Genomic DNA, 72,089 nt, shown 5'->3' on the forward strand with positions numbered 1-72,089 from the left:
TTGGGGTCGGGGTGTGTTTATTTAAATATTTTAAAAAATCAAGGGCAAAATAGTTTTTTAGGTAAGACAGGGACCAAGCGTGTAACAAAAACAAACAGTAGGGACCTTCCGAGTTAAAAAAATAAGTTAGGGACCAAACACGCAAATTATTTTTTTACACCAATTTTTTCAGCCAATTTTTTTATTATTTAGCCAAATTTTTTTAACACCAATTTTTATTAAAACCATTTTTTTTTAAAACCAATTATTTTTTTAATACCAATTTTTGCCACAACCCAACCTTTGATAGTGACATTTGTTCACTTCTTGCTGATTATATTGGAAGAATTTTATTCTTTCCATGAGGATTACTCCATACCGCAGTCGGACATCATATTATTCTTCACGATGTTTGCACCGCAACGACACCTGATCAACAAAGTTGTTTCGCATTCTTCATTTTATGAGATTTTTATGACTTGTCGCTTTTGATCTACGGTTGACGAACCATGTATCTTGAGCATGTGGACTTTATTTTCTTTTGAAGACCACTTCGGGAGTTCCGACACCGCAGTTTGGGTGTATCGGTATTATTATTTAGCACAACAGAGATTTTTTCACGCAGAGCTATTCTTGTTACTTTGGTATTTGTTCGAGCAGTTTTCAGCGACTGAATCAACCAGCTACAGATGACCGCAGAGTATTTATTTACTCTCATTCTCATGTTTTATTGAGACCTTTCATACATCTAGGGAGAGCTTTCTTAGCTCTTAGTATCCGACACTCTCCATCCCGATGATTTATTGATTTTTGATATCCGGTCATTGGTTATCAAAAATAGGGAGAGAATATCATCCGGATGTGATTTTATGATTGTTTGAGTTTGGATTTTTGAAGACTTCTGAAGACGATGATTTATTTAGTGATGCGATGTGGCACTGATTTTTGGTCTTCACGGATCAAATTTTTGGCATTACTAGATGTTTCCCGGTTCCAGATTATTTATTATTCAGACTCTACCACAGGATGATTCTTTTGTGCTTGCATCCGGTTCAGATCTATGATTTCTTGAGTTTGAATTTGTGATATTTTGAAGACGAATACTATTTTGGCGATGTGACGTGGCACTTATTTTTGATCTTCCGATCAAATTTTTGGCATTGCTAGACCAGGTATTTGGACTCACATTATTTATTATTCGGACTTCACTCGTGGATGCTTCACATTTTTAGCAGGTTATTCTTTTGAAAATTTTTGGGTGTATTATGATTCGAGAACTATAGATGTTTTTCAAACTTCTTGAAGCCAAAGTGTTTTTCTGATTGGATCTTCTACTTGATCATGGGGCTTATGACTAGTTTGAAGATTTGGATCTTATTTTTCTGCTTCATTGGTGGTGCTTTGAAGTCGAAGACCTTTACTGTTTAGAGATTCATGGCCAGCATCAGAGATCACAGACACTTCAGAGTTTCAGAGACATTTCAGCATTTGTTTCTCATTATGTTTCATTTTATTACCACACTTGCTAGTCGGTTACTGTATTTTAGCATTTTATCACTTCATTTGTATCCCTCATTATTTGCGAGCATTTAGGGAGAGGATGTTGGAGCATGTAACTGCTCTACAAATTATGAGTGATAGTTAGGTTATATTATTTCCCTTTATTGTATTGTTGGTTTCTCTCTCCCTATATATAGAGAGAGTTGGTCATTGTAAAAGTAAGAGTGCACTCACAATGTAGTTTCTAAAGAGAGAAAGTGTGGTGGGATTTCTCCCACCAAGGGAGAGTTATCTCTCCCAACCATGTTCTTGTATTGTAATATTATTTCTCTCTTTCTAGTGATTATGGAACTACTCATCTTCATGTTCTTCATTTATATTTTGATGATCGTTAAATCTCGAGATATTATTATTCCGCATCCACCGATCGTCAAAATGAGTTTCAACACTTTGCTCCATTTCCAGCTCATTAAAGGTAAAAAGTTCTAACCTTGCTCATTAGAAGTTGAGATCTAAGATTATGTGAGTTTTTGTCCCATTTTGATCTCATTTATGGGATCTAGTGGTTGGACACCACTCCAGGAGCTTTGAGTTGCTACTCTTGGCATTTCTGAAGTTATAAGTTTGTAAAGTTGCCACCTTTAGAGTTGAGAATCATCCATGCATGAGTTATTGTCCATCTAGTGAAAGTAGAGCGTTGTTTCTTGAGGTTGGGTCCTTTTGGGGCATGCAAAGTCACCAAGTCCGTGACTTTATGGTTCCAGATGTTGATTAAGAGTTGGATCTGAGATTTGGACTTCTGGTCCTAAACAATAAGGGCTTAATGGTGTCGTAAGCAGGGCGTACAATGTTGTACGATGAGCGTACGCGCGAGCCAACCCGTTTTCCAACCAGTCAGCCCGGTACGTGGGGCGTACCTGGGTTACGTCGAGTGTAAAGCGAACAGTGCGATTTTGGGCTTCTTTTCACGTTTGGGCTTTAGGGTTTTGTTCATGGGTTGGGCTTATATATTTCTGGGCCCGTGGATGTCTGAGGATTTTATTGAGATTTGGACTTGTTATTGGCTTACCTTGTTGGACCTTGGTTTCAGTATTGGGCCTTAGTGGGCCCAATGGATTTGGGCCTTAGTAGGCCTAATGGGCTTGGGCTATTAGTGGGCATGGTTGGTTGGGACTAATTACCAGCTCCTTAATAACCCTCATCCTGCCCGGCCATAACCATAAGACCGATAGAGACGGAGACAGGCTATAAACGCACCATAGTGCCTTACCACACTAATTACCAGATCCTTAATAACCCGTTGACTCTTCCTGATCCCCAGATCATGTGCTTCCGGAAGTACGGTCATATAGTACCTTCCACACCTATCTGTACTCGTCCCAAGAATTGCCTTAAAGTTCCCAAGTTACTAAACACGACCACTACTAAACGTTCTAATCACATATAAACGTGCTTAAACAAGCACATACCACTAACCTTCCTAGATTCTCTTTCTAGGATTCCTCCCACCCTCGCTCTTGTACCACCAAAAGCTTCTACTAATTTCGTTATTCACCTCATGAATGCAATTCATACATAATCAAGAATATGACAAATATTCGAATGGATGTCTCTACCCTAAGGACTTCATCAGACAATAACAGGCAATAAAGCTGAAACAAGAGTTCTAATATTAACTATATATAACTCTAAAGCATTCATCTAACAACCAGTAACTTTAGCATGCACTTCAAATAACATATAGCAAGCAAACTCTAAGGCAATAAGGCATCATAAAGATAAGGCAATTCTAACATGTAATACCTGAAAAGATCCTTAGACTACACACTAGCATGCATTTCTAATAGTTCACATATCAACAGATATATAGCAAGTATGTTTATTTTGGGAAACACTTTCCTTTTTGGCTTCGGCCGACTACACACATCACATCTCTTTTTCCTTTTTATTAAATTATTTTTCGAAAACATTTTGTAAAAATTCGTAGATCCTAGTTTGAGTTTGGAATCACACGAGTGTTCATCTAAATCCATCAAACCAAGGCTTTGATACCAACCTATAACATCCCAATTTTCACAATAAAATTTTCATTTTTAAAGAAAGATAAATACTCATTTTCATAAAGTTATAATCAGGATAAATCCATTTGTTCATAAACCATAATCAGAAATCAGAGTTATAAAGAAAAATTCGCGGAATCTCAAATCATAAAACTGATAATGTGTGTGTACATCCACACCTTCACCTTCCCATGACCCTCAGAAGTACTTGAAAATATTTAATCCACAACTATAAGCACAAAGTTTAGTGAGTTCCCCAAAATACTACATACAACGATATACATAAAATGCATACAAATGATGGCCTCCAACACATAGTTGGTCTGCCCCGACCTTCAACATAAAGTCTGTCCGCCCTGAGTATCTTGGCCTTTAGCACATAGTTAGACCGCCCTCAACTTACACATGTAATATGTTTCCATATATAACAAACAAACAAACAAACAATCCAACAACAACAGGCAAACGACTAAGCAAGTCTACTTGCCTAAAAACATACCATGGCATATCCACGTCCTATAAACATATGACACATATTGCAATATATATTATAGTGAGAAAACTCACATGTTTGAAAATATGAATAAAAACAAGAATACACATGTTAACCCGAAAAGTCGGTCTCACAAACCACCTAGACATCAAAAAAAGGTCAAACCTCGGTCGAAAAGTCAACCCCTAATGTTTGGCCCAAAGTCAAACTTGGTCAAAAAAATAAAAAAAAAACAAAAAACAAAGAAAAGCCCATTTCTCAAAAGTCGGAGGCGCACAATGCTTGATCGGGGTGCCTCGCGTCCAGGAAAACGACAAAATAGTAAGGACTCAGCTAAAAAATCAGATGTGTCCAGAAAACTCAAAAGCGCCCTGGCGCCCTTTGTACACGCGCCACGTCTTTCCAAAACTCCGAATATTTTTCAACTTATTTTATTAAGTCCATGCTTCCAACTCTCAAATTTGGATGTACTTGATGTCTAAATGGATAAAGTTTCCAACTTTATCCATTAAGACATCCCAAACAAACTAGATCTAAAACCCTAATCCATAAAATGTCTAAGATTGCATTTTTCTTCTAGCATGGAAGCACTCAAAGCTCCACCCAAAAGATTAGTCTGAAATATAACATGATTTTAATACCATGGAATCCAAACTCTATAGACCATGCCAAGAAGGGACCAAAACATCAATAAATTGGACTAAAACACCAAAAGCTCATGGATATAAAGATGAAACCCAATAAAGCTTGAATCTTTAAGACATACCAAGGTCCAGAAGATTAATGAGGGCTGATCTATTCAGTTGCAAAGCTTCAATCCCAAGTCTTTCAAGAACACTTCATTATATAGCCACAAAACACCATAAAATGGATGAGAGGAGAGAGGATGAACTCAAAACTATGAAAAGAAGGCTGGGGTTTCTCAAATATCCTTCTAGGGTTCATGGAGGCTGAGAATGACCAAACCTTAGGGGTTAATGTCCCTTAAATAGTCCCCAAACTGTAACATCCTAATTTTCAAGGCCAAAAATTCCAATTTAATTAAGTAACTCATAAAATAGTTTACCAAAAACCCTTGCCAATGTCATAATAATTTATAAAACTGTAACAACGTATCTCAAAACCATAACATCACTAGTAATAAAAATCAGAGTACAATCCCAGAAAACTCGATGCGGAATCATGTGTGAGTGTGATGTGCCGCTACCGCGTCGGCTCCTTCCCCTTCGCTGAAGAGGTACCTGAAACAAAACTGAAAACTGTAAGCACGAAGCTTAGTGAGTTCCCCAACCTACCACATACCACATACATATCCACATACTGGGCCCCCGCCCGCTGCATCGGGACTTGCCCGACATCGGACTAGCTCCGGCATCGGGCCCTTCCCGGCATCAAGCCCCGCCTGGCATCGAGGCCCGCTCGGCATACAAATCTGTCTCTCTTAGGCCCCGCCTGTCTCCGGGCCCCGCCCACTCAACACATACAATCATATAACATAGCACATAACGCATAAACTAAACATACTCTATTGAATCCATGTACTAAGGCCTCGCCTATCTTGGGCCCCGCCCCTGTCCTGCTACTAGTGAGTCATGGAACCCCGTCCATTCTCCTGCTAATAATGAGATACGGGCCCCCGCCCACACTCACCTCTCTCCTAACTCGGGCCTCGCCCCTGCTCTGCTACTAATGAGATATGGAACCTCGTCCATACTCTGCTAATGGTGAGATACGGGACCTCGCCCACACTCACCTCCATACCAGGCACATACAAGTATCAGAAAGACAACAAGTATAAACTAACATACAAACATTCCTCAGACTCCCGCCCGGTATCGGACCTTGGTCCGGAATAACATACTAGCATACAGTGCCTAGGTCTAACCTCGGGTCTTCCTACTCATAAACTACATGGGTCGGCATTGTGACCGTAGACCCATTCACACAGTGAGGAGACTCACCTCGCACTGCTGAAGACCTGCTGATGCTCTTCTGGCTGCTAGCTGGCAATCCCCCGGACTGCTGATCCTTCAATTCCCGAACTATCAATACCGCAAAGTAACACTTAGACCACAATATTCCAAAAGTCAATCCATGTCAAAGTCAACGGTCAAAGTCATCCTCCATTTGACTTGACTCGCCGAGTTGGTCTACCAACTCGTCGAGTCCATGCTCCTCCAACCCAATACAACCACCGATCCTACCCGTCGAGTCTAGCAAGAACTCGACGGGTTCTCCTTCAGTCTTACAATCGAGACCATCTTCAACCGACTCGTCGAGTTCATCTCCCTCTTATGAATGTCCAGACTATGACTTGTCGAGTTGTATGAACAACTCGTCGAGTCCATCTTCATAAACTAAGAAGATTGCCTTAGACTCGCCGAGTTCCTCCTTGAACTCGCCGAGTACGATGATCTTCATACCCGCTATGGACCCAGACTGGCTGAGTCCCATACCAACTCAACTCATACCCTTTAACAGAAGGATTTTGGGGCAAGAAAGCAGACTGAATCGCCGAGTCTCATAAGTGACTCGCCGAGTCCCTCTATGTCTCATTCTATATAGATGATTTCTAAGCCAAACAGCTTCTCCCAAAGGTAGATCCAACCTCCTAGAGCATGCTTTCCACGTAAAGTTGCAACCTTTACGTGTGAATAGTTCCCAAAAGCCAAAACTAAGCTACAAGGAAGGGTTTTACTATGGAGGAGGGCTTCAAGTCTTAAAGCTTGAGACTTTAATGCATTAGGGACCTTGGGGAGTCCAGATCTGAAATTGCAACCTTTAGATCGTGCCCCATGCAAGCACTAGCCACAAATGTGCTAGAAAAGGCAATGAGACTCAAGATGAAGGGATCTATCAAATGAATGCTCAAGGTAACAACTTGTTACCTTCTATTAAATTCCAAACTGAAGTAGATGCTGGATCTAAACTCTCCTCCTCGTTCTTTGCTTCCAATCTTCCAAGAAATGCACCACAAAACAACCTTTAGCTTCACAATGCTCAAGAAATGGAGTTGGGTGGCTAGGGTTTCGTTTCTGGACTTGAGGGGGGTAGTAAGGAGGCTGAGGGAATGTTATAATGTTCTTTAAATAGGGAACAAGGCCCGCATTTAGGGTTTTCTCCAAACCTGACCAACTCGTCGAGTCAGTCTTCTGACTCGTCGAGTAGGTCACTTAACCCGCGACCCAATTCGCGATCCTACTCGTCGAGTCACTCCATCTACTCGACGAGTCGCTTCCTCATTTTGAGGTTTTCTTCCCTTTCAAGGTCTTCTGAATTCGGAGTGTTACACAAACCCTAATCAAAACGATCAGTCCATGGGCCAAGGCGTGTCGTGCCCTCTAAATGGACGCCCCACGCCTTTAGGTGAAATCTCAGATTTTTAGATTTTTGTTATTAATTCCTTTAAGCTACGGTCTTCACTTCTACCTTTCTGTGGACTACAAACCCACCAATCAAAGAATGAAAGGACCAAATACACGTAATAAACACAAATGACCAAAGTACTTGAAATTGATCATTGGTTGTCAGAGAAGACAATGGAAGGGAGGAGGGGAAGATGGGAAGAGGGAAGGGGGTGCATGTGTGAGCCTAAATTATTTTGGTAATAAGAAAAGAATGAATTAAATGTAAAAAAAATGAAAAATAATTAGCTAAAATGCATAATAGTCATTATAAGTTTGATAAAAATTAAATTTACCACTAAACCATATCAAATGACTATTTTTTAAAGTTTGAAATATTTTAAGATTTACTCGCAAGAACAACCACAATTATAATTAGGACCAAGTAAAAACCAAAACCGATAACTGAAAAACTGAAACCGAACCCACACTTACGGTTTTGGGTTTAGATTTTTAAAAATCGAAAAATTCGGTTTGGTATCTATTTGCACACTAAAATCGAACTGAACCGGTATACATATTATTAGTTATTTAATATATTTTTAATAAATATTATACATTTTATTAAATAATTAAAATACCAAAAAAAAAAAAAAAAAAAAAAAAAACTAACCATGCCATTACCATTTAAGTTAGAACAACACTCCTCTTTATCTCACTCTCTCGACATTTCAGACAAGAAGCATGCACTTAAATCGCTAATCTACCGCCTAGTCGATCCATGAAGACGGCGCAAGGAATCGCTAACCTAACCTATCTTCTCTCAATTTCGTAAGGAAGATCGGCCAGGCTCTCGAATCCCGACGCATTAGTAAGTCCTCGCCTTCTCAGGCTCTCGACCTCTCTCTTGAACCCCTGAATCAGAAATCTGATTTGAGTGATTTTTGTTTGCAACTTACAACCTATGAAGCTAAAATCTGTTTGCAACTTACAACTTATGCTGACATTTGATTTGTATTGTATTGTTATGTTTGCTCATTATGATTTCATACAAGCCATGAATGATGAATTTGAAATCTCGATTCTGTTTACTCTGTTAAAACTTGTTTAATTTGATGAAGTTGGTTTTCTGTTGAAATTTGTTTAATCTTTTATGTTAAAGTTTTATCTATTGTGTGTTGCTTAATATGTTGAATCTATTGAAATTTTATGAGGTTGTTTAGACTAGTTTTTAGTGTTTTTGTTTGGTATTAAATTTGGCTGAATTTGTTTATCTTATTTAGAGTTGCTAATATGGGTTAAAACCCAAAACACATCAACTCATGGGTTGAACCCGAAAAACCGACCCAAGAATTTGAATATCGAACTTAACAGATTTCAAAACCTAAAAATCAAACTTATGGATCGGGTTCAGTTTTAGCCCGTTTATGCATTTACTCTTGTTATTATTTTTCAACAAAGTTACATTATTCTTTTAGAAAAAAATAAAATAAAATAAAATTGTATTTCGAAATTCGCCGGTTCCCCACATTACATCGTCTCACTCTCCGGTTCCCATTTTGAAATCATTCACACACCCCAACTTCAACCAGGTGCTGCTTCAGAGCGAGAGGAGATAAATTTCGAAGATCACCTCTTTTTACCACAAATCTAGCCAAGATGAGTACCATGAAGTTTTGCCGAGAATGGTAACTATAGTTCTTCTATGATCATTTTGTCATTGATCTTAATTCAAGTCGCAATATTCGTTCCCACACATGAACACCAACTGTTTGTGTAAATGTCTGAGTTTGTTTTTTTTAACAATTTGAACTCGCAGCAACAACATTCTCTACCCTAGAGAAGATAAAGACCAAAAGATCCTCCTCTATGCTTGCCGCAACTGCGATCATCAGGTGACATGCAACTACCTTTTGCAAACCCTAATATTTTTCGCGTATGTCCTACACGTTGTATCTTTTGTAACTTAAACAAGTCGAAAAAAACTTTTTGTTAGAAACCCTAAAAATGTTTATCAGTCTTGAAAGGCGTTTCAGAAAGAAGTTGAATTTTCGAGCTGAAACTGTTTCCTTTGCATAATCAAAACTTATAGCGAGTTATGAAACCCCAAGACATTAAACTGTATGACTAGTACAAGAATAAACACAAAAACGGCAACGATTCCCCTTTCTAATCTCTTCAAAGTTCATTCAGATTACTAATTAAAAATTAAAAATTAAAAATTAAAAACAGGAGGTTGCAGATAACAATTGTGTGTACAGAAATGAGGTACACCATACAGTTGGGGAGAGAACTCAAGTCTTGCAGGATGTTGCTGCTGATCCAACTCTTCCCCGCACTAAAGCAGTTAGATGTGCTCAATGTGGTCATGGAGAGGCTGTTTTCTTCCAGGTATTAACATTAACAAACACTTTTTTTCTTTTTTCCTTTTTTTAAACTCAACAGTATATGCCCTTTCTTACTAAGGTGTTGTTTCTTTTTGATTCAATAGAAAGACTTAATGTGAACATAACTTAAATCTTGATAGAGAAAAGTTATTTACAAATAGCTGCTGATGGTGTTTTTTGTTTATTATATGTCAGGCAACTGCAAGAGGGGAAGAAGGTATGACATTGTTTTTCGTGTGCTGCAATCCCAACTGTGGCCATAGGTGGAGGGATTGAGAGAAGAAATCAGTATGAGTTTTAAAGGTTTTTTTGGAACCAAACTTATGATTGATTGGAAAATGTGGATGAAAATTTGTGACATTTTTAAGTGTGATCCTAATCCTAATGATGACTAATGTATGATTAGGAGGAATGTGAGTGAGTTTGAATCACTTCATCTGTGAAATGGTGTTGAAAAGTTAAAGTTAGTTTGCTTTAATCATAACCTGTTTTAGTAGAGTCTGAATCACTTTAACCAGATTGTGTGAGGAAAATGAAATGTGAGCACTCGACAAAAATCACTAAACAACGTTTATTTTTCGGGTTTTTTCAGCTAAATCATATCATGGGTATTAAAACTAAAACTTTGCAATATGCTGTATACTTTTATGAATAATAATAATAGTAATAGTAGAAATGTAACTGTATTTCCTCAAAAATAATAGCAACATTTATAGTTTGTGATGATGATGATGTTCCCAGTCTAGTCTGTTAAGGTCTAAGAAGAACCTAAAGGAGGTTAGTTGATAAGTGGTGAAGCTAGAAAGAAGATAGATTAAAGGTTTTGTTGGTTAGTTTATAAGTAAGTTGGGTTTTGTTCTTCTGGTTAGAAGCTCCCTTAATATTTTGTATTGGTGAAGGTTGTGATGGGATCATGGGAACATACATACATACATACATACATCATATTCGGATTGTATAATCAACAAACCAATGTGTATTGTCACTTGACATTTGACAATAATACTAAGTAACCATGAGCATGACCACCATTAATGGTGTATTATTTAGTAGTATTAATATGAACATTGCATTGCATTTGGCAACGGTTTGTAAGTATGAATATGTACCGTACCTTGCATTATTGTTTCATCTTCTATATTCATTATTTAATGGTGAAGCTTCTTTGGTTGTTAGGAGTTGGAATATGTTTTTTTTATCTTCTATGTTCAATCTAATTGGTGTTGAATGTAATCGGCAATACACATACACTAACCAAAGAATAACCATGCTATGCTATATCATAACAATTGCCAAATCGTACACTAACAGTAGCAGTTGGCAATACAAGAACCATAACCACCCACTATAAATACCTATCAACCAAAAAAACAGTGGTGAACATAACACAAACCAACCATAAACTAACATCATCCACAATACCACCTTATTGAATCAAATAAACTTTGCAAAGTCAAACAAACTATTGTTGATGTTTTTTTTCAACTTGCTTTGTAAATTTACTATACATGGAGCTTTTTCATAATATAATGATATTTAATTCAATTACATAACTTTTTCACTTGTGTGGGATCATCACGTGTTAAAATAGACATATTACCAAGAATATTATATAAGCCTCTAATAAGGACTATAATTGCAAATAAGATTATTCTTTCCACATATTAAAAAACCATCTAAATACAGATCAAAAATGCTCTTCAACCCCTCCACCCCAAAATAATAATAATAATAATAATAATAATAATAATAATAATAATCACTTGAAGACAAGCTCTACTGATAATTAAAATCACTTAGCACTGTGAGATCTGATTTTATCAAAGCAAAAATTAAATAACCAATAAGAATCTAAATATTCTTCCCCTTTTCCTTTTACTAAAATATACGAAGGATGAAATGGTCACATGTCTAAATGCATAATAATAATAATAATAATAATAATAATAATAATTAAACACACAAAGCAAAGCAATGACAACCTTAACAGCGACTGAAATGTTTCGACTTTCTGTTAGATTGCTTTAAGAATCTGTCTGTTTGTCTGTCTATGGTCTATACAATTATCATCTTTCTAAATAAACCCTCCTACTACTAAAATCCAAGAAACCAAAGCAATCTTCATAATGCCAAATGCCAAATGCCAAATGCCCTTTAAAAAAAACCCTAGAGATTCGCAAGACATGATAATTTATCTACAAGTAAAAACCACCAACCAATTATGCAACACTCTGGCATTTTTTTCCCCTACAAAACTGTGCTTTTAAAAAAAAAAAAAAAAAAAAAGAAAATTGAAAGCTACAAAGACGAAAGTGTCCTTGTAAACCAGTCTGATAAACGTCTCATCTTCATTGAGTTATCTTTATTTCTCCCAAAGTAAATCTCCGCATTCTCTAACAACACTTCCACATCATGTTTCATTGCTGCAAATCTTCTGTAGTAATTGTTTTCTAGTCTCGATTGGATTACATCAAGAGTCAAAGGCACCGGAAACCTACCAACAATCTTCAAATTGTAACATTTCCTAATCAACTTAAATTGTTTTTGTACTAGAAAAGATATACACAACATACCTGTTGATAAATGTTGATGACTGAGATACTTGTCTCAATTTCTGAACACCATAATGATCCTGCAATAATGATATATATATATATATATATATATATATATATATATATATATATATATATATAGGTTGAAAAAGTCAATCAGTCTAACATTGTCAGTAGGAATGCAAAAAAAGACGAAAATGCCCTCTCCTAACGCACGCACGCACGCACCTCAGAAGATTTGTTTCCGGATTGTTCGAGTTTAGCCAAAGCACGGATAAGCTTATTTCTAACATGATCATCAATACGTGGCTCCTCCAACACCATAGCAGCAGCATCATAAAGCTCCCAAGGACTATGCAGAAGGATTTCAGTGTCACCTTTATACTGAACAGAAAACCTCTCCCATGGACTATCAGGAAACTCAGCATCTTTCGCTTTCACCCCCACAATCCTCCCATTCCACCATTCCCCACTGTTTTCATCCCCTTCGTTTTTCCACCAAACCTGGCATTTGTCACGACACCTCCAGTCCCTCTCCATTGCAGCATCATACCTACTTCTTTCAACTAGAAAGTCAGGGAATCCGGTAACTTCCGGAAGAGTCAACTTGAATGACTTTCCAACAACATTGGAAGATTGGTCCTCAAACTGTAGTGTCATTTTGCAGCAGCCTTCACCTGATCCAGGACGTGTTGAGTATTCCAGATCTTTCACTTTACAAAACTCCACGTCTCTTATGTTTCCCTTTAGTGATCTCCATGGAACCATCTCTCTTGAATTGCTACCCTCAATGTATTCTTTATGACCCTGTCTGAAGTATACTACTTCATCCCCAAGCTGAGGAATATAGCGGGACCCCTCCTCATGAGTCGAAAGCATCAACCATGAGCTTCTTGTTAACTGATGTGTTTTCTTTTTCTCTGGTGACCTATTTTTCCGATTATAATCAACGCTTCTCCTTGTTCGTGTAGATCTTAATCCAACAGTATGTCTTGAATTCAACCTACCCTCATCTCGTGCCACCTCATCACCTCCATCCGTGGAATACTTTTCTTTACTTGAAGTGTCTTCAGAAACATCCACATCCACATCCACATCCACAACCCCCCTCAAATTCATATTCCTACGTGTCCCATGGATTCTTTCGTTTTGATTGTCTGCGTTAGATGTACTTGCTTCACCGTTAATTGACGAATTTGCCCTTGTCCTGGTTGACTTTGACCGTCTGTAAACTTCTTTAAACATCTTATCCCGTGAATCGGGCTTTTGGGTCTCTTGAATATCCTGGTCCCGATCATGATCATCTGAATTTGTTAGCTTTGTTTCCGGAAGGTCCGAGGTTGAGTCGTCAGACAACATCGTACCTTCTCCTCCGTTTCTTGATTCTTGTACCGATGATCTAATCGTTAGTTTTGTTGGAGAATCTTGGTCTTTTATAAGGACACTTGACTTTATTCTAAACTTTGTCGGTATCGGGATATGGGTCTCGTTATCTTGCTCGGACTTGACCATTTTGCCCTTTTCAATTTGGACATCGAAAGGACTTGTGGGAACCGTGAACTCCTCCTTGTTTTCGAATGTCGGTTCTTCATTGACGAAATTGCCCTCGGGACATGGCGATGATTTAGCAATTGGTTCGGAGATTCTTGAACGTTTTGATGAACGAGATTTTGCCCCTCCCCATTTAATATCTCCATCTTTATACCCTTCAAGAAGGCTTAAATGATTCATGTTTTCATTACTTTCAAATTCGCCATTTCCATGAACCGAAGTAAAATTCTTACTTGATTCATCTACCGAAGACGGGCCCGCAACATCATCTATCTTGTTCTCCAAAACCAACCGTTTTCTCGGAAGTTTGAACACCAATCGTCTTTTTCCGGTTGGAATACGCGATTCCGGACTTTCTTGGGGAATACCCGTGTCTTCGGATGCGATTTCTTTACCTTTTGAATGTCCGTTTTGGTCATTTTCGAATGACATTTCGGTTTCTTCGCTTCCGGCTTCGGTTTCTTGCTGACTGGAATAGCTTTCGTATGAATCGCCGCCTTCTTCTTCTTCCTCTTCTTCATCTTCTTCTCCCTCGGAGGCTTTTCCACTTATTCGGGAAAGAAAACTTAGGGCATTTCGGGCAGCTGCCCTTCTTGGCCTTGAAGATTTGGACTGAGACGACTTCTTTTTAGAAGCTTTTTGACCGAATCTTGACTTTCTGTTTCGATTGTTTCTGATTGCAGTTTCTTCACCATCTAAATTCCTCCTTTTCACACGTCTCCCTGAAGATGTCATGAACTCAACCTGACAAAATTGCAAAAATGTCAGGAAAAGGATGCTATGATACTATGTTATAGTAAGAAATAATGTGGAAGTGAGATTGAGACTTACTTCAGCCTTCATCTTTTTCTTTTTAGACCTACGGATACTAATGTCATCACGAGAGCTTTGATCCTCTGTATCTCCACCACTGCATTCCAAGCTGCCCGATGCATTTGAACTCAAACTTCCTTGTTCTCCTCCTGACCGATATTCCTCGGTCACATTATACTCAGAATCATTTTCATCACTTTGTACTTCTATCTCTGGCTCCCAATCCATGGCATCAAGAAATTCTGGAAGTGGGTCCATTAAGATATCCAGGTCAGCAATTGGTGGGACCTGGTACTCTTGGTCAAGACTGATGTCGGTTCCTACAGCAAACCTCACAGAGGATGGCCTCCATTCAAACCCTAGAGCTCCTAACCTTCTTTGTTGGTATGTGCTTTGGTAAGGCTCCGGGTATGGAATCATGCCTAAATAAATTATTAAATGTTAGAAATGGAAAAAAGGGTAACTCTCAAATTATTAACATTTGGTCATTTCTTGCATTAATGATCTAACTTTTAAATAAAGTAACTTGAATACATTTTGGTTGACTTTCAAACCATTTGACCAATTTGCAAATAAAATTACAACCAATTCAAATCTCTTTTGAACAAACCTGAATCACAAAGGAGATCTTGCATATTCCTTCGATAGGGAGCAAGTTGTGTTTCCTGGATAAGTTAAAACTCTCAAAATATTAGAACCAAAAAGAATAAAAGATTTTAAAAAACAAAAACAACAAATTTATAAAGCCCATGGGGCTGCTATTGGTTACATTATTATCTTGAATAACTATGTATTTTTTTAGAATTAACCATATATATACCTATTTTAATATTTGAATGCAAATAACTAACAGTTATATAATTGACATCATCGATTCTAAGAGGGGTGTTTGTGGGCATCACCAAAATTCTAAGGTCCCTTTAGTTTTCTTGCAAGTTTACATTGATTATTATTTTCAAAAAAAAAAAAAAAAAAAAAATTTACATTGAATACTTTTCATAGCATACCATATACTTGTCCTAACTTAGCATGTGGACTACAAAAGTAGCTACCAATTCTATTCTACTTCTCAAATGTGATGATTTTGACCAAAAAAACATGTAACATGCAGATGAAGATGGAGGGTTTTTATAACAGAATTAGAAAGTTGAATGGTTTTTATAAGGTTTTTGATAGTTACATGGTTTTATTAAAGAAATGAATAAGTATTTCTAAAAAAGAAAACTAACTTGGTCAAGAACATTTCCATGTGCGTCTTGGACAAGGGGCCTGTAATCTCCAAGAAAAAACTGGTTGCCAGCCTCATATAGTGTCAGTATAAAAACTGACTTTTTATTTATATTTTATATAAAAAAATATATTTATTTATTTATTTATACCTGATCATACTTTGCATCATTCTGTGCCTCTCCTTGGCCTGTGCTTAATATATATAACTGACCAACCTCATCAGACAGTATAATGGATGTCCCATCCCTGGTGGTATACAATAATAATTCACAAGAAAAGAACAGCTATGCGGTTTATATAGATAGATCATTATTTTAGGGCTAAATGCAAGAAATAGCAATGTACTTTCAACTTTCTTTTTATTAAGGCATTGTACTTTGAAAAATCTTATCCACCCAACTTTCATTTTTTTTTTTTTTGAAAAAACAAATGGAAATTGCCTCGTATTTGGATGACATTGCTATAAATTATAATTGGGTCGATTTTTCAAAGTACAATTTTATAAAAATGTCTGAATGAAAGAGATTATGCTGTCAACTTACGGAGAGAATTTTCCATCAACTAGCTTGAAGCGTCCGATTTCAAATATACGAATAGGCAATCCTTCCCAAATCTATATATATAATTTTTAAGCAAAATGAAATCTTTTAGTAAAACAGAAAAAATGAAAAATAAATAAAGTTTTAAAGATGTAAGTAAGTACTCACATCCCACACTATTGTTTTTCCATCATATCCAGCACTCATAGCTATTCGTGGATTAAAAGGATGAACATCCAAAACATAAGTCTACAAATAATATCACAATCATTACAAAACAATTAGACAGATTTATCTTATTGAATTAGGAATACTTCTTGCGTGAAAAGTAACATACTTTATGCCCCTTTTTATATGTTTCTCTATACAATATATATGTATATATGTTTCTCTTTAAGGGACTTATGTTATCAGTATCAAATGTTACACCTTTTTAGGCAAAAAAAAAAAAAAAAAAAAAAAAACTCATTACACCTTATTTATGATCCCATTTAAGCACTACAGTTTATATTTATTGATTTATTCTATTATTTTATGATACTACCCTTCAATAATATTACCATGTTTCCAAAAACCTCACTGCAAAGTGCAAAGGACTTACAGATTCACTGTGACCAGTTAAAGAATGGACTAAGCTACCATCAACAGCATTCCAGACACATATTCTGCAATCTGCATCCAATAGAAATGAACAACAACTCATTTTCTTTATTCCATAAAATATTCTGCAATCTGCATCCAATAAAAATACTAGATCCACCTTAAAATAGAAGCTAATTGGGCAAAATGTTAAGAAAGCTAGTTTTTACTATTTTGTAAAAGAACCAATATGAAAAAACGTTTTTTATTAGAGCCAAATTATTTGAGAACTGTAGAACTTTCATTAAAGCCATTTAATATTTGGGTAAAAAGGTTAAATATTATGAAATGGCTTTCATGGAAAACTTACAATACTCAAGTGGCTTTCTAGCATTTGCCCTTTTTTAAGGGTTAAATGTGCATTTATGCAACAAGATTTAATTTTTTTTCCCAACCTATGCAAAAAAAGCAGTTTTTATGCAAAAAAAATGAACCAGAGTTTCATTAGGATCATAAAATGCAATATTTTACTGGTAAGTGGTTAAAATGTGGTATGCATAGTTTATTTGAGTCGCATAAATTGGTAAAAAGGTAAAACATTGTTTGCATATTTTATATAAAAAAAAAAAAACAGTTTGTTGGGAAAAAGCAAATCAAAGGTGAAACTTTTAAGATACATTAGACCTACCCATAATGGCAGCAAGGACAAAACGGTTGTCAAGGCTCCAGACAATCATATTAACACCACGTGGTGTCGGCAGGATCCTCTGCCGGGGGCCTCCTCGTGGTGGTTGTGGCGGCATTGGTGGTGGAGGAACTTTCAGGTGATATGCTCGTGTCCACCTTCCAACTCTTCCCTACAATTCCAACAAATGCCAATGTACTTTCATTTAATTTAACACATGCACGAGAAGGTATTAAAAAATATTTTTAAATAAAAAATTGAAAGGCTTAAAATAGCACACACTCACATGAGATCTACGTGATTTTGGAACCCAAATAATTGCACTTCCATCTCGGGAACAAGTGACAATGTTGTCATGGGTAAACCTGAAAAGTCAAACAAAAGTGTGTGGAATGGGATAAATCTTTTAAAGCTAAATGGAAGAAATGGCAAATCACTTTCATTTATTTGGATGAAATTGCAATAATTGGGTAAAGTAGAATGCTTTAATGAGAAGAAATGAAATCAGGATGCTATAATAAACAAATCAATAAAAGTACATTGCTAGTTCTTGCATTTAACCCAATTTTCGGCTAAATGTGAGAAATGGCAACACACTTTTTCATATTTTTGTGTATTATAGATCCTAGTTTGATTTCTTTCTATTATGGCATTGTACCTTCAATTTTTCTCTTATTAAGGCATTCTAGTTTGAAAAATCTATCCAATTATAGACTTTTTCCTTTTTAGGACATACTACTTAATAAACTCTTTCCAAATATAGCAGTGAATAATTAGGTAGGTTTTTTTAAGTAGAATTCTGTAATAAACAAAGCAATACACATACATACATTGCTATTTTCTTGTATTTAACCCAATTTTTATAAAGAAAAATAAAAAAAGTACCATGTATTCTTGAATTTCGGAAGGTTTTCTTCTTTAGAAGCATCAGATAGAGAAAATCTAGAAGCCACAGCACAGCCGCTGCATCAAAAGACAGAAGGATTTGTACTTTTTTAGCCATGAAAAGAAAAAAGTTTAGAAAATTTTATTTGTACCTAAATTGTACATAGTTAACATCATTTTCATGCCCAGCTAAAATATCCATCTCATGATTGGGTTGCTCCGGATCATCATTGCTAGGTTTACACGCATTCCAAACCTACAAACAAAATGCACAAAATGAAAACAACATAAACAAACAGAATCTAAGTCAACAAAGGAAGTTGAAAATCCCGATTATACCCTTGCAAAAGTGTCTGAGCTTCCAGTGACAAAAACAGTTCCACTAGCATTGAATGCACAGCAAAATATCTGATGACTTTGAGGAACAAAATTTGATGTTGATGGGCCATTGCTTTTCCCTACCAATACAAAGGTATACATACTCCTAAATAACGCATTTATAACAAAACAAAAATATTTAATCATAAAAAAATAAAAATTTACTAACCAGGTTGAGGTTCAGGAGGCTTAGGAATGTATATTCTTGGACTAAATTGAGAATGCCGAGCATCCCAAATCCTACATGATCCATCATCAGACGACCTAAACAAAAAATAAAAATTCAAAATCAAAATAGTATGCATAAGAATAACATCATATAAAGCTACAGATAATATTCATTCTGTTCAAATCATAGGGGAATCAGTCAGTAACTAAGGCGTGTTTGGATGTGAATCTTTATGGGTTTGTTTGACATCTGATTAATGTTATGAAACAAGGGCAGAGAAGTAATTTTACTCCACCTTTTGAATTTTGATAATGAGTTTTGTTTTGTTGTATCTAAGTGTAACAGAACAAGGGTAAATATGTAATTGTTGAGAATAAACTCACGACAATAGCTGATAAACGGAGCCCAGCCTAGGACTAAAGGCAATTGCCGTAACTGCCCCTGTGTGACCTCGTAAAACTGAAATCGGAAGCCCATCTGCTACCCTCCACTGTCAAAAAAAAAAAAAGTTAACTAAACCAAAATGAAATTATGAATATATATATATATATATATATATATATACATAAATAAATACTTTTAATGAGATCTTACAACTCGAATAATGCAGTCATTTGAAGCAGAAGCAACCAGTGCATTGTTGAAGCTCACAGCAAGGTCTGTAATGTCACCCTATTTGATTTTGAAACATAAAAATGATAAACCAACCTCTCATTATTATTAATTAAGGGTTAAAGATGTAATTTCCATGTTTTTTTAAGTACTACTCACTTCATGTCCACGACAACTGGCTAAGCAATATGCAGTTTCCATTGACCAGATTTTGACAAGCCGATCATCTGAACCAGTAATAACATATCTCCCTAATCGATCAAATATTGCTGAAAAAAATAAAAAATCACACATAAAACTCATAACTGACTTTACAAAATATATAAAGATTTTGAAAAGTTGAGTTACCACAATAGACAGCATTTCTATGGCCTCTAAGCTTCTTAAGATTCTCCATCTTTTGAACCATGGTCGATGGCTTGACAATGGCATAAGAAGCTGCCCTGATGGATGGGGCCCTGTGATGCCTTGCAAACCCTCCACCAATTTCCCTCAGCCCAAGCCCACGCACTTGATCCGCTTGCATATGAGGCCACCTCATGAACCCTGGTGGGCCCCGTTTCACTTCCTTATTCTTCACATCACCTGAATAATCAATCATTCAGTGTTTCTTTCACTATCAATCAAATATCCAGATAGAAGAATCTTGAAAAAAAAAAAAAAAAAAAAGGGTTTAAATTTAGAGTTTTTTGTGATCATATTTGGTCAGATAATACCATTCAAAAGTGAAAAGGAGCCAGTGCCCAAAAGAGTAGGGACAGCAGCAGCATTCAATGGAGTATGTACAATGATGCCCTGTGATGATGAAGAAGAAGAAGCTGCACCACTTAACAGTTGCTTCAACAGCTTCACTAAGTGATCCTTCTCTATGTGAGGATACCTAACCAAACATGAATTAAACAAGATTCAGATCACCCATCACAATAATGTTTCAAATGAACTACTTTATGCAATTATAGCTGATGATTGAAGAGTTAAATGCAAGAAATAGCAATGTACTTTTAGCCCAATAATTTAATATACAAAATGAAGTTGAATTAAAAGCAATAAAAGATGGATACCTTTCCACCAACTTATTGTAGCTCAAAGGGAAAGACTTGCCATCATCATCTTCATCTCCACTTGTAGCACCAGTTCTTGAATACCAAGCATGATATCTTCTAGGCAACAACTGATGCTCAAGAAGCTCATTCCAAAACTGACCATATGTCCGATGACATGGCCCAGCTGACAAGAAATGCATAATCAAAAAATAAACCTCTCGAAGGTCAATATCTGCTTCACCTTCATTTGCTCTTTTATTATCCATCTCAACAAGTTGACTTCTCTCCTTCACCTTTCCAGAAAAAGCCAACGATTTTAAACTCCCACTAGCTGGTTCATTGGGAGGAACATTCTTGTGAAGAGCCATATCCTCTTTTCAATCCTTAAAAATATGCAAAACAGGTTAATCTTATGTATAACAACACTATATGCTTAAAGCAAATCAAGAATTTTGTTTTGTTTTGGAGGGTATTCATGTCTTTTGCATAGGTGTGAGATCGAGAGGGAGTCCAATGCATTCCTACTGGATCTCTAGGGCTAGTAATGAGGGCATATATGTCTTTTACACAGACATGAGAATCCATGTCCCACCTTTTTGGGGTGGGACAAGAAAATGCAAATTTTGTCCTATTGGTAACAATGTAACATCACTTCATAACATCTTTTTTAGGGGATGCTTCATAATATCAAAATTTTATTTACTTAGATTAGAAACACCACAGAAAAACTTTCAATCCTTTTATGTTATATAGCAGATCAATTTCAATCCCTCCCCTATGTGTCTAATGTCAACAGTAGAAAGACTTTTTCATGCACCTCGATGCCATAAACAATTCTAGTTAAGAAGCGAACTTTTGAACAGCAAAAGGCAGAATCTCGCATATAACAGATATTTAAATTACGGGTCCCACTTCAGGAAACTAGATACTCGGTCAATTAAACGATTGAGCCCTAAAAAACATCAAAGAATATGGAACTCTATGGGAAGAAACGAAGGAGTAGAGGGAAAACTCACAATTTCAATAGGTTAACCAGATGGGTAATCACAAGAAACCCAAAATAGGTTGTAAAACCCTGACAATCCACCATACCCTAGCATTTCACTCCAGATTAATACACCGCCACCAACTTCAAATTATCCAATTTTCCTGCGGATAATACAATAAAACGAACAAACAAAACCCAATTGAGATCTAATTAAACATGCAATAACCCTTATTACGCTGATAAATTAAAGAAGATTTAATGAAAAGAATTACCTCGTTTTTTCGCTATGAACGATGAGATTTTTGCGGGTTGAGTGAAAGTGGCGCAAGAAATCTTAAATGTGGATCCGGAAGAGGAAGAATTTGGATAAAATATCGACAGAAGAAGAATTGGAGTTCAAATATTATGTAAGAAAAATCAAAACAGAAAGATAAGTTGGGGAATCAATTAGAGTGATGATGGGAGCTCTGCTTCTTCTACTATTGTAGCCGAATGTTTATTTTTCTTTTGGGAAAAGAGAGAAAGAAAACGCTTAGGCAGAGGGCGGGGGAGAGAGAAACAAAGACGAAGCCTTCGGTGAGAGAAAGCAAAGAGAGGAAGAGAGAGAAAGAGAGAAAGGATGCGTTTTAAACAAATCTTGAGACTCAAATGGAAACGAGTGATATCTTGAGGTGAGAAAGTGGAAATACATAATATCATCGCCTATTAAAAAGAATAAATTATAAATTCTGTCCCTCAAGGCCTCAACTATTTGCTTTGCGGTTACTCCTATTCATCAAGAGATTTTTTTTTCTTTTTCTTTTTTTTTAAATAAATTGGAAAAAATAAAAATAATCTCTAATAATTATTAAAAGATAACTTTAAATTCTAAAATAAAGAAATAAGGGTCCTTGATTACATTTCACTCATTTGGTCTCCACCTTCTAATCGTTTTGCTTACATCATCCTAGACCAAAATATGCATGCGCCTTCCTTCTTACATTTCATTCCTAGGTTTTCTCTCCACACAATCAGCCAAGAGCGTATATCGACATCCCCATGAGACTCAATAGATATAATCCCAAATCCCTTCCTTCAATCGATACGCGTAACCCTATCGATTTCATATATACATCGAATCGATTTCATATATACATCGAATCGATCCTATGTGCTCTTCCTCTGTTGTTACAAATTGTCTACATGAACTCATTAAACAACAGGTGCTAAAATCAAGCAAAGGCATGCGCAACTTTCCAATATGGTATCTCAAGTGTTTAAGATCATGTCATGCAACTTCTGGTGCTTTTGTGAGCAAGTTTATCATTTTGGATTATCGATCTTACATAAAATTTCTTAATTGGATGTCGGGTGCCCTAAAAATGCACGAGCCTGAGCTGACTGATTGCTTCTTTTCGATTGTGTTCACAACAAAACTGTCACGGAACAATTGATTTTCATAAGAATTGATATTTTAGATGTTGATGATCAAGTTGGCTTGAGTAGCAATAGATGATGAAGAAGGAGGAATGGGCATAATTGTCGCTTATTGGAAAACATTTTTGTTGAGGACGATTCATGGTGCTGATTCTGAAATTGGAGAGGCTTTGAATGATTTAAATGGCGATTTCCATTGACATTCTTTCAACCATCAATTACTCATGTATCATGATTTATCGGTTCAAAGAGTGTCAATGGTACAGTCTCATGTATCCCTTTTGTCTGATGTATTTATAAGTTGTAACACAAACCAATCACCATTAATGGCAAAAGAAGGATTCTGATTTCTGGATCCATTCATTACCCACTAAATACCCCCGAGGTACAACTCATCAATGCACTTCATTCATCACTTCTTCTTTTTTTTCTTCTTTTAAAAATCTTTACTTTTTTCTAAATGTTTTTCTGTGCATTTTGATGATTAGGTGTGGCCATATCTCATTCAGAAGGCTAAAGAACGAGGTTTTGATGTGATTCAGACTTACATTTTCTAGAATGGGCATTAACCACAACCTGGCAAAGGATAAGTGTATATTATTTATTTATTTTATTTTATTAATAATTAATTATTTTATGTTAACTTTGAGTTTTCTTTCAGCAATTGAGGTGAGTTTCCTCACTAGATCCATGGGTCGAAGGCACTAATGTCGGCCCATTATTTTTTGTGTAGAATGTTAGATGCCTTGTGATAACTATATGAAAGACAAGGATCTGGCCCCTGGCATTTGCATAAAAGACTAGGGTCAGACCCCCTGGCAGTTATATGGAAGACCATGATTTGACCCCTGACATTTGTATGCAAGACCGGGATTTGGCCCTCGGCACTAAACGGAAAGACCATGGTTTGGCCCATGGCAGGAAATGATTACATGACTATGATTTGGCCCATAGCATTTATCTTTTTTCATGTGTGGTATGTGGTACTTGGGGGAACTCACTAAGCTTTATGATTACAGTTTATATTTATGGTTTCAGGTACATCAAGTTCCAAAGGGAAGGGCCCGACGTGATGGCACAGCATCCTCCCCTCACGATTTCCGCATTTGATATATTTGTACTCTGATGTTTTGGATATTATGACTTGATGTTGATTCTGAACGATTTAATGAATGATTTGATAAGTCTTAAAAAAAGAAAACTTTAACTATGGTTTTTGGGTCGTTACAAGTTGGTATCAGAGCATTGGTTTGAGGGATTCAGACATACTTTCGGGTGTATCTGAACTCAAACTGAGGAAGTGATAGCTTTCTTAATAAAAATGGAGTTAAATTTTTAAAAAGGATTTTGTTAAGAAGAAGGGGGTGTGATGCGTGCGATCAACCGAGCTTAAGTAAGTGGTTCCCAAATTACCCATACCTATATATTATGAGTAGCATGCTTAATATGAGAATTACATGCTATATCAGGGCTAAGGATACCATCAGAAATCAATTGATAGATTTTTCTGCTTTGTGTGATGCTTTATAGCCTAGTAGGACTTGATGCTATGTAATACTTGGAACTGATTTCAGCTCAGTTATTTGCTAAGTGTATAAGGTACTATTTTTTATGTTTGTATATATTCTAGTTTTCTAAAATAAATCATATGTATATATGTTCTAACTTATTATTTTAATACTCATATGTTAACGGATGAATATGAGTCGATTCTTATAGTTAGTTGATTTTTTTTTTTAACATTGAGGCTAATGGAGACAAGTTTTTAATTCTTTGTTATTTATTCTTTTATATTTTAGACCTATTACTTTGTTCTCATATAACATTATATTTTACTATATTATTATGATATGAGGCTGTCAGCCCCCCTTATTCTTAAATCTTGACTCCGCCCTTGGATAGGTATGATAAAATTCGGTTCGGTGAATAGTTTTCGAGTGGGTGCCCATGCAATGTGGCGAGGATGGTGAACAGTTTGGAATTATTTTTCTGATATATTTATGCATGTAATTCTTAATGTCTCATTTGTGTCTGATTGTCACAACTGACATTTTTGCCAGGAAATTATGTGATCATGTAAGCATCAACTATGATAATGCTTGTAACATTAACTTGCTATCATACACTATGTTCATTCTATGACCACAAACTTAATCAAGATTCACAAGTGAAGTTCAAAACTCTACACAAAGTATCCAAATAGTCAATTCGGGAGTTGAAAACCCTATAGACCCTGGTTCAAGTTCATTATAAACTAGGATTTCCTTATTGGGCCTAATGGACCAATAAGCATTCAATTCAACTACATTGGGCTTGGAAACCCTATTTGGATTCTAAATAGACCCAATTCATAAATCTATAACATTTTGGACCATTTGGGCCTAGAATGATTCATTCTAACCCTAATGGGCCTTATTGGGCCATAAATGAATTAATTTGCCCTAATGGGCCATAAACTCCTTTTCTTCTTTCAAATGGGTCGTGGACCATCTAATGAGCCCAATGGGCCGAAAAGTAATTATTGGGCCTCATAATTTCGAACCAAGGCTAGAAATGGGCCAAGCTAATCCACCTCCTTTCTCTTTAAGCCCATTCTCGGCCCAATCAGAAAAAGAAAAGAAAAATAAAAGGAAATTAGAGGAATTATGAGAGCTTGCCACCTCTTTATTGCATGGTGGATCTCCATGTACATCACCTCACTCCCTCTCTCTTCTCTTCTTCTTTTTCTCGGCCGACCCTCACTCTCACCATCTCATTTTCTTTCAAAAATCTTTCAAGAACACTCTCTCTAGAAAACCTCCTCTCTTCTCCAAATTTTCGAAGATCTAGGGTTGTTCAAGAAGATTTCCACCAAAAATCATCTTTCTTTGGTAAGTTCCTACATATCTAAGTTATATAACTTCATTCTTATGTTAAGAACACTTCTCCTAAACATTTTTGGTGATCACACTCTTAGAAAACCCCCATAAGCTCGAGATCTACTCAAGAAGACTTGCTAGGGCCGAAAACACACTCATTTCTTCTTCAAATCGAGATCAAACAAGCAATGTGAGTTCATACCCCCTTGTTTTCGGTTTTCACTTGTTTTTGGGGGAGAATACAAGTATTTATGTGTAGATCTATGTGTTTATGCATGTTATGTGTGATTTTCTTGGTTTTTTGTTTGTGTCGGGTGAAAAACTCGATGCATCTATAAAACTATAACAAAAATAAGTGTGAATCACAAACAAAGACACTCTAGACACTATACTACAAAGTTAAAAGTGTTATAAATGCCTAAGTTGTGAAAAACCAAACAAAATCTTGTGTAGGGATCATTTTTGGCAAATAAACAAAAGTTTGGGATAAAGAGTGACACCTACGGTTTTATAAGGACTAAAAGGGTATTATTGGCTTAAAAATGAGTTTTTATAACAACCATATTTTTCTAAGTGCCAAAAGTGTAAAATTTGGCATTTGGGCCTTAATGTGGGCCTCACGGCCTATTGGGCCCAAATTGCGAAAAATATCAATCTTTGGGGATAAAAATGTTATTTAATCAAAACTTGAGCCAAAAATGAGAATAAACGAGATTAGGGGCTGAAAATGACACTATCTCAAGATTTGGACCAAAAATGTTAATTTGATAAAAATTGGGCCGAAAATGTCATTTTATGCAAATAAGGGCTGAAATTGTAATTTCCTGCAAAAATGGACTAAAAATGTCATTATATGCATTTTTGGGCCACACCCGTCAATCACTAAACATTTGGGGCGAAAATATAGATTTTTATAAATTTATGGACTAAAATGTTATTTTTAATTTAAAATAGACCAAAATGACATTTTATGTAAAATAAGCCCTTAAATTTTTAATAAAAACGAGTTCAAATTACAGAATTTTTACGTATTAAACTAAAAATACCATTATAACAAAACATTGGACTTTTATAACGTTACAGATAAATAATTCGACTAAACGAAATACAACAATTGTGCGATCATTGGGCCTAGTATTTGCTATACATGTTTCTTGGGCCTTCGTGATCCAATTACATGTTTATTGGGCCCAATGTATTCATCACATGTCTGTTGGGCCTCAGTGACCCAATTACATGTTAAATGGGCCTAATTTAGCATTTACATGTTATTGGGCCTTAGTGGCCCATTTACATGCTAATTTAGTCTGGAAATAACTTACACGTCTAATGGGCCATAGTTGCCTTTTCTTCATGTTTGTTGGGCCTTATCTTGTCATTTCATACATTATCTAGTGTTTGAACTTCTAAATACATATAACATTATACAAATTCGTGGAGACAAATGGGATCTAGTGAGACGTGTCGGTTGGCACCACTGAGTGTATGACCGTAGCTTGTAGTTATAATCAGAGTCTCCTGGAGGGAGAACGAGAGTTTGTGTATAGATCTATACGGGGGTGACTCCCCCACACCTGAGTTGTTCGCTACAGTTAGACTAGGCCAGTCTAGGGTGACAAAACATTGAACGAAAATCTGGCATTTGGAAAAATGCCAAGACAGACAAATCAGTCACTATCATGTATGGTTATAACGACTCATATAGAGATCCATTCCCATTAAGACATTACGGAAAATTAAAAACTCGTAAGTCATAATGATACAAAACATTTCTACAGTGCAAGGATCGCGACATTTTTATAAATCAGAAAATATCGGATTTTCTGGGGAAATACTATTATTCAATTACCACTTACTTACAACAGAAATAATACAAAGAAATTTAAACTGCATTCCTATATGTTACTACTATGAAATTCACACATGCATTTATACTCGATTTTCACATCATTTTTCAGACATTTACAGAAAATATCGGATTTTCTGGGTTTACAAAAGATACAAAGACTTTTATTCAAACATGCTTATGAACTCACCAACATTATATATGTTGACCGTTTTCAAAATAACTTGTATTCTCAGGTAATCGTTAAGCAGGAGGATTTTCAAGTGTGTATGGATTTATTTTGTGTAACATCACTCATCGCACTATTAATACTTTGGATTTATGTAACCTATGACAATGTACTTGATGTGAACAATACCAGTTGTAATATGTAATGTTTGGCGATGAATGTGTTGTGTTTCATGTATATTCATTGTGATGATATTTCAATTTATAGTCACACGAGCCCTCGGACGTTTCCGCCGTCTGGTTCGGGGGTGTGACAGGTTGGTATCAGAGCATTGTTTATAATGAACTAGCATATCTAACCATACATGATATGCAACTATAAATACAATGGGACTAAAACACTCTGAATGAAGTGCATACATTAAAACTATAACGTTAAAAGTCTTTAGAGGAAATGGAACACTGTGATTAAACCCGGGCAGTTATGTGGTTATATTGGGGGTAAATATAGTCTGATCAACTATATTTATTCAAAATATGACCAATATGTGTTTGGGAGTAATTATGGCAGGAAATTGACCTAGAAACTTACCTCATACTCAAAACTTCGCAGGAATTCAAACATAAATAATTAAAATACTATAGGAGTATTTTGGAAATACTATATGCATACGTGATTAGAATTTTTACAACATCTTACTCCCCTTTTCACCTTTCTCACTCCCAACTTCTCGCACAGCTGCCATGGATGGAGCGCATCAGGGCATTCAATTCTACCAGAACCTGGTGGCTCAGGGAGAGATTGAAGAAGACCCCGTGGTAGGACCCGAGGCATCCTCTGACCATGAGGAAGAGGAGTATACAGACATGGACTACGAGTTTGATGAGACCGAGGATGACGACGAGAACGATAAGGACACCGATAAAGTGCTCGACGAGCCCCCTACCACAGAAGTGCATCAGGACCACCCTATGCCGCCAAGGGCCTCCATTAATGAAACCCGCTCTTCGGAAGAAGAAATCGCCGTACTTCGACAGTAGCTACTGGCAATGGAGACACGAGCTGTGCAAGAGGAACAGGAAAGAGATGAGGTCATTAGAGAAATGACCGAGATGGCTACCTTAGTAGCACAACATTTTGGAATATGATATCGCTATTGATGTTAGACGCATCTCGTCATGATTAGGATTCACTCCCTCACTCACTAGTATCGTTTCCTTTTATATGTATGCCACTTTATGTACTATCGACCTTATGTTTAAGTGATCACACTACTCATAGTGTCGTTATGCTGCCGGATTTTATATTCTCCATGTACTGTATGCCTTCTGCCAAATTTTCATGTATTAAAACAATTAGTATTAATGAAAATGCTTTATGTTTTTATCATGATGTTGTTATCTGCTATGTGTTTTATTTCCATGTTTTATGTTAATGCATGGAATTACTTAAATGCACACTCGATACACTGGGTCTGTGAAATTCTAAACTCGGAATATAAATATGCACTCAACATCTTTTCGTTCTTTGACAGAAAGATGCCTCAAAGACCCAACCGTGGAAACAACGCAACACCAACCCCGCCGGAGATAAACTCGGTTGCATTCCAAGCAGCAGTGTCCGCTGCGGTCGCTGCAGCGCTTGCGCAGATTCGCAATGGAAACAATGGAGAAGGCAACGGGCAGGGTGCCGGGAGCACGAATCAAGGGACAAACCACAGAACCACACGAACCTGCACCTACAAGGATTTCACCAATGCCAAACCTCGAACCTTTAATGGAACAGGAGGCGTAATAGCCCTAAAGCGATGGATTGAGAAAGTGGAATCTGTTTTTGAAATTTGCGGGTGCCCAGATGGATGCAAGGTCAAGTTTGCGGCCTGCACATTCACTGATCAAGCTCTCTCCTGGTGGAATGGCCACATAGAGGTCATGACACTCCTGGTGGCAAACGCGTTGCCATGGGAAGAGCTTAAAGAAATGATGCTGGCTGAATACTGTCCAAGAGGCGAAATTCAGAAGATGGAACAAGAATTGTGGAACCTCACGGTTCAAAACTCCGATATCGACGCATACATAACCAAGTTTAGTGAACTATCTCTCTTGTGTCCCGGAATGATCACCTCAAAAGGGAAAAAGATTGAGAGATTTATCTGGGGATTGACTGCACCTATCCAAGGGAATGTTATTGCGGCAAACCCTGAGACGTTCGACAGCGCCAAGAGGTTGGCTAAGAAATTGTATGATCATGGCAACAAAAAGGGTGCCAAAACAGTAGAAGCGGAGGTTAAGAAGGAAGGTGAGAACAAGAAAGGAAAAAACAACAAGCGAAAGGGGAAGCAAAACTCGGAATCATCTAAAAAACAACAAACGGTAACTGGTCATGCTGCAACTCAAGCTACCACCACACCACATGCTCCAGCCTCATCTACGCCTAATGCTCCAAGGCAGTACTCAGGAAATCTCCCCAAATGTAACAAATGCAACTTCCACCATCAAGGGGAATGCAGAGAGATGATTTGCACAAGGTGCAACCGGAAAGGCCATACAACAAAGTATTGTAGGGCTCAGCTTCGACAAAACCAGATGCCAAACAACAACAACAACAATAACAACCACAACAACAATAACAACAACACCAATGTTGGGGCCAGTCATACCTATTACGGATGTGGGAGAACCGGGCATTTTAGGCAAAATTGCCCCAACACAAACAATCAAGGGGCAGGAGCAGCAGGGAGAGTGTTGACAATGGGTCAGGGTGAAGCAGTGCAAGACCCAGCCGTTGTCACCGGTACGTTCCTACTTAACAACACATATGCATGCATCTTATTCGATAGTGGGGCGGGGCGAAGTTTCGTTAGTAATAAATTCAAATACTTGCTAAATCAACAACCCCAGAAGCTCAACGAAGCCTTCACGGTGGAAATGGCTAATGGGAAAACTGAAACAACTAAAGATATCTATATAGGATGCACGTTAACACTAAACAACCACTCCTTCCAAATAAATTTGATGCCTGTAAATATTAGGAGTTTTGATGTGATAATTGGCATGGATTGGTTAAGCCCCCATCATGTCGATATTATGTGTCACGAGAAGGCCGTTCGCCTACATCTTCCTAAACACGAAACCCTAATAATCTACGAAGATAAACCCGACACAAACCTTCGCGTTATCTCGTGTATCAAGGCACAAAAGTGTCTACATAAAAAGAACTACGCATTCCTTGCTCATGTGGTGGATAAGACCAAAGAGGAAGTGAACATTCAAAACATTCCAGAGGCATGTGACTTCCCGGATGTGTTTCCAGAAGATCTTCCGGGAATACCCCCAGAAAGACAAGTCGAATTCCGAATCGACCTAGTGCTTGGAGCCACTCCGATCGCCAAATCACCCTATAAGTTGGATCCTGCCGAAATGCAAGAAATATCAAGCCAACTAAGTGAACTCCTGGATAAAGGATTCATAAGACCAAGCTGCTCTCCATGGGGAGCTCCGATTCTTTTCGTTAAAAAGAAAGACGGATCCTTCAGTATGTGCATTGACTATAGGGAATTAAATAAGCTCACCATCAAAAACTGGTATCCACTTCCACGAATTGATGATCTATTTGACCAACTTCAAGGGGCTAGTTACTTTTCAAATATAGATATGAGATCCGGTTATCATCAACTCAAAGTCCGAGATGAGGACATTCCTAAGACTGCTTTCCGAACTCGCTACGGACATTATGAATTCGTCGTGATGCCTTTCGGTCTAAAAAATGCCCCCACTACATTTATGGACCTCATGAATCGAGTCTGCCGCCCATTCCTTGACAATTTCATGATCGTTTTCATCGACGATATTCTCGTATACTCTCGAAGAAAGGAAGAGCATAACCAACACCTACGATAGATCTTAGAGACCCTTCGGACTGAAAAGTTGTATGCAAAACTCTCAAAGTGTGAGTTTTGGCTTCGCAGTGTAAATTTCTTGGGACATGTTGTCAGCAAGGAAGGAATCCATGTAGATCCCTCCAAGGTCAAGGTCATCGAAGGCTGGGCAATTCCGACAACACCAACAGAAATTCGCCAATTCTTGGGTCTTGCAGGCTACTACCGAAGGTTCATTCAGAACTTCTCCAAGATAGCCAAACCTCTCACCACATTGACACAAAAGGGCGTACCTTTCAACTGGAACGAGAAGCAAGAGATTGCCTTCCAAACCTTGAAGCATGCGCTCTGTAGTGCTCCGGTGCTATCCTTACCGGAGGGAACCAAAGACTTCGTAGTCTACTGTGATGCTTCGAATCAAGGTTTAGGTTGTGTCCTTATGCAACGCGGGAAGGTAATTGCATATGCATCCAGACAACTGAAAACACATGAAGTAAATTATACCACGCATGATCTCGAACTGGGGGCGGTGGTCTTCGCCTTAAAAATTTGGAGGCACTACCTATATGGTACCAAGTGCACCATCTTTACAGACCACAAAAGCCTCTAACACATTCTAAATCAAAAGGAACTGAACATGAGGTAGCGGAGATGGGTTGAACTGTTAAATGATTATGAGTGTGAGATCAAATACCATCCAGGCAAGGCTAACGTGGTAGCCGATGCCCTGAGCCGAAAGGAGTATTCAAGTCGTCGCGTGAAGACTCTACCAATCACTATCCAATCTCATCTAGCCTCACAGATCAAGGAAGCCCAATTGGACGCATTGAAGCCAGAGAATGTCGTTAGTAAATCACCGCGTGGAACGAATAAGGAACTTGAAGTTAAAGAAGACGGAACTCACTACTTCATGAATAGAATCTGGGTTCCCAAGATTGGGGGATTCAGAGAAGTAGTCATGCATGAAGCCCATAAGACGCGATATTCCATTCATCCGGGGTCAGACAAAATGTATATGGATATCAAGCAACATTATTGGTGGCCTAATATGAAGGAAGAGATAGCCACTTTCGTGGGCAAGTGTCTTACTTGCGCCAAAGTGAAAGTGGAATACCAAAAGCCCTCGGGATTATTGCAACAACCAGTGATACCCGAGTGGAAATGGGAAAGGATTACTATGGACTTCGTGACCAAATTGCCAAAGACAGCAGATGGATTGGATGCTATCTGGGTAATCGTCGATAGATTAACAAAATCCGCTCATTTCCTGCCAATAAAAGAATCCTACAAGATGGAAAAGCTGACCAGAATCTACATCAAGGAGATCGTGAGACTCCATGGAGTGCCAGTGTCTATTATCTCGGATCGAGATAGTAGGTTCACTTCAAGATTCTGGCAATCTTTTCAGAATGCAATGGGAACACAGCTAGATATGAGCACTGCCTATCACCTACATACGGATGGTCAGAGCGAGCGTACCATCCAGACACTCGAGGATATGCTCCGAGCTTGCGTGATTGACTTCGGCAAATCATGGGATGCCCACTTGCCTCTGATCGAATTCTCATACAACAACAGTTACCACACGAGCATCAAGGTGGCTCCTTACGAGGCTCTCTACGGACGTAAATGCAGATCGCCCCTATGTTGGGCCGAGGTGGGTGACACTCAACTAGCAAAAGGGAAATCGCCAACCAGTGCTCTTACAGGACCCGAAATCATCCGTGAAACGACCGAAAAGATAATCCAAATTAAAGTTGGACTACAAGCATCGCGAGACTGACAGAAGAGCTATGCTGACAAGCGGCGAAAGCCATTAGAATTTCAAGTCGGGAATCACGTGTTATTAAAGGTCTCTCCTTGGAAAGGAATGATTCGCTTTGGGAAACAGGGAAAACTGAACCCGCGATATATTGGACCGTTCGAGATTCTTGCCCGGATTGGTCCAGTGGCTTACAAGCTGCAGCTACCTGCCGAGCTCAGCAACGTACACCCCGTGTTTCACATTTCAAATCTGAAAAAGTGTCTATCACATGAAACTCTTGTCATTCCTATAGAAGAGATCGAGATCAACGAGAATCTCCTGTTCGTCGAAGAACCAGTTGAGATATTGGATAGGGAAGTAAAGCGTACAAAGCAAAGCCGCATTCCGATTGTGAAGGTTCGATGAAACGCCAAACGTGGACCGAAATTCACATGGGAACGCGAAGATCAAATGAAACAGAAGTACCCTCACTTATTTTCTCTTTCATAATTCTAGCTTTCGAAAGAATTTCGGGACAAAATTCCCTCTAACGGGGGGATGATGTCACAACTAGCATTTTTGCCAGGAAATTTTGTGATCATGTAAACATCAACTATGATAATGCTTGTAACATTAACTTGATATCATACACTATGTTCATTCTATGACCACAAACTTAATCAAGATTCACAAGTGAAGTTCAAAACTCTACACAAAGTATCCAAATAGTCAATTCGGGAGTTGAAAACCCTAGAGACCGTGGTTCAAGTTCATTATGAACTAGGATTTCCTTATTGGGCCTAATGGACCAATAAGCATTCAATTCAACTACATTGGGCTTGGAAACCCTATTTGGATTCTAAATAGACCCAATTCATAAATCTATAACATTTTGGACCATTTGGGCCTAGAATGATTCATTCTAACCCTAATGGGCCTTATTGGGCCATAAATGAATTAATTTGCCCTAATGGGCCATAAACTCCCTTTCTTCTTTAAAATGGGTCGTGGACCATCTAATGAGCCCAATGGGCCGAAAAGTAATTATTGGGCCTCATAATTTCGAACCAAGACTAGAAATGGGCCAAGCTAATCCACCTCCTTTCTCTTTAAGCCCATTCTCGGCCCAGTGAGGAAAAGAAAAGAAAAATAAAAGGAAATTAGAGGAATTATGAGAGCTTACCACCTCTTTATTGCATGGTGGATCTCCATGCACATCACCTCACTCCCTCTCTCTTCTCTTCTTCTTTTTCTCGGTCGAACTTCACTCTCACCATCTCATTCTCTTTCAAAAATCTTTCAAGAACACTCTCTCTAGAAAACCTCCTCTCTTCTCCAAATTTTCGAAGATCTAGGGTTGTTCAAGAAGATTTCCACCAAAAATCATATTTCTTTGGTAAGTTCTTACATATCCAAGTTATATAACTTCATTCTTATGTTAAGAACACTTCTCCTAAACATTTTTGGTGATCACACTCTTAGACAACCCCCATAAGCTCGAGATCTACTAAAGAAGACTTGCTAGGGCCGAAAACACACTCATTTCTTCTTCAAATCGAGATCAAACAAGCAAGGTGAGTTCATACCCCTTTGTTTTCGGTTTTCACTTGTTTTTGGGGGAGAATACAAGTATTTATGTGTAGATCTATGTGTTTATGCATGTTATGTGTGATTTTCTTGGTTTTTTGTTTGTGTCGGGTGAAAAACTCGATGCATCTATAAAACTATAACAAAAATAAGTGTGAATCACAAACAAAGACACTCTAGACACTATACTACAAAGTTAAAAGTGTTAGAAATGCCTAAGTTGTGAAAAACCAAACAAAATCTTGTGTAAGGATCATTTTTGGCAAATAAACAAAAGTTTGGGATAAAGAGTGACACCTACGGTTTTGTAAGGACTAAAAGGGTATTATTGGCTTAAAAATGAGTTTTTATAACAACCATATTTTTCTAAGTGCCAAAAGTGTAAAATTTGTCATATGGGCCTTAATGTGGGCCTCACGCCCTATTGGGCCCAAATTGTGAAAAATATCAATCTTTGGGGATAAAATTGTTATTTAATCAAAACTTGAGCCAAAAATGAGAATAAACGAGATTAGGGGCTGAAAATGACACTATCTCAAGATTTGGACCAAAAATGTTAATTTATAAAAATTGGGCTGAAAATGTCATTTTATGCAAATAAGGGATGAAATTGTAATTTCCTGCAAAAAAAGGACTAAAAATGTCATTATATGCATTTTTGGGCCAAACCCGTCAATCACTAAACATTTGGGGCGAAAATATTGATTTTTATAATTTTATGGACTAAAATGTTATTTTTAATTTAAAATAGACCAAAATGACATTTTATGTAAAATAAGCCCTTAAATGTTCAAATTAGTTCTCAAGGGACCTAAAGTGTAATTTTTAATAAAACACGAGTTCAAATTACAGAATTTTGACGTATTAAACTAAAAAGACCATTACAACGAAACATTGGACTTTTATAACGTTACGGATAAATAATTCGATTAAACGAAATACAACAATGGTGCGATCATTGGCCCTAGTATTTGCTATACATGTTTCTTGGACCTTTGTGATCCAATTACATGTTTATTGGGCCTAATGTATTCATCACATGTCTGTTGGGCCTCAGTGACCCAATTACATGCTAAATGGGCCTAATTTAGCATTTACATGTTATTGGGCCTTAGTGGCCCATTTACATGCTAATTTAGCCTGGAAATAACTTACACGACTAATTGGCCATAATTGCCTTTTATTCATGTTTGTTGGGCCTTATCTTGTCATTTCATACATTATCTAGTGTTCGAACTTCTAAATACATATAACATTATACAAATTCATGTGGAGACAAATGGGATCTAGTGAGACGTGTCGGTTGGCACCACTGAGTGTATGACCGTAGCTTGTAGTTATAATCAGAGTCTCCTGGAGGGAGAACGAGAGTTTGTGTATAGATCTATACGGGGGTGACTCCCCCACACCTGAGTTGTTCGCTACAGTTAGACTAGGCCAGTCTAGGGTGACAAAACATTGAACGAAAATCTGGCATTTGGAAAAATGCCAAGACAGACAAATCAGTCACTATCATGTATGGTTATAACGACTCATATAGAGATCCATTCCCATTAAGACATTACGGAAAATTAAAAACTCGTAAGTCATAATGATACAAAACATTTCTACAGTGCAAGGATCGCGACATTTTTATAAATCAGAAAATATCGGATTTTCTGGGGAAATACTATTATTCAATTACCACTTACTTACAACAGAAATAATACAAAGAAATTTAAACTGCATTCCTATATGTTACTACTATGAAATTCACACATGCATTTATACTCGATTTTCACATCATTTTTCAGACATTTACAGAAAATATCGGATTTTCTGGGTTTACAAAAGATACAAAGACTTTTATTCAAACATGCTTATGAACTCACCAACATTATATATGTTGACCGTTTTCAAAATAACTTGTATTCTCAGGTAATCGTTAAGCAGGAGGATTTTCAAGTGTGTATGGATTTATTTTGTGTAACATCACTCATCGCACTATTAATACTTTGGATTTATGTAACCTATGACAATGTACTTGATGTGAACAATACCAGTTGTAATATGTAATGTTTGGCGATGAATGTGTTGTGTTTCATGTATATTCATTGTGATGATATTTCAATTTATAGTCACACGAGCCCTCAGATGTTTCCGCCGTCTGGTTCGGGGGTGTGACAGTTATCCTTGAAGTGGGTAACGAACATGTGATACTGCTCATCCGTCAGACCGGGAAAAGGGCTGGAAGCCATCTCCACACACGCAGCCTTCGGTTTTTCTTTGTTCTTCATTCCAGGCCACCATTCAGGATAACCATTTAGTTTAAAACATCCCTCCTTTACATGTCCTTCCCTGTGGCAAAAACTGCACTTTTCTTTTTTATCGTTATCAGTTCTTGTGGCGTTGGTGTTCGGTTTATACGACGTCAGATTGTTTTGTTTGGTTTGAGATTGTCGCTGCGTTTTTTCTGTGTTGTAGTGTGCCTGAAAGGCAGCGGCTTCCGAACCCGACCTTCTCGATCCGCCGGTGATCGCCCTTTGCTGCTCGTTTTCGGCAACCAAATGATAGGTCGTACTAAGAGATGGTGCAGGTTGCGTGGCCAAGATTTGAGTTCGAACAACAGTGAATTCATCATCGAGTCCCATTAAAAATTCGTAGGTTCTTTCTTTCTCTTTCACTTCATTCAATTGTTTTCCAATTGAGCAGTTGCAGCCACTACACTTACACCGTGGTGTAGGTAATACAACTTGAAGTTCATCCCAGACATATCTTAATTTTGTATAATAGTTCGAAACATACATACCTCCCTGTCGGGTTGTGTTTAGCAGTTGCTTTAATTCATATGCCCTTGGTGTGCCTTCTTTCTCAAACCGTTCTCTAAGGTCCTTCCAAATTTCTGATGAGGTGTTATCATATCTCACGCTTGTGAGGATCTCTTTTTCCATGGTTGTGGTTAGCCATCCCTTGACCATCGCGTCCGCTCGGATCCAGGCCATGTACATGGGCGAGTTTGATTCCGATTTCTTGACGGTCCCGTCGATGAGACCCATCTTGTTTTTCGCCAAGAGAAAGTTATTTATCTCTTACTTTCATTCATTGTAGTTGTTGTCGTTCAATACGTCATTCACTTGCATCTGCTTCGGATAGTCAGATGGGTGAATGTATAACGGTGAGTTGGTGTCAATGGTTTCGCCTTCCGGTGTCTTGCTACCATCGCTCTTTTCTCCGCTCATGGTGGTGCAGAGATCTGGTAATCAGGTGCGGATGTCCCGCTCTGATACCATAAAGAAACTGTATAAGCTAAACTTGGTTCTGTTTTATTGATAATGAAGAAGAGATACAGCCGATCAAATAAATAGAAAACCTAGCTAGAAAAGAGGACTAAACTAGGAAACTAAAACAAACGAATAAAGATCGCATATATGACAAAAATATATCCTTTAATATTTGATATATGTATGTGAATCTATGTAAATTTGGTGTATATATGTGAATGTATGAGTGTTTGGTGTATATGTTGTATATGAATATGAAATATGTGTATTTGGTATAAGTAGGATGTTATTATCTATATATGCCATTAAAGATGAGGCACGATATTCCATATTAATGGCATTGATCCAGTTGGAGTCATGTAAAGCCTATGAGTACCAACTTTTAATAGGGGATAGAGGGGTCAAGTAAAGGTTTGGGCGTTAGACATGTTTGTAGGTACCAACTTTTACACAAGTGAGAATGGGGTGAGTAGCTTTGGTTATATAAGAGGGATCAATGATGTAGTATTTGGTTTTAGCTCATGTTGGAGGACTAGCGGATCGTAGAAGGGGTTGTCAGTCTTTGACTTGGAATTAGGTTGGAGTGGGAGAGTGTCCGGTAGGGTTGGTTTTGTGGTTGAATTGGGCTAGACCGATGGTCAGGGTCGTAGGTTTGTATGTGTGATGGAAGTGGATCAAGGCGAGGATGATGATTGTTTAGCCGGTTAAATAGGTAGTTGGTGGTGGGCCATGATTTGGATATGAACACTGTGAAAGTCAACATAATGATAGTTATCGTGGTCAAGGAATTTATAGGAAGACGATTGATGAGGAGTCATGGATCCGTAACATAGGACATGCTGATATAAGAGCACGTGTCCAAAAATGATGATTTTATTTGTAGATAGTTGTAGACAAATAAAGCCACAATGTTGAGTTGGGAACCTTAAGAAAATTCAGTCATCTACTAATTAATTACTCCTCTAGGTCCACGACATGTTTATAAAGTAAAAGGTAAGGTAGAGATTGAGAAATTATAGGGGTAACTGAATGGTGAACATAATATGAAGGATTTTGGTACAACGAATAAGATACTTTTCATGGAAATGTCCAGAGACACACTATATGGAATATTATACCTAATTTAGAGTGGGTAAATTTCATATTATCATCAACTTTATGCCCACAAACAGATGATGATATTGAGTACAAGTCTAAAGTTCCATATTTAGTGATGTTGGTTCATTTATGTATGGAATGGTTTCTTCACATCCTTGTTTATCTCATGCGGTAAGTGTTGTTAGGGGATTCATGGCTAATCCTATAAATGAGCATTAGAAGGTAGTTTAGTAGACTCTTAGATACTTGCATGGTACTTATTAGGCTTTTTTGGAGTTTGGAAAATCTAGATATGGGTTTGTTTGTTATGTCGATTTTGATTATGTTGGAGGCTTGGAAAAAAGAAGGTCACCTGTAGGTTATGTTTTCACTGCTGGGAGTTGTGTTGTAAGTTGGAAATTAAGTAACCTTGTAGGGTCAGATGCATCATTATTTTTAAAGAATGCAAATAATTTATTTGGTTTGAGAGTGTTTTTAAATAATCCATGTGGAGAGACATCTTGTATTATCAATTTTTTATAGTCAAAGCTAAGGATTTAATGTTCCATGATAGAACAATGTACGTTAATGTTATATATCACTAATTATATTTGTTATTGCTAATGTCAACATCAAAGTATACAATATAAGTACTCATGCTGATATAATGACAGAGCTAGTTCCTGTTACGAAGTTTGAACTTTTCTCAAGATTGGTTGGTGTTAAAGTGTACTACCAGGTTATGGCACACACCATCTATTTTAGTTGTTGGAGGAGCAGACCATGGTTTTTTTTTTTTTTTTTTTTTTTTTTTTTTTTTTTGCTTCAAGGAGGGAATTTGTCTCAAGGTGGAGATTGTTTATTGATGACATGAATTACTCTTGAATTCTTCTATAGGTTGTTTCCATTTTCTCTCAATAGTATTACGCAAGTTACATATTGTTATATATGTATACAACTAGATTTTGTGTGGTTATTAGAGTTTTTATTATATTACAAGTCCACTGACTTCTCTATAAATCGACTTAGTTTACTAACAAATCATTGGGAAATACTTCTCTAACTCTTGTAAATATCATTCTATCGATAATAATATAACTTGTTGTGTGCATATGGCTATATGGTTTCCATTCAAAATCTTTGTGTTGTTGCTCTTTATTTTGAGTTTTTAATTTCTAGCATGTCCAATTCAACAATAGGGCACCAATATTGTACAATATTTTACATCCATTCATGGATTCTTCTTTAATTATTTTTCTTCTAATTATCATTTTCATGAAGCTTTATTCTAAGAAAAGTTCCTATATTATTTCCTATTCTTTTCTCGTAAACCCTCATCTAATTTGCATCATCATTCATTTCATCGACATTGTAGTAAAAACTTATATGAAGAAACTGCCACTTGATTTTCATATTTAACGACACTCTTCTCTATTGAAATTAACTTGAATAACTCCGGTCTTCTCTTTCCTTATTTTTCTCTTTTGTTTCATAAAAACTTAGTTGCAGAAAAGGATAAAGATTTAAAAGGATAATGAGAAACGAAAACACAGCTGAATTACGTAATCTATAAGATTCGTCACATAAGAAATAAAAAGAGGCTTCTCAACTATTTCAAAACAAAAAATAGATACATGGAAAGAGCGATATTAATATTAGTAGTAACTAGAAACAGTTATATAATTAAAAAATAATAATCCCATTTTATAATTGGAACTCCAACTTATAAAATAACAGCGTCATCTCTCCTCTTTTCCTTGGAGAGAACAAAGAAAAAGGTATAGAAGGATGAGTCAGCCAAGGGAAAAGGTGAGGTCACAAAAGTTTTACCGAGGTAATGTAGGATTTACTAGAAAAGGGATGGGTGTATGTAGAGCAACACTTCCTATTTCTTGATGAATGATATCGGTTTTTAACATAAACCATTATCATTTTAGTATTGAATCATTCGACTATAAAGCCTAAAACTATTTCCAATTTGATATTGAATGTTATGTCCCACTCATCGCCCAAGTCATTAGTTTATGTCAAATTCTCATCCATGCCATCGATTTCTATCAATCTCAGGTCCATATTATTAGTTTATTTACATGTTGGTAAGTAAAAACAAACATAAAGAACTCGTTGCAAAAACTGAACTATCTCAAACTTTGAATTGACTTTTTTTTGTGAAATCTTCACATTTTTTCCATATAATTGGCTAAAATGTATTGGGCTATTCCATATTTACCCTAAATGCATATTAATAAACATAATAGTTCAATTAACCTTATGAGAGAAACATACCTTGATTCGTTTAGATTTTCCCTAGGTACCAACTTGTCAACTTCAGGATTATGTCGTATTATCTTTGGTGAAAGCATGAAACATTTCTTCCCGTTTGATTTGGTTATCCAAAAGAACTACAAAATAAAAGAATATAATTTTCCATACTTTGTTAATCTTTTCAATATATATATATATATATATATATATATATATATATATATATATATATATATATATATATATACATACACACACACACACATTATAACATTGTGCTTTCGATTTATTTTTTTACTAGGACATTATACATTACAAAATACCGTCAGATAACATTCAAATTTTCTTTGCATTTAGAGGACATTGTTATATATGGGTGGATTTCAAAGTATAATGCTATTATCTAAGAAATAGAATTAAGATAAAAGCAACATACTTGTATTATGCTATCAATAAAATTGATCGTATCATACTTAAAAAAGTAAGCACGTTTCTCTTTTGGGCACAAAAGATAAGCACATTGCCATTATGTGTGAATATTTAGTATATTTTGTCCCTCTTCGCACCTTCCTAGACACTTAACCCTTCTTTAGGTAGATAAATGTAAGAGTTTTTAGAACGACTTACACACACCCTCTAATTTACACCTTTCATCCTAAGCGGGACTTGAATCATCTACCTTTGGCTGAGGGGCACCTATGTGAACTCTTAATATAGCTAGGCCAAACGCCCATTGGTAGAGTAATGCAAGTAAGCTGTTATAATGGGTTAAAAGAATAGGGACCATTTTCCACAATTAGCTTGCTCTAAATAAGAAGAAAATAAAAAAGTTGAAGGAAATAAACAAACTTCCAAAGACCTAAAATTTTAAACTATATATGAAAAAATGATAATGTACATGGATCTCACGATATATGTTTTAATTGTAACGATAGTAAGACGTTGTGGAAGCAATCTTTTCCCGTTAATTCCCAACCTTCTATATATTTCCCCTTTTTTTAAAAAAATACTGTTTAAATCTTATTTATCAAGAAAACAATTTATTGAATTACTAATCTTGGGTGAATTTAGATTCAACGACCAAGTAGTTAGTGTGTGGAACATGATACCTTCAGGCTTCAAAAAACCGTAAGGTATGAAAATTTTCTTGTCAATATCTTTTGCATAACATAAATTGTTTTACCGAAAAGCTTACTTAAATTTTTGAAACTCTTACAAATCTAAATACATTGGGTGAAGAAATGATTACTTTAGAACTTAAATATGTTTTTTATATAGGTTTATTTCATGATAATGACTTTTAATTTTATGTTTTGATTCTCATATGGAAAAAATGGCAAATGACTACTGTAAGATAATATGTTCATTTTTTAATGAGGTTCTATCTTTGTGAACTAAATGTTTTTAGATTATGATCTTAAATTTGTGTTATTGAAATTCGTCTTGTTGGGCCTAAGTTAATTCATAATATCATATTAATTTTGAATTTCATGGTCAACAAATTTATGGACTCTGAATTTTGAATTTGAGTTAGCATTTCCCTACAAGATTTTAAATTGCGACAATGATTTGTAAATGCTAATCCAATGTATTGATTTTAAGTTGTTTATAAGACAACAAATCATATATTCCAAATCTTGTTAACCAAATGGATAAGAGAATTTAATTAATTAAAAGAATATTTGGTTAAACTCTCTTAACCATTTAGTTAAGAGGTAACCTCTTAATGGGTATTATTTAGACTGTTTGGTAGAAAGAGAAAAGCTCTGATTCATATAGAGAGGTGGAGTTAGAAGCTCTGAATTATTCTTTTCTAAGCATGCCCTTCTTCTTTACCACCATCGTTCTTCCTTTTTTCTCTTTGAAGTGCAGCCATCAAAGTGTCTTTCTCCCACTCTGGTTTTTTATCCATTGTCAGGTTTTTAAGGAGACTACATTCCGATTCTCGGATGTACTTTTCTCCACCATTTTCGTTCTTCCATATTTCTAAAGCAAAATCCCTAAAAAACTAATTGATCGAAATACATCTGACCAAGTTCCCAACTAAATATTTTGTCATCTACGAGATGGTGGCTGGTCGTATCATTTCCCAGAAGCCACCGGGAAAAGCGACTTCTTCTATTAATTTTATTAAACAAATGATACTAATTATATGTATGAGAAACTAAAATTATGTTTGGTTTGAAAATACATGTGTATTTGAATTACATGGATAAAAAAGGATTACAATAAGTATATTTAAAAAATTGATCTTTAAAATTTTTATAAATGTTAATTTGAAAATTATAGATTTTGATTAATTAAAATTCTTGGAAAGGTAAAATATTTTTTTTTTCTTCAGCAAGTTTACCAAACAACACTTAATCATTCAGACCTCCTAAATATTTAGGTCTCTTATGGTTCATCACAAATTATCCGGTTTCTACTAAACAACCTCTAAATCTAAATTGTCAACTTCCAAAGGGTTTTAAGTGAGACCATGGCCACTTAGGTTTTGGGGGTCGTTTTATATATAGATGTGACTTTAATGATTTAATGACTTATTTTATAAACAAGTTTTATATATCAGAACATTAAATTGCATCCGATCACAGAAAATAGACATAAAAATATGTTAGTTTGACATTAAAGTATAATAAGATACATAGAATTGTAGGTTATAACAATAGTTAAGAGTAAATTACACGAATGGTCCCTATGGTTTGGGGTAATTTGCATGTTTGGTCCCTAACTTATTTTTTTAAATCGGAAGGTCCCTATTGTTTGTTGTTGCTACGTGTTTGGTCTCTATTGTTTGTTTTTGTTACGCGCTTGATCCCTGCCTTACCTAAAAAGACTATTATTTAAATATTGAAAGTTGGTGGAGTAGGTAAGATAAGGTGAGGGAGGTGGGGTTGGGGGTATGTTTATCTAAATAAATCAAAAAATTAAGGGCAAAATAGTCTTTTTAGGTAAGACGGGGACCAAACGTGTAACAAAAGCAAATAGTAGGGACCTTCCGAGTTAAAAAAATAAGTTAGGGACCAAACACGCAAATTACCCTAAACCATAGGGACTATTCGTGTAATTTACTCAATAGTTTAATCTCTATTTGTAAACATGTGATCTCAAAATGAAGTAGACAAGCGTTTGGGTATCACTTGCTTGTCATCTGATTCATGCTTAAATGAATCTGATTTTATTCCTAAAATTCTCATGGTAACTGAGAAAATTATCTTCCATCTTTTATTTCATAAATTCACTATTGTAAATCATAATTACGCATTTATGGATGGAAATTTTAAGAAGTTTCTAAGTTAAAAGAGTAAAAAAGAATAAAAATAGATAAGAGGCTAAGAGACTCACCATGTCATTTATAAAGACCTAATTTTTCAAAAGAAAATTTTCATTTTTAAATAGTGAGAACACTTTTCTATAAACCATGAAATCTCAATACAATTGTTTTCAAATTCATATCCATAACAATATTATTTTCAAACATCGAAGTGTCCCATAAAAATGCGTGAGAGAGTGCACGCCGCGCCATCAAGCCTTGCCATTACCCTTGGGCTCATATGTATCTGAAACAAATCCACAAGCTGTAAGCTAATGCTTAGTGAGTCCCCGAGAGCATACCCCACACAATCCACATAACATATATCATATTAGCCATAAAAGCTACATATATCACATAAGCCATGCATACTAACATATAAGGATGTCGTGGGCTCCCCCAGGGTCTTATACCTTCATGCCATGGGCTCCCCCATGGTCTTTACCTAGGAATTCCATGGGCTCCCCCACATGGTCTTATATCCAACTGCCACAGGCTCCCCCCGGGGTCTTCCACGCAATAACATAATAATCAACAAACATATTATATATATCACAGAAGTATCTATCATACTACATAACTCATACATAAACATATAAGGATGTCGTGGGCTCCTCCCAGGGTCTTACACCATCATGCTATGGGCTCCTCCATGGTCTTTACCTAGGAATGCCACAGGCTCCCCCACATGGTATTATATCCAACTGCCACGGGCTCCATCCGGGGTCTTCCATGCAAATATCACATAATCACTAGCATACCACTTAGCATAAAGCTAACTATCATACCACATATCTTTACTACAGCTAGTGTACCACATATCATAAAATGGACCGGCCTTGGTGCCGTAGACCCATTGGTATGGTGAGAAGAGTCACCTCTCGAATGCTGAACTGACAAGCTAAGATCAGATGTATCTCACGCACTGCTCCTCCTCAACTGCCTATAACCAACATGTGATTAACTTGTCATAATCCCATAATTACCCTCAAAGTCAACCCTGGTCAAAGTCAAGGTCAACAGTCAAGGTCAACAGTCCATGTTGACCTCAACTCGTCGAGTGCATCCAACAACTCGTTGAGTTCCTCCCGAGTCCATTCCACTGAATCCCGCATCAACTCACCGAGTCACCCTAGTGACTCTTCAAGTTCATCAAATGTCCAGAAAACTAATGTCCGCTCAGACCAAAATCCTAACCCTTCATTGCACTCATCCAGAAACTCGGAAACGGGCAAACCCTACCTTGACCCGTCGAGTCAGATAAGGGACCCGATGAGTTCCTTCGGTCCCTTTCATGTTCATCCCTTTTCAGTGGGATCTAAGGTCCCAAACTTTAGATCCAACCTCCCCTAGTGCAGATACCACGTAAAGTTGCAAACTTTACGTGCATGCAAGGCCCTCTAAAGCTATAACATCAAAACTAGGCTTCTTACAAGGTTTTTGTGCATGGAAAGGGGCTAATCTATATAAAGTGAGCAAATTTATGTCATTGGGGACCTAGAGAGGTCCAGATCTGGAACCATATCCTTGTGATAAGTCCAGATCCAAGTTTGACTCCATTTTGCACCAAAAATGGCCATTTACTTCCAAGATAAGGGATCTAATCAACTAGAGATCAAGGTGACGACTTTATACCTCAAGATGATGGCCAATACAAAGTAGATGTCGGATCTACTGCTTTTCTCCTTGCTCCTTCCTCTTCAATCTCTAGAATCCTTCACAAATACCCCAAAATTACTCACAAAAGCTCTTACTCTCACTAAAGAAGGTGCAAGGTCGAACTAGGGTTTTCTCTGGCTAATAGGGTGATAAGGGAGGCCACAAGAGGCGGATTATGTTCTTTAAATAGGGTGCAAACCCTAAAACTTAGGGTTTCTCTTTACAACTCCTAGTCGTCGAGTCGGGACCTTCTGACTCGTCGAGTAGAACCCAAATCCCGTGTCCTCATAATAGTCTCTACTCGACGAGTTGGAGCACCCCAACTCGCTGAGTCCATGCACAAAATCCTAAAAATTATATAAATTAATCAATACCTGGAGCAGGTGTTACATCATAATCATTTTCGACCTTGATATAAATACCTTTTGAAAGAATGGAGTACGCCTCCTCTTTGGTTTCAATGATGAAACTATTCCAGGGCCTTTTCACTAAACGTTTTCCAGAACAATGTATGAGTTGTTCATAGTCGCTCGACAATTTATTCTCCCATTCTATCTCAGTCGTTGTGGGATTCTCCATCTCTTGTGTTTCGATATTTTCATCATCAAACTGTGAAGTATGAGAATGTTTTATCTTAACACAAACCCCAAAAACTGAATGATAACAATGTATATTTGTAAATTAACTTTCCAGACAAGTAATTTTGTATTTTTCTTATTACAAAATAGAAAGTACAATATTATTAAACAATTATCGTTTTCATTCTTTTTCTTTCTCTTTCTTTCTTTTGCCTTTGTCTTTTGCTTTTGTTTCTTTGATACCTGATATGCATCTACCCACTCTTTTAATTCAACAATTGCCTTATTAGATAATTACTACCATTAATGTGCTATAATTAAGCAGTAGTCACTTATAATATTCGTTTTAAACAAGTATACATTATGCACCTAGCAACTTGTATAAAATCAAAGTTTGAGCTCGATGGAAATCTTACAAATCTCATTGCACTAAAACGATTTGGTGAAATTACCAACATTGTTATTCATAAATTTTATATCATAACATACCTTTTGTACCGGCGAAAACACGATGCCTTCGACAATAACTTCATCATGGAAGCTATCAGAAGCAAATTCTTCTAGCAAAAGTTTGAATTCAAAATTTCTAGAAAGAACTTTGGCTTGAAATAGTTCCATCATCACCCATCTGTTTTTATAATCTCCATGATATGAAATATACGACTGGATTTGGTTGTTTAGTTTGTACTTTAGACTTTTGATAACCGGATTTTGAGTAGAATATTCGTGTTTGCATATGAGGTAAGCTGCATAAGTGACATCAGATGATAGAAATTGTGCTCTTATCGTCACTTGCATATTAATCTTTGATGCATTCAAAACCTTTGCTACCATTGGGAATCTACATGTTGGAAGACATACAACTAGATTAGTTTATTCAAGCATTTGTCTACCAAAATCTCCTTGTAAAAGGAGTTTGATTTTGGTTTTATAAATTAAAATCAGTTTAACAGATATTGCCCAATCTAATTAGGAGAATAAACAAATATTTATTTCATTAAAACGTGTACACATCAAGTAAATTATAAAATTTGGGCTTGTCATTAGATCAAGTTTTATAGAAAGTTGACAAAAGAGAAGAAAGATAACCAAGATCCAGGTAAAGAGATCGCTTCGAATTTGTTTGGGTCTGTATGCATGAATTTCATTGCAGATATCATTTCTTGATTCTTTTCGTTCTCATCGACTGAAAACCACTGTAAATGAAAGCACACATTAGTATTGTATATCCTTTTAAAGGCATTATCCGATGTCATGTATGGACAACAAATGGAACAACTAGTTGCCGAAACTACACCAAAATTTATTAATGCAAGCTGAATTGAGGAGAAGGCTATTACACATATATAGCATCTTTGTCAACACAAGACAACAAAAACCTACAGTAACAAGTTTACATAGATAACTGATCCTAAAAGTAAATGCTTTTCTTATAGATGTTTTTTTCTTCTTTTTCTTCTTTATTTTATTTCAGGTGCTAATGAGTTAAGTGCAAAAGGTTCTATAGATTCTCAATGAAATCCTTACTCTTCTTTTCATAGCCTGCACAGAAAAACCCCTCCTTCATTTCCTCCTCTCCTGCCTCGTCGTTGCTTCTTTTTCATTTTTGCTGGCTGTATCTTGTCCCCGGTAAGTAATTGTCGCCACCACCGGTTCTCAGGTGCTCTGGTTTCATCTAGGAAAATGCTCCCTTTATTCTTTCTTCATTTCGATAAAGTAACATAGGTAACCTTATGTTTTCTTCTACTTTTTAACCATATTTCTAATGAAAACATACATAATTAATGATCATGAATTTATTGTTGTATTCCAGTTCATTTCACTTCTTTTCTCTCTTTTCATTAATTTGGACCCATAAACAATGTGTTAGAGTTTATTCCAAAAGATGTTTCAACATACATATCATTATAAAAATTGTTTGTTGGTGGTAATTGGTCAAATTGTTTGGTGTTCTAGAAAGAAGTGTAAAATGTTTCATCACCTAAAAAGAAATAGGAGTTGCATCTTATTTAATCTATTAAAATTTTACCCATAAACTATGAAAAAAAGAGAAAAAGAAAAAGGAAGACTCAGACCATGAAAGTGATTTGGAGACAAAAAGATCATTGGCGGTTGGTCTCGTTCAAAGTCTTCTTTTGAAGGTGGAAAAACTTATCATGTTCTATGACAGGTTATGCATTCAAAAGTTTGGTGCCAAGGAGAATCCAGAAGACATTGTGACAAGGATGTTTCCCAGAGAGAAGTTCAAGATTTGCTTGGACTTTCTTGATTTACACTGGAGGTAGGGCCCTTAAGAGCTTGATGGAAGAAAGGGAGAAGAAGTTCTTGTTTAAGGTGGAGTTTAGATGATGTTCAAGTCAAGGTGAAGATTGTTAAATGTGACTTGAGCATTTGGAGGATTCTCATGGAGCATTTGAATTTAATTGAGCACTTGGGTTCATGGAGCATGTAAGAAATGAACAAATCATTTGAGAAGGGAATGAATCATCTGACAAAGGACAGCTCAAGTGTTAAAGGAACATATCGTCTAAAAGGGGGTATGGAGCATTTGGAAGAGGTTTGGAGCACTTGGGAGTGGAATGGAGCAACTTGATGCATAGTTGTTCCATTTAATTAAGTGTTGGGCCAAGTGTCAAGCATGTTGCGCCATTAGGCAAGCATGTTGCACCATTAGCATACATGTTGCACCACTTTGGACCATGTTGCACCACTTTGGTAGATGTTGTGCCAAAGTGGAGGAAGTTGCGCCAACATGGAAGATCTTGCGCCACCTTGGAAGGAAGTTGCGCCAATTAGAAGGAAGTTGTGCCAAGCTTGAAGGATGTTGCACCATCCTTGCATAATATGGGACATCATCATGCAAGATGCACCATTTTGGTTCCTTGATGAGCCATGGTATCCCTGATGAGCCACGTATGTTATCAAGTCCTCTATGATGCTCAATATTGTTCAAAAATGCTTAGAAGTTGGCGATGCTTAAGGAATACACCATGTTGTGCAACCATGATGGATGTTGGGCCACTAATCTTCATGACGCACCACATGTGCATCATGATGCTCCACTATGGCTCATTGTGCTCTATCATGTGCGTTGCTGACAATCATGTGTTGTATGTCATGGATGAATGTTCCAGAAACTACAACATGGTGGATTGTGATTGGTTGACACCATTCATGGGCCTATATAGGGTTTTAGGTCTGAGCCCTTCAGTATAAATAGGATGCATGTTAAGTCATTTGATGTGTCTTGTATCCTTAGTGAGTAGGATGAATCTCTGCTGGTTGTACTTGTAATCTCTGTTTGAGAACTCTATGAATAAAGAATACTACAGATATAGATTATATTAACATACAAATCTAGAGAAGAGCTAATTAAGAGTGTCATTAGTATATTGAGATCTTTGCAAATTCTTGCAAATTCAGATAAGGCATTTGAACAATGACATGGTACTCTGCTTCAGGTATGCCAAGATGCTCACTATCAATGTCCGTAATTTTCATCTCAAACTCAACAATCTTATATTCGGTTGTAGGACATGAGATAAAAACATCATTTTATAAAAATAGAAACAAATGAGGATGCTTAACCACAATAATTTCTCAAACTACCATTAATTCTCAAGCTTCTCCATCCTCTAGTCAGCTTTAATATCCAACACGTCCATCCAACCAAAATGTAGAGTAAAACTGCAACATCAAATGGAGGATTAGGAATAACTGTGTAGTGAAATCTAAATATTTTTTTTCCCTGAAAGGCTTTTAATTAATCATGAACACACGTCACATCTCTAGAACTTCAGGTTAAAAAGAAGACAAAAGATGATCAAATCATCACTACTTGATAACAACTCTTCTAGCAGAAACTTTATTTTTTAAAAATTCTCTTTCAGGTATTTCATCAAATAGTTTATTCACATCTATAAATTGGACACATAAGTACAAGTTCGTCAATAAAGATAAGATGTAAAATACAAAAATAACATGTAAAATATCAAGAATAATGAAGAAAATAAAAGATCAGTGTTAAACTCTAACATCCAACCACCAGATTTTCATTCGGGTTTCTTTTCCTCTCATTTCAAGACTTGTAAACACATACAAAGCTTGTGTTTTTCTTATGAATAGAGAGAGGAAGAGGACACTAGTGGTGGTTGTTTAAGGGGTTAGTAAATCCAGATATCACATAGACATATTATTTGTTATTTATCCTTGTAAACAAAAACATTCACACACATGTTCACAAATATTTTTTTTCAGTAATGAAGAAAAATAAAAATAAAAAACTTAGATTTGTGACTTACTTTCTTCAAATGGAGAGATTATGGTGAGGTGACAGACGTGGGGAGATAAAGACGATCTAAATCTTCTATGAGCTTTGGTCAAGCTGCAAGCAAAAGAAAAATCATAGCCAAAACCAAACTCTAATTATCAACATAAGAAAGGTTCTTGTATGAAAGACTACCACCAAAAATATAAAAAACAGAAAATAAATAACAAAAGGTGAAGACAACTGCAGAATTTATGACCAGCAAAATATTTAAAAATTATACCTTTAATCAAACTAAAAAAATGCAGGATTAGCTCCAGTAGATCACTACAGAAATCATTTGTGTTTGTGAGTGATAAAGAAGAGTGGCAACCATGTATAGGGTTTATAGAAAAGTGCAAATAATGTTGTGGGGTTTTCTGTGATGGTGGTTGAAGGCGAAGGGGGAGGGGGTTTCAATTGAAGTGCACATATGGTTCTCTGTATATCGAATTATTAGGGTTTGAAAGAGGAAAGAGGTGGTTTGTAGTGAAGAAGGAAGGTGGTTAGGGGAGCCTATAGGAATTAGAAGGCAGAAGGAGATTGAGTAGAAGTGTGGTATGGTTGTAGTGGCGGTGTATTAGATATGGTGCAGCGTTGATGTTGTTGGCGGTGGCTGGTGGTTAGGATTCATAGGCAGAAGCAAGAAAGCTTATATATATAGAGAGAGAGGAGGGAGAGAATCGTAGAATCTATGGGGGTTGAATTTTTTGAAAGGGTGTGTGTAGTTGTGATAGGTTTCTTTCATCGCACCAGCGTAACGGTGAAGGTCGCTGGTGGGTGGTTCGACCATACAGAGGTGGAGACTAGTAATTTCACAGAAGCAGAGTCGGTATTCAGCAATGGTCGCCGATGGGTGGAGAGAAGGAGAAGATGGGTGCTGCTGGGGACGACGGATAGGGTATGACCGGAAACAAAAAGATTATTCAATATAATTTTGCAATCAATTGAAAGTGAGGTGTGCACTTGGAACCGATTCATATTGATAAAATTGCTAAAAGTGAGGAATACCAGTGGTGGTAACGACGGTGTCAGGATGGTGGCGGTAACAGATGCGTAAGAAGGGTTATGGTAACATGCGGTAATTGTGATTTAGGGTTTCACGATGAAGACGATTGCTTTAGGGTTTTAGTGAGTAATTGTGAGTCTAGGAATAAAAATTATTGTTTAATTCCGAAATTGATTCCGTAAACAATTCATGAGTAGCTGTATTGGATAATAAGTTGTACATGAGGTAGTAGGTATTGTACCTCTTAAATTTCAAGAAATGTGTAATATGTTTAATAATATATATATATATATATATATATATATATATATATATATATATATATATATATATATATATATATACTAGCCGTTTACCCGCGCCAAGCGACGGGTGTGAATCATTTTTGTAGAAATTAGTTTGTAGGAGATGATTCGAAGAATAATTTTATTTCGTTGATACTTTTTTTTTCAATTAATTTTCTTTCGAAAGATTAAAACCTTTCTTTCGAAACGACATTATTATACGGCGTGGTTTAGTGCGTTGCGAACGGTTTGAACGATTCAATGAACACCCTAGTTTAGCCCCTATTGTTAAAAGCTTTTATTAACTTCATTTGAGGATAAAATGGTCATATTTACAAATATAACATCTTAATAGATAGATTTATCAATCGAAGGACCAACCATGCATAAAAGTAAAACCACAAGCACGGTCTATGTCGTGATATGTCATGATGTTGAAAGATGTATTAAAACTGAAAATTTGTTGAAACCATAGGGACCATTTTTGAAACTTACTCATGTATTATGATTTGAAGTTATGAACACCTTAATTACATCAAATTATCATGTTTCATGGTACTGATACTTATAATGTTAAAATTACCTTGTAAGTTTGGTCTTTTGGGAGTCGATGACCAGCCTTTGAAAATAACTAAAATTTACCGGGTCATTTTTTAAGCCTTGTTAGGAAGATTCGTCATTTAAAAATTAACCAAGTCTCCTTAGGATTGGTCTTAGTAAAAAATAGTCAATTTAAGAACTTTGACAAAGTTTAACCGCAAGCATCTACAAACGTCCATAAACACAACTCACAGTGACACACCATTTCATATACACATACTCACTTGCACACAACAATCAAATACACATTCAAACACACACACGCACAACTATATACACAGTCACATAAGCATACACAACGATACACATATCCATACACAAATAATCCAGATTGGCAGACTGTTTCATGTCGGATGGTTTATTTCAACGGATAGTATCTAGCTAGGTGTATAGTCGGACAATACGGCGGACAAATAGTAAATATACTTCTAAATTACAATGTTTATTCTAAAAAATAGAATTAATCAAATTTAAAAAAAACATGTTATTTATTGTGTCATATATCGTTCTTATTCTTTGTTTAAAAAATGGTTTCCAAAAATAAAAAGTTAAATATATATTTCAAATATTAGAGCATCACTTTGTTTTTTATACCTATATCATTTTTAAAAATTTAATATCAATATTTATAGTTACCATCAACCAATAAAAATAAATACTAAAAACAAATAGTTTAAGCACGTAAAAGATACCAATGATTTTGAGTATTTTTTTTTTGATAAAGAAAATAATAACATATTTTATTTATCCATTCAAGAAGAAGAAAAATTAAATTCAAGGGCTGCTAGTTGTCAATGAGGAAAGAGTACAAGTTAGATTTGTTCAAGAAAGCATGGAGTCATATCTTTTAACGACTAGGAATAATTAACTAAAAGAGAAAACCTGCTGGGTGATGACAATTATAGTACATAGACACTACAATTAATGTAAAATATATGTGAAACTAAAGAAACTATAAATGACAGGGTGGGAACTAACAAAGAGACTTTTTAACAGCTACCAAGAGACTAATTTAGAGTTGATCTTTCCTTTTGGAGTTAGAGTATTCAGAGCTAGAAGCCAACTTGACTACTTGATTCCAAAAAACAACCGATTCATGGAGATCCATATTGAGATGTCCAAACACGGGAGGCAATGTATAGGGGTATTTTGGTCAAATACGCCCTATATGCAACAAAATATTGATGTCATAAGTGATACCACATCATCCATTGACAAGGGTATTTTGGTCCACGTTTGTTGTAAATTTAAATTTTTTATAAAAATTAACATAATCTTTATGATGTAGTTTTTTTCCAGTAAAAAATTTGGTGTTTATCATTATTCATTTGGGGTTGTGTTCATTTCATGTTGGAGTCCAATTTCATTTTATTTTTTAATCACTATCCCATTTTTGTTTCTGAAGGTAAAAAGATCACATCCATTATCATATATAAACTTCTTTTGGTAGTTCCATATGTTCAATTTTATTTTTGGGAGCTCTCACGTGTGATCTTCATGTGTCATGCGGACTTAATATATATCCTATCAAGGTATGATTTTAAGGCTTGAATATGGTTACTTTGTTTTAATTCCATCATTGTTTGTTTATCCCAATCTCCGCTACAAGATGCTTGTTGTTGGTTATAATGGATATGGCTGATTAACCCTACAATTATGGTTTTGGCTTGGTATAAAGTCTATCACTGTGAGTGGATTCTCAAATTCGATGCTATTTTGGTGCCCTCATAGTTCTTTGCCAATATGGTTATAAAGATGTCGTTTGGTTCTTGGTGGTGATCACTTTTCCTTCTACTTGCTAATTCAAGTATGTTTTTTTGGTTCTTCTAAATTCGTAGCTATTTGTGTACAAGTTGGTTTCTACTTGAATTTTATAGTTTCTCATTTTTTGTTTATTTTGGTGTGGCCTGTTATGAGTAAGCCTATTACCCCTTATAGTTTTACTATTTCTCATCGTCTTGCTGGCATTTTATTTAATAAATCTTCGATGTTAAAAAAAATATAAGTTTTGAGATATTTATTAGATCTTGAATTATATGTTTTTCTTTAACAGCGAAATGGATTAAAACAAAGAAGAAACTAGTAGGAAGTGATTGCTGACAGTTACTATTAGAGGGTTAGAATTCTAAATAGCCATAGTATAAGCGTTAACATGTATTTATGTGCTATGTTAGTTAGACATTCTCTTTCCTCTTGTGTATGTACTTTGTTCTTAATTACATAGAACTTGAGAAGTTTCATTTCTTCATTCATTTTTTTGATATGGTATCAGAGCTAATACCTTGTTTTCGCTCAATTCTCATTTGTTCTTGATTTCATTTCTGCTTGTTTCATCATTTTGATTTTTTTTATCTACTCAATTCTTCATTTTGAATTTTTGATCAATTCATCATGTCTAGATCTCACCCTGAAAGTTCACAAAATGTTAATATCTCTCCTATTGATGATAGGATGTCTTGTTATTACATCCATCATTCGGATAATCCAGGTTTTATCCTAGTTTCTCAACCATTAACCGGTGAGAATTATCCATCATGGATTAGATCAATGATTATTGCTCTTTATGTCAAGAATAAGGCCAGATTTATTGATGGATCTTTTCCTGAACCTCCGTCTTCTCAAATAGTCATTCACAGTTCATGGATGCAAAATAATTAGCTCGTTATTCATGGATTCTCAATTTAGTTTCTAAAGAAATATCAACCAGCATCATGTTCACTGATTCTGCTCAGAAAATTTGGGAAGATCTCAAAAATCGTTATCGAAAGAGAAACAAACTTTGCATTTTTCAAATTCGCAGAGAAATCGTGAATCTCAATCAAAACTAAGATTCAGTTGGAGTTTATTTCACAAAATTGAAGTCGCTATCTGAAGAACTTGAGAATTTCAGACCAAGATGTTCATGTGGAAAGTGTGAATGTGATGGCGTAAACAAAATTGAAAAATATTTTCAATCTGAACAAATTATGAAATTCTTGATATGGCTAAACGATTCATTTTCTGCAACTCGTGGGTAGATTCTTCTTATGGATCCATTGCCTACTATCAATCGTCTATTCTTTTTAGTTGCACAATAGGAGAAACAAAAGAACATTTTGATTGCTAATCAACATACTTTATCAGTCGCATTTGCATCTAAATCAGATAACAACAGATTTTCTAATGCCAATAATAATCAGAACAAGAAATTTAATAGAGACAAGCCTTATTGTACTTATTGTAATTTCCAAGGACATACGGTTGAGAAATGTTACAAACTTCATGGATACCCACCAGGATACAAACCCAAGAAAAAGAATAATCAAATCAATGAAGTTACAAACAACAATATCATTGTTGATTCCTATGTGAATGATGGTTTGAGTAGCATGTTCAGAGGCTTTTCTGAAGCACAATGTCAACAAGTGATGTTTGTATTATCCAACCACATGATTTCTGTTAATCCAAATGAGAATATTACAACATGTAAATGTTATTCTCTAACTATCAAACATGGATTCAAATCTTTCACATGTGGATTCTAAATTCAGGTGCCTCTCAACATGTGTGTCATGACATTAATTTGTTTGTCAACACAAGAAAAGTTTATCATCACACTGATACTCTTCCAAACAAGGTTATCTTACCTGTTCATTTATTCAGGGACATTAAAATTGGCTTTCTCTTTACCTGGAGAAATGTTCTTTATGTTCCTAACTTTGATCTCAATCTTATAACTGTTAGGGATCTCACTAAATCTCAACAATTTATAGTACAATTCAGATGCCATCATGCTTATATCCAGGATGTCATCCACAAGAGGATGATTGGCAAAGCTAACAACATTCAAGATTTTTATGTGCTTAACAATCAAAAGGAAGAGGTTGTTACAAATAGAGTGGATTATGTTTCTATGGAGTTATGGAATAAGATATTAGGACACCCTTCTAATAATGTTCTTATTCCAATTAAGAGCATTCTAGGTGTTTCTATTTCTCAAAACAATTGTAATAATCATTGTTCTGTATTCCCTTTCACCAAACAAAAACAATTTCCCTTTGAAAAATCTGAACAATATGTGTGATGATATATTTTCTTTGGTTCATTGTGATATTTAGGGACATTATCAGCAATCAACAAGTTTTCTGAATTCATGCTAGTTTTGGGTTATCTTCAATCCAATATGATTAGTCTTTGTTCTAAAAAGGTACTGGAGATGACTATGTGGCATTAATTGTTTATGTTGATGATATAATCATCACCGGTCCAAATAAACAAGGAATACAATTTTTGAAACAACAATTGAGTAATCAGTTCAAATTGAAATGTAGCATCCCAAAAATCATGACAAAAAATTTTCATTTTAAATATAATATTTATAAAACCATTTGTCTGAAAACAACCATAGTATCAATAGCCAAATCATATCATGATAAATCGATGTTATAATATAGTAACAATGTCAGAGTAAAATCCCAAGAACATCATAGTGCAGAAAATAGTGGTGTGATGCGCTGCTACCGTGCCAACTCCTTTCCCTTCGAAGAAAAAGGACCTGAAATAAAAACTGTAAACTGTAAGCACAAAGCTTAGTGAGTTCCCCCATCATACCACATATCATACATATCACATACTGTCTAACATATCCGGGTACTAGCTACCCCTTCGGTCTCTTTCAACCGGTAACTGGCCTAGCATATCAGGGTGCTGGCCTACCCCTTCGGTCATGTCGACCGGTACCTCTCCTAGCATATCAGGGTGTTGGCCTACCCCTTCAGCCCTTTCGACCGGTACCGGGGACTATTTCACCCCAACTTCTACCACATAGCATCCTAGTGCATAAACATATAAGTCATATACTGCCTAGCTTATCTGGGTGTTGGCATACCCCTTCAGCCCTATCGACCGGTATTGGGGTCTATCCTACCCCTCCTACCATTATCACATAATATCATAGCATACTTGCACATAAAGCATAACATACCAGATAATTATCACAAAGACAATCATCTAACAACCAACTCATACTAGTGGGCCGTCATTGTGGCCTTAGACCCACTTCTAATGTAAGGTAACTCACCTCGATGTCGTGAAGTAACTGAACTGTCCTCGGCTTTGAAATCAGATTTCTTCAAACTCATACACATAACATATCTTTTAATTACTCATTCATACTCATAACCCCTTTAAGGGTCAACTATGGTCAATGGTCAAGTCAAGGGTCAACACTTCTAGTCAAAGTCAACCTTTTAGTCCAAGTCAACATTCTGGTTGACTCAACTTGCCGAGTTGGTCCGTCAACTCGTTGAGTCCTATGATTCAGAGAATCTCGAACTCGCGATGTAACTCATCGAGTTAACCTCTAACTCGCCGAGTTTCTCCTTATGACAGAATCAAGACTTTCCGTTTGAACTTGTCGATTCCTTCCTTGGACTTGTCGAGTTCTCCTTCATATAAGTCAGGACATTTGCTATTAACTCGCCGAGTTCATCCTTGGACTCTTCAAGTTCTTTGATCTTCAAGTCCATAAACACGTCCAACTCGTTGAGTCATCTTCTAGACTCAACAAGTTTGCTCAGTAACAGAAAAGGTTTGAGAACCACGACCCAACTCGCCGATTCCTAAGAAGGACACATCGAGTCCCCCACAGTCTAATTCCATCAGCCGATTTTAGGTGGGCTTAATGCATCCAAAACATAGATCTGGCCTTCTAGGGTCGATATAACACGTAAAGTTACAAACTTTACATTCATGCATGGGTTATTTAGCTCAAAAAGGCTCTAAAAGTGGTTCAAAGGTTGCATGGGACTCCCATGGCCATAAAGTTGGCACCTTTATGCCATGGAGTCCCTCAAGGATTCTAGATATGAAGTTATTACCCCAAAACATGCTTGCATCCATGAATGGTTCCATATTATGCTTCAAAAAGCCCTAAACTAACCCACGAGAAGATCTAGTAAGCCAATAGACAAGGTATAGACTTTATACCTCAAATGAACTGGAAATGAAGCACAAACTCTGGATCTACTTGCTTCCTCTTGAGCCCCCAAGCTTCCTTATCCTTCTCAAGCTTCAAAATCACCAAAAACACACAACAATGGCTCAAGGACACTCAAAATGGGTTAGGGTTTTGTGACTAAGGTCTGGAGGTGTTAGAGGCTGTAGTTGAGGCCAGATAAGGTGCTTAAATAGGGTGCAAACCCTAAAAATTAGGGTTTCACTCTGGAAGACCTACTCGTCGAGTTGAGGCTTCTCGACTCGTCGAGTAGACTTCAAGTCCTGCGTCCAAACTTCTCCCATTCCTACTCGATGAGTTTGGGGCCTCCAACTTGTTGAGTCCCTTTGAAAAAATGAATAATTCTTTGTTAAAATACATACCAGGAACCAGGCGTTACAAATCTCTACCGCTTATTTTAGATTTTGTCCTCGAAGTCTGCTGCATCTGGAAATAGCTCGGGGTAGTGCTCCCTCATCTCGTCCTCCAGCTCCCAAGTCCATGTTGATCCATTGCGGTGCTGCCATTGCACCTTCACCAACTCGACCTTCTTGTTCCTCAGATCCTTCCTCTTCCTGTCGAGGATGGCTACCGGACGCTCGATGTAGTTCGGGCTTTCCACCAGAATATCCTGTAGAGGTACCACCACAGAGTCATCTACCAGGCACTTCCGCAGCTGGGAGACATGAAAGCTGTGGATTTGACTAAGCTCGGCTGGCAGATCCAACCTATATGCCACCTTGCCCACCCGGGCTGCAACCCTGAAAGGACCAATGTATCTGGGGCCCAAATTGCCCCGCTTCCTGAACCGGATGACACCTTTCCAAGGTGACACCTTCAGGAAAACCATATCCCCGACCTAGAACTCCAGGTCTGATCGGCGTCTGTCGGCGTAGATCTTCTGCCGACTCTGAGCAGTCTGAAGCCTGCTCTGGACCTGCTGGATCCTCTATGTCCTCTTGAGTACCACTTCGGTTGGATATAGTGTCTAAGTCCATAACTTTATTTGGTATGTACTTGACCCGACCCGGCATGGTCCATTTGGGTTGCATGACATTGCAATACTTGGATAGACTAAATGAGAGAATAAGGCACTTATGATTATTAATATATTATAAGTTCTAATATATTAATAATAGTATTATGTAATTAGTATTGATCAAGTATTAATGTAGGATTAATTTGGTGATCAAAGTGAGACTAATTAAATATATAGGGTTGATTATGACAATCATCAATTCTTTTATGGTGGATTAATGATCCATGGTTTATGGGTTATGGATGTAACCAAATGGAGCTCCATGGATAGTCCATGGGAGTTACAAATCCATGGGTCATGGGAAATCAAGAGTCATGACAATTAAGGGCATTCATGTGTAAACCCTAATTGTGACAACACTATAAAAGGAACCCTATGGCTAGCAAAAAGTGGACCTAGTGGACATAGTGTTACTAGAGAGGGCATAACCAATTTTGAGTGCTAGAAGTATTCTCTCAAGTTATTCCAAGTCTTGTGGTGTTGTGTGAAGCATTTGAGGCACAACATTTGGGGTGCTAGGCTCACAAAGTCTTGAAGGAATCCAAGCAACAACAAGGTATGTATTTCTACTAGTTTTATGTTTTATGTAATCCCCATGCCATGCTAGTTAGGAAATAACCTTGAAAAAGAAATTTGCATGTATATAGAGAAAACATAGATTCAAGGTTATTAGGGTTGCATGTACACTTAGGAAGTGTTAGAATGCTCAAAAACCCATCAGTGGTATCAGAGCCTAGGATTGTTTTCTGTATACTTGATGCAAAACTGCTTGAAAATCGAAAATTCTGCACTCTGACGACTGGACTCGCCGAGTCCATGGGGAGGACTCGCCGAGTCCATGAACAAATTCATCCTACTCGACGAGTAGAATAGTGCACTCGACGAGTAGGAGCGTGCTGGACAGTTTTTTCGAGTTTTGTTGCTGGAAATGGATTAAGATCATTATCCCAATCTGTTTTGGACTTGTAAAATCTATTTTTCTAAATGATAATGATTATGTTAACCCATTTTACATGACTTTTATCAATTTTCAAGTATTGTATATGTTTATATGATTTCTTGAAATTGCTTGACATGAATTTGTGTTCTTATGAGTTTTTAGAAGATCATAGGAATTATGTGTAACCACCATGTGTGTTTAATTCATGATCTTAATGGCTATGATGGTGTCCATAACTTGTCCTCAAGTTATGGATAACCAAGAGTCACTTCTTTTAATTATGATTAAAGAACTAAAGAGGTTTCATAAAATGAAGAGTCTTCATTTTTATGAACCATTAAAACTCATAAGTTACAAATTGAAGAGACTTGGAATAGTTTCAAATCTTGCCCTCAAGTTTTGGAATTTGAAAAGTCTTACACTTTAATACTTTAATTCCAAATTAAACCTTAGATTTTTAAAAAGTTTAAAAATCAACACTTATACTATTATTATAATTTTATTATATAGATATGTATAAGAATATGTCATTCTTACCGTTAGTAGGCCTCATTCACGAAGCCGGTCTATAAGGGGGGTATAAGGTTGTTGCCTATAAAATGGTGACTTAATGGGTGTCCACTCTCACCCACCGCTTCCTTGATCGGTGGAGGGTCGTTAGCCGAACGGGTAGGATACGACTTTAAATACTTGTTAAAAGTATAATGAATTATAAAGTAACTATACATTATAAATTCCCAATCTTAGTTACTTTAGGAAAATGTGAAATTGGTGCTAGCCCATAAAATTACACTTTGTACCTTACCAAGTCGTTAGTGGAGCGTGTGTGGTTAACCGGCACACTAACATGGACTAGTAAGAGTGGCAAAGGGTAACTTGACTTTATTATAGATCGGTGGAGCATGTGTGGTTAACCGGCACATCGATTAGGTAATATTGTTGAGGGTACCAAGTCAATTTGTATGGTTATTCACACCTTGTTTGTGATCCTCGGCATCCCAGTCACAAACTTGAGAGGGCACAATCGAGATTCAAACATGCCATTGAAAAGTTCAATGTATCTCAAAAGATCTAGGAGTTTCAAAACCAATAAAACCTAATAATAAAATATTTCGTTCTTATGGTGGAAATTGGTAAATCGTCATTTACCTACCTTCAAATATTTTATAGTATGGATTACGGCATCCCTCTTCCAACTATAAATAGTTTGTTGGATCCTAGCCTTAATATTTCATTTGGGTGAATTATTAAGGATTCCTAATCTAATGAAACTTGTCTTTCTTTCCTTTCAGATGTCTTCCAACAATGCTTCTGGCTCAAACCCAACAGGCTCCTTTTCCCTTATGAACTTGTGTGGTAAGGTCATCTTTGATGGATCCAATTTCAATGAGTGGATCAGAAACATCAGAATGATTACCCGCTATGAGGACAAAGAATATGTCCTCGATAGGGAGCTTAAGGTTGTGAATGAAGCCACTGCTACTCCTGAAGAGTTTGCGGAGTTTGTTGCACATGAAAAGGATGCTACTAAAGTAGCATGCATCATGATGGCCACCATGACTCCTGAACTTCAAAAATCCTATGAAGATTTCTACCCCTATGAGATGCACCTGGATCTGATGGAAAGGTACCATCAGAGCGCGCGTCAGGAGAGGTATGAAATCATCTCCTCCATGATAACCGCAAGGATGAAGGATGGTGAACCCATCACAGGTCACTTGCAGAAAATGCAAAGGTTCGTTGACCGGTTGCTGAAGCTAAATGTTGACTTTCCTGAGGAAATGGCGATTGACATCATTCTCCATTCCTTACCTCCAAGTTATGATCAGTTTCGTATGACTTATCATATGAACAAGGAGGAAGTCACACTTAGCAAACTTCAAGGACTCTTAAGGACAGCTGAAAATGGCCTTAAGGGTAAAGCGGTTGCTACTTCTACTCCTTCAACAGCCCCTGTTCTGGCTATTGGGCAGGGAAAGGGTAAGAAGAGGAAAAACCCTTCGAAGGGTACCAAGGGTAAGACTCTTGATGGTTCCTCTTCAAGTGGGACAAAGAAAGGTCCCATTACTCCTTCTTCAAACCCAAAGGAAGCACAGTGCTTCTATTGCCAGGATAAGGGACACTTCAAGCGAAGCTGCCCTAAATATCTGCAAGATCTAAAGGATGGGAAGGTTAAACCCACCCATACAGGTATTTACACAATATTGTCTAATAACTCATCTAATGCTAATTCTTGGGTGCTTGATACAGGTTGTGGTATTCACATCTGTACTGATTTGCAGGCACTAAGAAGAAGTGAGCAAGTGGAGCACGGGAAGATAAACTTAGTCATGGGCAACAGGAAAGCATCACCTGTTACCAAGATAGGAGTTTATTCTTTATTGCTTAATAATGGGTTAATGTTAGATTTGAATAAGTGTTGTTACTCACCCGAAATGGCGAGAAATATTATTTCCTTTCATGGCTTGTACAAACAAGGTTTTACATTTTCATTTGATAATAAAAATGGTGCTATTAATGTTTATTACAATGATGTATTTTACTTTAAAGCATTACCTTGTGATGGTGTATATGAAGCCGTGAATGTTGTAGACAATCTAGGAAATAATGTGTTGTATATTGATTCTTCAGATAGCTTAGATAAAGCATCCTTGTGGCATTGTCATCTTGGACATGTTAACAAGAAGCGCATAGGCCAACTCCAAAAGGCTGGAGTCTTGGAATCATTTGACCTCAAGTCAGATGATAGTTGCGAGTCTTGTTTACTTGGAAAAATGACAAAGTCACCCTTCACAGGTACTTGTGATAGGGGTGAAGGTTTGTTGGACCTTGTACACACGGATGTGTATGGGCCCTTCAGAGTTGCTACAAGGGATGCTAATCACTATTATGTGACTTTTACTGATGATTACAGTAGATATGGATATATTTACTTAATCAAGCATAAGTCAGAAACCTTTGAAAAGTTCAAAGAGTTTAAGCAGGAAGTGGAGAATCAATTGGGCAGGAACATCAAGATGCTCCGATCCGATCGAGGAGGAGAGTATCTTAGCATTGAGTTCCTTGACTATCTTAAGGAATGTGGGATCGTCTCACAATTGACACGTCCCAGAACACCACAGTTGAATGGTGTAGCTGAGAGGCGCAATCGAACCTTGTTGGATATGGTTCGTTCCATGATGAGTCGAGCTTCGTTACCAATCTCTTTCTGGGGGTATGCCTTAGAGACTGCCGCCCATATCCTTAATCTAGTCCCTACTAAAAAGGTTGCCAAAACACCTCACGAGATGTGGACTGGGAAAGTTCCCAATTTGGACCACATCAAGATTTGGGGTTGTGAAGCTTTCGTGAGGCGTGAGACTCATGATAAGCTTGAACCTCGAAGTGAGAGGTGTATTTTCATCGGCTACCCACATAGATCCTTTGGTTACCTCTTCTATAGACCCAGTGATAATGTGGTCTTTGTAGCAAGAAGAGGAGTCTTTCGTGAGAGAGAATTCATAAGCCAAGGGGACAGTGGGAGGCAAATTGACCTTGAAGAGCTTCAAGAGTCAAGTGGTGAAGGAACCTCAAATGCTATCGACCAACCTGAGGAGGAAACTCCTGTTGATCCGATAGATGAGTCTGTACCTCCAAGACGTTCCACTAGGGTGAGGAACACACCTGATTTTTATTATGGTTATCACATCACCACTGAAGGTGATACATTTATTAGTGACAGTACACTAATAGATTTGGATGAACCTAATAATTACAGGGAAGCCATGGCAGGCCCTGAGTCTGCTAAGTGGAAGGAGGCTATGGACAGCGAGATTCAGTCCATGTATGACAATCAAGTTTGGAACTTGGTTGACAATGTACCAGGTCGTAAGACAATTGGGTGCAAATGGATCTTCAAGAAGAAGACCGACATGGATGGGAAGGTACATACTTACAAAGCGCGACTGGTTGCGAAGGGCTTTACTCAAACTCCGGGAGTTGACTATGATGAGACCTTCTCACCAGTAGCTAAGATTAAGTCTATTAGAGTATTGTTAGCCATAGCTGCATTTCATGATTATGAAATATGGCAAATGGATGTCAAAACCGCTTTCCTTAATGGAAAGTTGGCCGAGGATGTTTACATGGCTCAACCAGAGGGTTTTGTCGATACAAGATACCCTAATAGAGTATGTAAGCTTGATAAATCCATTTATGGATTGAAACAAGCATCTCGCAGATGGAATCTTTGCTTTGATGAGAAAGTCAAAGAGTTTGGCTTTTCTAGGAGTGAGGATGAGTCTTGTGTGTATGTCAGGGCTAGTGGGAGCATAGTTAGCTTCTTGGTGTTGTATGTGGATGACATACTTCTCATAGGAAACGACGTCCCAACCTTGCAGGAGGTTAAGTCCTGGCTTGGGAAGTGTTTCGCTATGAAGGACCTTGGGGAAGCTGCCTATATCCTAGGGATAAGGATATTGAGAGATAGGAGTAAGAGACTAATTGGACTTAGTCAAAGTACTTACTTGGATAAGGTGCTGAAGAGGTTCAGTATGCAAGATTCCAAGAAAGGAGAATTACCAATCCAGAGTAATGCCAAGCTGAGTAAAACTCAGAGTCCGAGTACAGAGGCTGAGATAGCTTAAATGAGTCATATACCATATGCTTCCGCTGTGGGCTCGATCATGTATGCTATGACTTGTACTCGCCCTGATGTGGCCTTTGCTTTGAGCATGGTCAGTAGATATCAAGGGAACCCTGGCAAGGCACACTGGACAGCGGTAAAGAACATTCTCAAGTATCTGCGGAGGACTAAGGATTGGGTCCTTACCCTCGGAGGCAGTGATGACTTGAGAGTGGAAGGATATAGCGATGCTAGCTTCCAGACTGATAGGGATAATTTCCGCTCTCAGTCAGGCTGTATCTTTATCCTAAATGGAGGGGCAATTACTTGGAAAAGTTCCAAGCAGGAGACAGTAGCTGATTCTACTTGTGAATCAGAGTACATAGCAGCAAGTGAAGCAGCTAAGGAGGCGATATGGCTAAAGAACTTCATCGGAGACCTTGGAGTTGTACCAGCTATAAAAGAGCCAATGGAAATTTTCTGTGACAGCGAAAGTGCGGTTGCTTTGGCTAAGGAACCAAGAGATCACGGGAGATCTAGGCATATTGACAGAAAATACCATTTCATCAGACATCGAATAGAAGAAGGACTCCTCGTGGCTAAGAGGGTATCATCAAATGAGAACCCGGCAGATCCCCTCACGAAGGGACTGAGCAGGGTTAAGCATTTACAGCATGCGAGGCGCATTGGGCTGAGGGATGATATTAGTTTCAATAATTAGATTCCTGAAACTTGTAAAATGTAATTGACATTTGATGATAAATAAAAGTTGTTATTTATTTATGAGTAAGGTGTTACTATCTTGTGTTGATTGTTTACTATGTTTCAATTTTGCATGTTTTTACTTCCAGAATAATTATGTAATTATTCAAACCATCCACAGTCAGTCAAACTTTGGAAGTAAGTATTGATTTAAGACTGTCATGAATTTGGCTTGTATGATTTGTCTAAAAGTGCTTTGGACAATGCAATGGTTGCTACAACATTCATGAGTACTCATAAGGGCTGAGTATTGGATCCAACCCACGCTCAGTTGCATCACTTCATGGAATTTATCTCGAGTGATCGTGAGACGGTAATATCATATAAATCTTCAAACCTAGAGATATGAGTTGTTGACTATGAGTTGGTTATTCATTGATTGCACGAAAACGCATTGGTAACTCGATGTCATAAAACGTGCCTTTGTGAATAATTCAACAAGTAGTTAGTACAAGCATATCAGTCGAAGTTTATCTGTTCCTTCTAGAAATAGAAGCGATATCTGGGCCCCTCGATGATTTAGTTTTGACCTATGTACCGGGCCCGGTCAGAACCTAATTGATGTGTTCAATTTAGTTCTATGTCGAAACAAATCAGAGATCGAGAAACAAATGCTGGACAATAAGTAAGACCATGTTCCATGTGTTTGTCCGGCTGATATCATGAGAACAAAGGATTATATGATCACTTATCTGAAATGACGTATCATCATCATCTCAGTTCCGAGAGACTTTGAAAGAGCTACGATTGCTAGTCGGATTATGAAGTCATATTTGCAAATATAGTTATTAGACTTATCCAAGTGGGAGACTGTTGGATATAGTGTCTAAGTCCATAACTTTATTTGGTATGTACTTGACCCGACCCGGCATGGTCCATTTGGGTTGCATGGCATTGCAATACTTGGATAGACTAAATGAGAGAATAAGGCACTTATGATTATTAATATATTATAAGTTATAATATATTAATAATAGTATTATTTAATTAGTATTGATCAAGTATTAATCTAGGATTAATTTGGTGATCAAAGTGAGACTAATTAAATATATAGGGTTGATTATGACAATCATCAATTCTTTTATGGTGGATTAATGATCCATGGTTTATGGGTTATGGATGTAACCAAATGGAGCTCCATGGATAGTCCATGGGAGTTACAAATCCATGGGTCATGGGAAATCAAGAGTCATGACAATTAAGGGCATTCATGTGTAAACCCTAATTATGACAACACTATAAAAGGAACCCTATGGCTAGCAAAAAGTGGACCTAGTGGACATAGTGTTACTAGAGAGGGCATAACCAATTTTGAGTGCTAGAAGTATTCTCTCAAGTTATTCCAAGTCTTGTGGTGTTGTGTGAAGCATTTGAGGCACAACATTTGGGGTGCTAGGCTCACAAAGTCTTGAAGGAATCCAAGCAACAACAAGGTATGTATTTCTACTAGTTTTATGTTTTATGTAATCCCCATGCCATGCTAGTTAGGAATTAACCTTGAAAAAGAAATTTGCATGTATATAGAGAAAACATAGATTCAAGGTTATTAGGGTTGCATGTACACTTAGGAAGTGTTAGAATGCTCAAAAACCCATCAAACTCTGCCAAGGGGTGGTAGGTATCCCAACTACCACCTAAATCGAGGACGCATGCCCGCAACATATCCTCTAGAGTCTGGATGGTCCGATCGCTTTGACCATCCGTCTGCGGGTGAAAGGTCGTGCTAAAGTGCAGACGAGTACCGAACTCGTCATGAAATTTCTTCCAGAATGTGGAAGTAAATTGCACGTCACGGTAAGAAATCATGGAAACTGGCACTCCGTGTCGAGATACTACCTCTCTGATGTAGATTGCGGCCAGCTTCTCGGCCGAGATGCTCCCCTGGATCGGTATGAAATGGGCACTCTTGGTCAATCGATCCACGATGACCCAGATTGAATCCACTCCCCGTGCGGTCCTGGGAAGCTTCGTGATGACATCCATAGTAATATCTTACCATTTCCACATAGGGATATCCAACGGCTGTGTCTTGCCGTGAGGCCTCTGGTGCTCAGCCTTGACCTTCCTACAAGTTAGGCATCTCTCGACGTACCAGGCTACATCCCGCGTCATGCAGGGCCACCAGTAATCAGGACGAAGATCTCTGTACATCTTCGTCACCCCTGGATGGATAGAAAACCTGGATTTGTGCGCCTTCTCCAAAAAAACATGACGCACACCTCCATGATAAGGAACCCAAACTATACGGTGTAGTGTCAACAACCCATGGCTATCATAGTCGAAGGAGGAAACCCGACCCACAATACGCTCGCTCTTTCGATGTTCCTCCTTCATAGTCTCCTGCTGGGCCTCTCGAATCTGCTCTAGAAGCGGAGTCACTACTGTCATCCTCAAGCAAATATCTCTGATCGGGGCTACCTTGCGGCTAAGCGCATCGGCCACAACATTTGCCTTCACCGGGTGGTAGAGGATCTCATAGTCGTAATCGTTCGCCACATCTAACCATCGATGTTGCCTCATATTCAGATTCGGCTGATCCATGAGGTACCTCAAGATCTTGTGATCCATGTAAATGGTACAACAGACCCCATAGAGATAATGTCACCAAATCTTGAGGGCGAAGACAACCACCCCCAACTCCAGATCGTGCATCGGATAGTTCGCTTCGTAAGGCTTCAACAGCCTCGAGGCGTAGGCGATGACGTGCCCCTCTGCATCAACACCGCGCCCAAACCCGAAATGGACGTGTAACATCCCATTTAAAATATAATAATTAAATAATAAACACGGAACCCCGAGAAGCAATTTTTATTATTATTATATGTTATTATAGTCCAAAATCAGATAATAATTAGTGGAGTGTTGGTTTCGGAGTGCCAAATGGTATACTTTCGATTTCCAAGGATTAAAAGTGTGAGTTTTGGATTGGTTTCGTAAATAATTATGAAGGCAGGGACTATTGGGTAATTATTGGGACTTAATATGAAGAGATGTTGGAAGCTAAGGGCTAAATGGTAAATTTCGGACTCAATTTGTAAAGAGTTTTGTAGGCAGGGTTTAAAAGGGTAAATTAAGGATTTGTTTTGAAAGAATGTAGAGGGGGAGGGACTAATTCTGTCATTATGGTTCAAAGTTTTAAGGGGAGCCGGTATATAACGTTAGCAACCAGTGAACCCTAACCCTAGATGCTCTAAACATCCAGCCGCCGTCTTCTTCGTCTAGCCGCATCTCCCATCGACTTCTTCCTGTTCTGATCAACCAAAGGCCGCTGGGACCATTGCTGCGGACGAAGACGCTGTGAACGAGCCCCACTCGATTGCGCCGCTGCCACCCTCCATCGTTCTCCTCTCTCCTCTCCTCTCAGTTCTGTTCGCTGCTACGTCGTCATCACCGCTCCCTAGCGGCTGAAGACTTGCTGTTGCCGCTCACCGCTCACCGCCGCTGTTAGGTGTGGGTGTGTGTGTGTTTCAGCCAATGTATCGCAAGCATGGGGTTTCTTGTTTGGGTTGCTGATTAATATGGATGCTCGATGGATAGAAAAAAACCCGAAGACAAACCACCATGGCCGCCGGCCATGGTGGCTGCCGCCGATCACAAATCTGTTACTGCTGCTGCCCGTTTTCTTATGTCATGATCTCCGCCAGGAGGGTGGATGGGTTCCGTTTACAAGAAGAAGACGTGTGGGTGTGTTCTTCTGTTAGTGTGTGTGTTGCGTTGTGTGTGGCTAGATGACCAGATTTCACAAAAAGGGCCACCACCACCACCGTGAGGTGGTGGCTAGCACCTCCGACCACCACCTGCCGCCACAGTGCGGCTGTGTGTGTGTAGCTTAGTGTGTGTTTGAATATCATGTTGTAACATTGTAATCGATCAGAATAGTAAGAAATCTCATAACCACCACCGTGAGGTGGTGGCTGCTGCCTTATGTCGCCACCAGCCGCCGTGTTGGGTGGCGGTGTGCCTCGTTTGCGTTTTGGACTCATTTCGGATGTTTGGAAAAGGGGACTAAAACCCTAATGGGCCCAATGAAGCCCTAATTGACCTAAAAGCCCAAACATGTGACAAATGGGACTAATGAACCCTAATTAATCAAAAGACCTAACTATTGGGCCTATTGGGCTAAGATGGGGTTGGAAACCCTAATTAGGGTTTAGAAAAACCCTAATATTGGATTTATGGGCTTGGACTTATCGGGACCCACATTTGGGCCATTGGAATGGAATTGTGTATTAAGCCCAACCACACCATATGATTTATTTAGAAGAGTGATGAACTTAATGGATTAAGTCTTTAATGGGTTAAGTGAGAAACACTTAACCCTAATTGTCATTTTATGTGAAACCCTAATTTTGGGATTGATCGGGACCGCACGAGAATTAATTATTAAACCTAAAATAATAATTAATAATCATTGGCAAATTAACCTAAGGCAATATTGGACTTAATGGATTAAGTCCTTAATGGGTTAAGTAAGAAACACTTAACCCTAATCGTCATTTCATGTGGGAACCCTAATTTCACTTGGGCCTTGACCTATTGGGCCTTGGTTGTTGGACTATTGATGGGCTATCCAAGAATAAGTAAATGGACCAAAATAATTGGATGAGTTTTAGGGTAAGACCCATGTGAAGGACTTGGGCCCAATTTGGAAAATTAGGCCATAGATGGGCCATAGTTTGGGCCTTTATGATTATGTGATATTGGGCCATTAGAATGTCGAATGTTGGACTGGACTAAATGGTTGGGCCTTATGGTAAGACCTTATAAAGGTTTGGGCCCACTTTGGAAAATTGGGCCATATGTTGGGCTTTGGCCCATTACTTGACTTTTGGGTCTTTGGAGTGTGAGTTGGACCTTGGGTTTGGAACCCAATTATTAATTAGGTATTGTTTGGTGTTGACAGTTCGGGAATCTGTCAACCAGCAGCTGGAGTTTTATCTGCGGGACTACAACAGTGCCAGGTGAGTTATCCTCACTATACTCAAGGGTTTAAGGCACCAAGGCCGGTCCTTTGGATTGTTATCTGGGTATGTTATGCTAGTATGATCGGTTAGATCGGTATCCTAGTAGGTAGGATAGTATTATGTGGTATGTGGTATGATCTGTTAGATCGGTATCCTGGTAGATAGGATG

General features: G+C 37.3%; 3 protein-coding genes across 3 annotated transcripts; 1 reads left to right on the forward strand and 2 right to left on the reverse strand.

Moving 5' to 3' along the window:
* The first annotated feature begins 8,907 nt into the window (after positions 1-8,907).
* Positions 8,908-10,247, forward strand: LOC145120325 (DNA-directed RNA polymerases II, IV and V subunit 9A). The gene is made up of 4 exons (XM_079056157.1): positions 8,908-9,064; positions 9,196-9,271; positions 9,609-9,767; positions 9,959-10,247. Exons 1-4 carry the CDS (start codon positions 9,036-9,038, stop codon positions 10,037-10,039), a joined length of 345 nt encoding a protein of 114 aa, XP_078912283.1. The 5' UTR covers positions 8,908-9,035; the 3' UTR covers positions 10,040-10,247.
* Positions 10,248-11,752: 1,505 nt separating this feature from the next.
* On the reverse strand, positions 11,753-22,405 carry LOC145121157 (WD40/YVTN repeat and Bromo-WDR9-I-like domain-containing protein). The gene is made up of 24 exons (XM_079056942.1): positions 22,063-22,405; positions 21,819-21,951; positions 20,821-21,185; positions 20,476-20,639; positions 20,108-20,344; positions 19,919-20,028; positions 19,742-19,819; positions 19,531-19,637; positions 19,148-19,242; positions 18,940-19,058; positions 18,753-18,856; positions 18,601-18,678; positions 18,002-18,080; positions 17,719-17,887; positions 17,053-17,123; positions 16,620-16,700; positions 16,455-16,525; positions 16,062-16,158; positions 15,912-15,971; positions 15,293-15,347; positions 14,701-15,104; positions 12,547-14,613; positions 12,337-12,395; positions 11,753-12,257 (listed from the first exon to the last, which is right to left on the reverse strand). The coding sequence occupies exons 3-24, from the start codon at positions 21,168-21,170 to the stop codon at positions 12,062-12,064; spliced, it is 4,851 nt and encodes a 1,616-aa protein (XP_078913068.1). The 5' UTR covers positions 21,171-21,185; positions 21,819-21,951; positions 22,063-22,405; the 3' UTR covers positions 11,753-12,061.
* A 13,471-nt stretch (positions 22,406-35,876) lies between these two features.
* Positions 35,877-38,244, reverse strand: LOC145122533 (uncharacterized). Its single transcript, XM_079058123.1, has 2 exons — positions 37,478-38,244; positions 35,877-35,907 (listed from the first exon to the last, which is right to left on the reverse strand). Exons 1-2 carry the CDS (start codon positions 38,242-38,244, stop codon positions 35,877-35,879), a joined length of 798 nt encoding a protein of 265 aa, XP_078914249.1.
* Positions 38,245-72,089: the final 33,845 nt, after the last annotated feature.

The sequence above is a fragment of the Lactuca virosa genome, chromosome 6, assembly GCF_052849685.1.
Source record: "Lactuca virosa cultivar CGN04683 chromosome 6, Lactuca_virosa_CGN04683_v6, whole genome shotgun sequence".
Classification (NCBI taxonomy): Eukaryota; Viridiplantae; Streptophyta; class Magnoliopsida; order Asterales; family Asteraceae; genus Lactuca; species Lactuca virosa.

Bases quoted from the DNA above. Each gene is read 5' to 3' on its own strand.
- LOC145121157 (XM_079056942.1), bottom strand. From the start codon at position 21,170: ATGGCTCTTCACAAGAATGTTCCTCCCAATGAACCAGCTAGTGGGAGT. The intron at 17,888-18,001 runs GTGAGTGTGTGC...TTGGAATTGTAG, and splicing joins CAAAATCACGTAGATCTCAT to GGAAGAGTTGGAAGGTGGAC. The intron at 16,526-16,619 runs GTGAGTACTTAC...TTATATATATAG, and splicing joins GAAAAACAATAGTGTGGGAT to ATTTGGGAAGGATTGCCTAT.
- LOC145120325 (XM_079056157.1), top strand. From the start codon at position 9,036: ATGAGTACCATGAAGTTTTGCCGAGAATG. The intron at 9,272-9,608 runs GTGACATGCAAC...AATTAAAAACAG, and splicing joins GCCGCAACTGCGATCATCAG to GAGGTTGCAGATAACAATTG. The intron at 9,768-9,958 runs GTATTAACATTA...ATTATATGTCAG, and splicing joins GAGAGGCTGTTTTCTTCCAG to GCAACTGCAAGAGGGGAAGA.
- LOC145122533 (XM_079058123.1), bottom strand. From the start codon at position 38,244: ATGGTCAAGGGATGGCTAACCACAACCATGGAAAAAGAGATCCTCACA. The intron at 35,908-37,477 runs GTTCGTTACCCA...CTTTTTTTGCAG, and splicing joins ACGGATGAGCAGTATCACAT to GAAATTACAATTTCATCCCT.